The 72,089-nt window shown below is 41.5% G+C and overlaps 1 long non-coding RNA gene across 1 annotated transcript; it reads left to right on the forward strand.

Moving 5' to 3' along the window:
* Positions 1-330: 330 nt before the first annotated feature.
* LOC123649474 lies at positions 331-33,226 on the forward strand. The gene is made up of 4 exons (XR_006739015.1): positions 331-527; positions 14,488-14,586; positions 30,013-30,243; positions 32,679-33,226. It is a non-coding gene; the product is annotated as an uncharacterized LOC123649474 (long non-coding RNA).
* Positions 33,227-72,089: the final 38,863 nt, after the last annotated feature.

The raw sequence follows: 72,089 nt of genomic DNA on the forward strand, positions 1-72,089 counted from the left end.
GAAAATTAGCTGTCAAATCCCCTCTTCCCTAGGGGTCCCACGAGGAGCTTCTCAGAGAAGGTGGGACTGGCGAAGCCCATGGGGGCGCCTGGAGCCTGAGACCCAGCACCCGCTTCCCTGCGTCCTGCACGTGAGGCCAGCTCCACATGTAGGTACCTGTGTTGATTTTCAAATAGCATTTCAACTGAAAATAGTTCTGCTTCTGAAAAAAGGGTAAAAAATAAATACTGTAAATAAATGAAGAAAACACCCCACTGATATTCACTAACTTGCTTCATCTTATAGACGTTTAAACAGAAACTGGAGACAGGCCCAGTTCTACTGCTCCAGCCTTCCCTCTGTGACAGCCGGAAGCTGAAACACACCAGGCCGCCAGGGCGGCTCAGGGCAGCTCAGGGCAGCCGGCTCTTCCTTCTTAGCTCGGCATCTCCAGGCCACATGGCCAGGGCTCAAGGCCAAACCCACGGATGGGTCTATTTTCTCCCTGGGTCGAGCCACAGAAGTCCCTGCCAGGAACTTTTCCGCAGGTGAGTAGGTTTTCCTCTCAGAAATGCCCATCATCACTATCCTTTCTGAGACAGAAGGTTTCAGTCCATTAGAAGCATTTCTGTTAATCGGATGGGAGTGTGATGTGCAGGAGGAAGCTCAGGAGACCCGTGGAGGCCTGAGGACCCCTTTTAAGAAGTCTGGCATTTATGGGCTCTACTTCTTGGCGTTCTTCCTCTCGCCTCTCTGGTTACTTCTCTTTCTAAATGCATTCCCTGGGTCTGTAACATTCAGTTTCTACCTAAAATCTTCCAAGCTGCACTTCCCTTTCCTGCTTAGAGGCCCCCTGTAAAGGACTGGAAGTGTGGAGTTCGTTAGCTACAGTGACAAAAAGTTGCAGATTGCTGGGGCTTTGACAAGCAAAAGCAGGGCTCTCCCTGGCAGGTGCTTCCAGTCCCCGCCCCACCCCCACATATGTATACACCTTCCTGCATGAAACTACCAGGAAGTCTATGTGCTTTCTTTAATGCCACAAGTTATTCAGAAAACACCCAGAACACTTTCTACAGTAACACTACTTTTATTTTTTTCTTTCAAAATATTAAGGGACTACCAGTGTTTTTGTTACACAGATACCTAGTATAATGCTTACGTCAGGGCTTTCGGTGTGCTGGTCACCGGAATAGTGTTCATTGTACCCAGCAGGTAAGTTTTTATCTCCCACCTCCCACCCCCACCTCCTCCGCTCTTGGTTTCTCATGTCCTTTATATCGCTTTGAGTAACACTGCTTTTAAAAATGAATTTCTGGGGTCAGGGTCATTAACATGAAACCATCATTAAGCTCTTTGAAATTCCACTGGTCTTTAAACATTTAAGACTCTTGCAGTGTTTAATATAAATTCTTGCAAACTTTTAAATAAACCAAAAATTCACAACAATTGAATTCCTCCTAAAGCCCCTTTGAAATCCGTATAGACTGCTGAGATATGAGTGTGACGGATGATTACGGGTACGATGGCTCCATGTGGACAGGACACAGCAAAACACCTCCCTGTTCCCACAGCCCTCGGCACAAGAAGTTCTCGGTGGCTTTCCCCCTGATGCCATGATTTCTAAATGCCAGTCCATGGACATAGTCTTCAGTGTAGTGAGACAAGAAGGACTGGGAAAACAGAGTCAGTTGTCCCCTATAGCTAGGTATATGCAATGGAACTGTCCTGTATTTTGAGATTTTTAGCCTTGCTTTTCTTGCCTTACTTTTTGGAATTAAAATATTCATTTCTTATAGAAACTGAGGGTAATGGTAGATGGTAAAAATGTTTTGTTTAGATGGCTTTTCTTTATAAAATTAAAAGATGGGAACTCCATATTGGTTTTAAAATCAATTTTAACTCCCCATGAAATTTAAAGTCTGGGAAACGCTGCCGTAAGGCTGGGCCAACTCCTGAGGGCTCGTGAAAAATAGCTTCAGGAGCGAATGCCTACAACCACTGCAATTCTTAAGAGAATTTACTTTTTGGTTTTTGATTTCTTTTTAAAGAAGAACTTCTTTTCCAGAAAGTGTAGAGAATGAGGGTGGAGGAGGACCCGCCACCTTAGTTTCTTCTTTTTCCCCAACACCCATGGAAGTATGGAAAGTCCTCTTGAAATATGAAACAGAAAATGGGTAAAGTTATTAACCAAAAAAAAAGTGCTGGCCCTCAACATCCTGAGAACGCTGCTTCTGTGGTCGATCTGTTCTTGTGGCTGCTGGCTCAAAGGATCATGAAGTATGACACTGTGTCACAAACACAGTCCCCAAAGTGTTTACTTTCCCCTGACAAATACTATAAATTTTCTTCTTGTAGTGAACATTGTTTATGCAGCTGTGATTTCTTAAACGAATACTGACTTTCTGCCCTAATGTATCTTTGTTGCAAAGACACTTAAGGAGAGCTTTCTCCTGGCGTTTGGGGAGGACTTTTCAAGTAAGACTGCCTAATTAGGAGCAATCACTGCGCATTAGATCCACCAAAAGGAAAAACGTTTTTTTGGCCTGGTTAAGTATTTCCATCTTGGGTTACAGGCTTCACATAAAGTGGCTTCTCCTTTGGCCTGAATGGCCTTTCCTGGGGAGACTGGAGGTAAGATTGCATGTTGGCTGGCCCAACAGAGATCTAGAACAAACTCTCAGGAAATCTCAGCCCCTTAGGCTGTTGAATTCTCACTCCTCTGAGACCAGCTGAGGTTATTTTCTTACTTCATTTAACTAGCCAGATGATAGGTTGACTGATGGGGTCATTATGTCCAGCAGAAAGTAATTTTAGAATGAAAATTATGTAATAAGTTAGACCACAGCTCAATTTTTATCACCCTAAATGCATACAGTGTCCCTAATGTGATTGCCTTTGGGCTAAGATTGAAAGAAATGTTCAATCCCAAGGTGGCTATATTTTCTGGAATAGATTGAGTGAAACCTCTCTGTTTTTGACCTAAATGCATGGAAATGAATGTCTTAGGTTTTACTTTCTAATTCTCTGGTATAAGGTAAAAACTCCAGTGATTAATATCTCCTACGGGGCTGGTGGTTGGTGAGAAAAAGTCACCGCACTTTATCTGACTGTCCATCAAGTTACTTTTATCATTTTTAGGCTTGGGTCAGTTAGATAGGTGCACAAGCTACTCGACATGTGGAATTGACTGAGACACTGGGAATTGACCTCATTAAAGAAAATGCTCTCAACACAACAATTTTGCTTAAGGACCTTCTAATTTAAAAATGCACCCTAGGACATCATAGTAGTTTCTCTCTGCAGTGTTTTCATTTCCCTTTTTATGCCAATTGACCTTTCTATTTTTTTTTCTTTTGAAATGAAGAAAGAATTTTAAACTCATGATTTTATAGAAAAATGCTTTATGCTATACTCAATTGCTAGAGCTTAGCTCTTGACTCCTAAGACCAATTTCTAAATCAGTCATCCTTTCCCCCCCTACCATCCCAAATTGGCTCTTCTTCCTGGAGTCTTTACCTTATTTCTTGGCACCCCTACTTACTCAACAGCAGAAGAAAAGAGAAAACTCATAGTTAGAAGGTCTCTCTTCCATCTATCCACTCATCTTCAACCCACGTCTGAGGCGCCCAGGTACTGCTCTAGGTCTAGAGATAAGCCGTGTACAAGACAGGTATGGAATTCTGTTCCCACAGGGATTACATTCAAACACGTTTCTTCCAGAGACACTGTCTACTTGCAGGGATCTCTGACTTCATACGAATGTATATATTTAAATATGCATAATATATTTTGATATATTACATGTTTAAAATAAATAATGAGACAAAAATGGATATTCTCACATAACGCCCCAGTTTCTTTCAGCTGCCTGAGATACCCATTAGATGGAAGTGGATATTGAACTTGATATTGGTTCATAGTGCGATGGCCCCACCAGGGAAGGTTAGATGCTTAGAAGCTGCTTCTTTCAGATTTGGGTGAGCAATAGTGTTCAAACGTCTCATTCCTGCCTAATGATTTTGCCTTGGTGCACATATAAGAACTGGGACTGTCAGGAAGGGTTCAGCCTAGAACTATGGAAAAATGCTTTTCTTTGCTTCTGATAAAGGCCCATTTGCTGTTTGAGCTTGTCTTCTTGATCTTTCGAGTTTCCAGTAAGTCTACAAAGCTAAACCACTCACAGTTTGATCCCTAGTAGCAAAGCTCTTCCCCCCATTCAATGCAACACTTCTGGACATCATTAAATTAAGGAAAAAATCTACATATAATTAAGACAAAGATATTTAGTATGCTAGAATCTATCTCCAATGGTCAAAAAAAAAACCAATCAAAGAAGTACACAAAAACAACTTCTTGGAATATTGTCTGAGGGATTCCAATTTTAACATGCACAGTAAAGTGAGTATTTTTTCATTCATATCTCAGAAAAACCACTCAAAACATAAAAAAAAAAGCCAAGAAAAAACAGTAATGCAAAGCCTGTCCTTTGTAAACCTAGGAAACAACAGAGATTCTGAGAGAGACAGAGAGAGAGAGAGAGAGAGAGAGGCTAGGGACATATTCCAAGAAGTTGTTTTTGTTTGCTGCTTTGTTCTTTATTCTAGCCTAGTTATTCTGCTAGGTTGCCCTTTAGAAAAAAAACTAATCTTGGATTCTAACCTCACACCATATATCAAAATAGTTTCCTGATGAATCAAAGATTTCTATGTAACTAATAAAAATACTAGGATACCATGGGAAAGTTAAAAAAGTAGTGTAATGGGGAAAACCATTCTAAGCACATCACCAAGCTCAGAAGCTATAAAAAAAAGACTGATGAATTTGACAATAGGAAAATAAACTGGGCAACTTAGTTGAGGGAATTGGGCAATAATCTATCAAAATCATCAATGCCCACATCTTGTCATTGCAATGACAATTCCAGGAATTTTTCCTACAGATATACTTGCAAATGTGTGAAAAGATTTATGTACCAATAATTTATTGAGGTGTTGTTTATAAATACAAGAACTTGGAAACGGCCTAAATGTTTTTACTAGAGCACAGGTTAAATAAATTGTGGAACACCATGCAGTGAAATGCTATGCAATAAGAACTAGTAAGGAAATATTTTATGTAATGATATGGAAGCCTATTTAAGGTATATTGTTATATAGTAAAAAAGACAAGGCACAGGTTAAGTATAAACAATCTGGTACCAACTGTGCAAAAAATGATATGTACATATATACACAGGTGCAGATGTATCAAATAAGTCTGGAAGTTTCCTCATGTAATTAGTAACAGAAGTTGCCCACTGGGACTGGCACTAGTTTTCTCCTAGGCAGGGATAAGAGGGAGAGTTACTTTTTACTGTATATCTTTTTGTGCCTTTTAAGTTTAGTACTAAGAATATGTATTATTTATTCAAATTTAAATATTATGAAATAGTTAAATATATTTTCAAGGGTATTAAAACAACAAGAACATCCATTGAGACTATTTTATTCAATTTTTGATATCTATTGCAAATGTTTTTTTTTTTTTAATTTCTGCTTAAAATTTACCTCAACACAGCTGTGGACATAGGCAACATCCTGTTCTAAATGCAGACACTAACACAAAGAACACAGGCTTATTATCTGAGAGTTTCATTCGTGGCTCCAGTTTCCTCAACAGCCAGGAGCACCTGTTAAATGATTTTGCTTAGCCCTTTCTGACCTAGTCTGTTTAGTGGGACCGGATGGCAGGTATTTCCAGGTCGTAACCTCTTCTACCAATTGCTCTCCTAACCTGATTGTACACTCCTGGAGTGGGGGGGGGGGGGCTTCAGTTGGCTTCTATCGAAATCAACAAGTGCCCGAATTCCTGAGGGTCCACTCTGGTTGAAATGCATCAGGCCACTTCCAGGAAATGTAAATGCACTTTTTTTTTTAAGGCTATAGAGGCCCCCTTGTTCAGTTTGCCTTGCATCTCTCCAGAAAGCGTGGCCGGGTCCACGTCCTGACTACCCCCACAAGGAGAATCACCGCTCACCTTGGCGGCACTGATTCAAGCAGGCCTTCCACGTCTGCCTCCAGACCATGAAGGCATCGGCAGCATGGCATCTGGCACAGGTTGAGTCAGTAGGTGAGATTATTTTACAGATTGAAAATGGGGTACAATGGCCAACTGAAGTTTGAGGCATTTAAAAGGTAGCAATAAATCAAATGGTAATTGAATAGTCATTATTAACACCATGGGAAAAGATGGAGCTAGATTTCTCAGATTCTCATGAATTGAACCTTGAACTTCCTAACTGGGTGTAAGCAAAATGGTGCCACATCCTGCTGTGGTTTGTGGTGGGACAATGGGGTGCCGCGGCACGGCAAGGTGTGTAGTCCCAGAGCTCAATGTTGGATCAGAGTTTTCCAGAACCTACATTTGTACTACCTGGAAAGTGGGTTTATAATCCTTTAAAATCTCAATCAACAGTGCAATGCTAGCAACTCCATGCAAGGTGCTGAGGGCTGTCTGCCCACCTTGTGTAAAATGGCCAAGGTTTGGAGAGAAAGGGATTCGGTATTTCTACACTAGCCAGTGGAGGTCAGTGTTGAGTCACCTATCTCTTGTTTTAACTGGATGCATTAATTTACCACGGTAGACCGGTTCATGGTCCATGCTCATGAAACAGAGACACAAAAAGGACACTCAAAGATGAAACTAAGGGGCTTATGACACATTTCGCAGCTCCACGCTGCTAAAGAATAGTCGCTCGGAGTAGCTGGTAACATGTGGAACAACCTCATGAAAGGGTGCTGCAGGTGGATGGAGAGGTGACCATGTAGACATGCAGCTTCAGCCACTGAGAGCTGGCCTTGCGTTTCAAACTGACTACTTTCCTAAGTCCCTCTCCGCTCTGAGGTTCTGGGGTCCCAAATGAGCATGGTGGTCTCCTTCTTACTACGGGACTTTTTAAAAGCAGAAAGAGGCTCAAGTTGCTTCGAAGAGTAAAAGGACCTTCTTGCAGATAGTCTTTTTCAGGGTCCCAATCCCCATTTCTATGAACGTTAATAAACCTCTTCAAACATTCATTCCAAATGGAGAGTCAGCCCCATTGCTGGCTTGCTAGTGGTCACTCTCAGGGTGGGCCTTCGTTGTTAAACTCTAGATACTGCACAAGGTGGGGAATTTAAAGCATGAGGAGAGAGCCTAGGACTGGGAGCTGCAGAACTAAGCACTGCAACATCCGGAGAACATCAGGAGGTAGAAAACTCCAAGAGGCCATTGAAAGCTCTCTCCTTTCCTCACCTTGCTTCTCTTTCCTCCTGAAGGGCCACAGATTTTCTCTCCATAATTTGAGGATTTTAGGTTATAAAGAACTAAGCAGATTATTTGTCCAAATCAAACACCTAAGCTCTGAGGGGTTCATAGAGCACTGGTATTTTGGTCTTCATTACTAAAGTGATTTGGCTGGAGGAAAGGACAGGCAGAAGTTTTTATGTGCAGGAAAGCCCTGCTTTATACGGTTTTAACATCCTTCATGGGGTTCTATTTTTAGATGTTTATGTTCTTCACCAAAGAACATAAAAGCTTAAAAGGAGTGACAGCAGCTCTCTCTGTTTGTTTAATGCCAGGGGGTGTAGGTAGCAATTAGTAACTTAAAATTATACTTAACGAGGAGGGCTCTTTATTCCTTAGTGTGTGATTCCTGTTCAAAGCTCTGATAAACAAAGGATGCTTTTTGAAACTAAAAGGAAAGGGGTGCTTTCTTGGTTTCTGAGTTTGGTATTCCATTTTACATTTTTGTCAGTATTTTGGAAGATTCTAAATTTCTTTTTTACACTCAGTCAACTAGGCAGAGCATTGGCCATAGATGTAACTCCTCTGATACAAGTCCCATCTCCTTTAACTACCAGATGCCACCTCTGTCCTTCTTCATACCACAAGCTTTTATGCTCCTAGGCCTTTAAAGGCTCATGCTAGTTTCGATTTGTCACACTCCTTTCCTTGTGCTCCTCACAATCTGCCACCTTCAGGACAGGCCTCTTCCCTGAATGGTGAAATTCTATTCATTCTTCAAACTTTGTTCAAATGTCGCCTCCTATACAAAGCCATCAGTGCTCCTTACCAATCTTATTTTCCCAGGCAAAATTAATCATTCCTTTTTCCATACCCCCAGAGTTCTGTGGACAGTTTGATAGTGTACGCACACATATGTGTGGACATCAAATAGTTAAAAAGCAAACTTCAGCAGTGCAGGAGATAGATCATCTAAAATCTCTGTTTTTGGCATTGAGAGAATGAAGATAATGCAAGATAGGCAGTAATCACAGAGTAAAAGACTCCAAAATAAGCAGAGGAAAGAAGAGAAGACTTTTCTAGATAGTATCTAAACAGAAACTTGTAATTGCTGCCCTCAAATAGGAGGGTTTTATGTATAATAGCAATGCCTTCTATAATAGTAAAGACAGGAAAAGACATTTTGTAGAGTCCATTGTAAAGGCGACCGACCCACACTTCCTTAAGTTTCTGCATTTGCCCAGATCTGTGCAGTAGCAACTAGGAATGGAAATAGCTAGTGCTACAGAAATGCAGTAGTTAAAGAATCTGGAGTTTAGACTCTAAACTATAATGTCCAAACTTTTCATACTTGCAGAGACAGAAATGTCTGTAGTTAATAAAATCACTCTGATATAAGGTAAAACTAATCTGATCAAGCAGCTGGGGTGAAGGTGGAACATGAACCAAAGTGGAATAGAGAACAGGATCGGCAAATAATCCAAACAGTGAAACCAAATACAAGAATCCACACAGGAACAAGGCAGAGGTGTTTGCCACTGTCATTACTGCTGAGGATTTTATCAACACATTAGTGAAGAGGGATTTCAGTGAATCTAGACTATGGTGATCTCTGTGTTAACTGGATGTGGCAATATGTATGATATATGAGGCTGTCCAGAAAGTATTCAGCCATGTGATAGGAAAAATATATTAACAATGGCTGGATACTTTCCGGACAGCCCTTGTATAGGTGCACTTGTGTGTAGTGGGATAAAACTGTTACTTCTCGACCAGCCTGCTGCCCTCCCCCTACTCAGGCCAAGCTCATTATTTGTGGTTAACTAACTCAGGAAAAGGATGTAATAACCCAAAGCAGAGAAAAGGGAGGCTGTTCTGGCTTTTGAGTTTTCAAAACCAAAGCCCAGGAAAAAGCAGGGAAAATTAAAAGCAAAGATTCCCACTTCCAGGAGAAAGATAAAGCTTCTCCAGCTTGGGTGAAAGAGGAGAGCTGGAGGGGAAACAAAGAGCCCTTGACAGTGGTGTGTCTTTTCTGCAGGTGTGGGGAGGAGGGAAGGATGCCCATACAGGTGTGTGGAATCCAGGAACTACGGGGACTGGGTCCTAGAATGAAGGAAGCCTCCTGAGAAGCAATGGCTGCCTGGCACCAGTGCTTTGGCAGTCTTGGAGACTTTCCAGCACTCCCGCGTAGGGAGTGACCTGCAGAATTGTCCTACTTATGAGCTCTAGAGTGGCCTGGAGGTTGAGATGGGGCCTGGACACCATCAGAGAGTTACTCCTGCTTCAGTGCAGGTTGGGAGAAGCCAAACATTTCTCATGAGCCCAAGAACGGCCCAAATATAGCACGAAGAGTCCCCAGGCTGGATGAGGCCCTGCACACATGATTGAGACCCAGACGGCTGGGGCCGTGCAAGCCAGCATCCTCAGGTGAGAGGAAGAAGAACTAAATGCTCCACAAGAGCCCTGACATTGCACTGGGTCCCTAGACCTGCCCCCATACCACCTTAAACTTCTGTGGCATCACACATTACCTAGGTTTCAGTCTGTGTCCCTCTAGCCAAAGGGAACTTAATTTAAAGAGAGTAACCAAAAATATGAAAAGTTTAATTTTTGCACAGTTGCATTTGTAGTCAGATTTGTGACTGCTGCCTACACATGTATTAGACACACGTGTGCTATTTATTTTGCATGAGTTATAAAGATATATTTCATTTCATGTGGGTTAGGTCATTTTCAATGATTTCCTTTGTTATCAATTTATTAATACCAATATAAATAAATATCAATTTATTAATACCAATCAATTTAGTAATAATTAATATCATTATCAATTTATTAGTATCAATTAATATTCATATTAATATCAATCGTTTTCAATGATTTCCTTTGTTATCAATTTACTAATATCATTGGGAGGTTCCAGACTGAGGTGGACTCAACAGACAATTGTTGTCAGTGTGCCCAACATGGCGTACCACTTTCAGAATGATATGTGAACCTGGCCTGCCTGGTTCAGAACCTATTACAATGGGGCTCTGAAATTTGCTATTCTCTACAATTGCTTAATTCTTCATCTGCCCATCTGTTAGACTGTGAACTCCTTATTTAACATTGTTTGCCTGAGCCAAAGCAGTGTGACCCAGAAGAGGGGCTAATGAACTTTACTAAATGAACTGAAGAATGTTCTAATGGTAGGAGGCAACGATTCATTCTTATAATTCCTTTGTGCCCCCATTAGATTCTGGCAGATTTGGGGGCACAAGATCAGGGCTCATACTTGAGTGAATGAACAAATAATAATTTTTAAAAAGATAAAATAGTGACACCAAAGGGATGTTCACTGTCTTCAGCATTTTCCAAAGCAAAGTGCATCTGCATCTCTGTCCATTTTCCTTAGTTACACATCTAAAGATCTAAGCAGGAAATCTCCCTTAATCTTTTCATATCTTTTCCTGCCATGAGAATAAACAATTGCAGTTGGACTCAAGACCTAACAAAACATAAAAAATGCTTTTAAAATACAACAATGAAGAAACTAACATCAACTCTTTTTCCATTACCCGTTCCTACTTCAAAAATGTTTCTGATTCTTTTTTAAAATGTAAGGACTTGCAAAGAACATGTTGCTCAGTGACTGAAGCTTTAAAGTGCAATACAGGCTCCTGTGTCTGGAACCCTTATTATATTAGCACGTTCCAGAAAAAGATTAGATTTCTCTCAGAATTGACTTTGGCTGAGTTTCCTCCCTTATGTCCTACTCCCTCAGTAACTGAGCTTCCTGCCTTGGACTCCGGATGGGATTCTTACCACTGAGCCCCAGTTTCCTGGAGGATGGATCCCAGCACGCTTTTTCATGCCAACTGCCTCCCTTGGGTTGAATCCAGGTTCTAGACCTACTCTCTGGACTCACATTCCTGCCCTATTTGTCCTGGACAAATCAACTCCATCCGATGTATCTATGTTCAGACTGTCCATCCTCTCAAACCTGACCATGTATCAAGTCTGTTTCCAAACCTTCAATGCATCTTCATTTTCAATTCCAGAGTTTTCTTTCTGCTTGTCTGTAGCAAATTTTGTTCAACATATTAGTCAGAGTGTGGTAACTGCTTTAATAAACAACCCCAAATTTGTAGTGGCCTAACACAAAAAGTTTTACTACTTACTCATGACACAGTTTGATGCAGGTTAGAAGGGGAGTTGGGGACCTGCTCCATGGGGTGGTCTCTTGGGGACATGTTCTCCTTCCATCTGAGGCCTCTGCTCTTATAGAGGCCTTCATGAACCTCACCATTTAACCAGAGGATAGGGAGGAGCAAAGGTTGAACATAAGAGGATTTCATGAGTAGGCCTGGAAGTGGCACAACTCACTTCCTCGCATGTTCCATTGGTCAGAGCTCAGTCACATGACTAAGTGGGAGTGGGAGTCATGTGACCACTCCCAGTTAGAATACAATAGTCCCCCCCATGCCCAGTTTCACTTTCTGAGGTTTCAGTTAACCACAATCAACTGTAGTTCAAAAATATTAACTGGAACATTCCAGCAATAAACAATTCATGAGTTTTATACTGTGCACCATTCTGAGTAGTGTGATGAAATCTTGCACTGCCCTGCTCCATCCCACGCAGGATGTCAATCATCCCCTTGTCCAGCAGATCTACACCTTCTGTGCTACCCATCGTTAGTTACTTAGTAACCGTATTGGTTATTAGATCAACTGCAGTGGGATTGCAGTGTTTGTGTTCGAGTAATTCTTATTTTACTTAACAATGGCACCAAAGCACAAGAGTGGTGATGCTGGAATACTGTTATAATTGTTCCATTTTATTATTAGTTATTGTTAATCTCTTACTGTGCCTAATTTATAAATTAAACTTTATCATAGGTATGTATGTATAGGAAAAAACATAGTATATACAGGGTTCAGTACTATCCATGGTTTCAGGCATCCATTGGGGGTCTTACAGTGTATCTCCTTCATATAAGGGGGACTACTGTATGTAATCTGGTGGTATGCTGAGAAAAAAGAGAACATAGGTACTGGTGAGCAATGGTAAACTGAGCCACGATTGTATAACATTTACTACTAAAGGTACATATTTCCTAAAACTTTTAGGCCAAAAGTGTCTATGGATGCATAAGAGAAATGATACCCGGATTAGATTTGGCCTAACATATTTGCAGTCACCTTTTTTTAAAACTACAAGGATAGAAAAATGAGTGTGTAGAGATCATTGATAATAATCATACTAATTAAATTCAATTTCCAGTTTATATACCTAATCTCAATTCTGTAGCTCACTTTAAAAATAATCTCAATGTGAGTTAATATTAGAGCTTGCTGATAAAAAGAATAAATAGCTTTTGCTGTTTATTGATGAATTTAATAGATACACATACATATATATAACATACATATATTAATGAATGGCTCAAAGTGGAGAATTTTAATATTTTAACGATCTGAAGTACAGTTAGAATGGAGAAAAACTGAATAGAAACAGGATAAATGTCATACTCCTAGTGTGGCATACGATGTCCTTCCCAATCTAACCTCAGCCTGCCTCTTCCGCATCATCTCTGCCACTCTTTTCCAAGGCACAGAACTGGCTGGAATGAGGAGTACCAAGGTGAGGGGCTGCATTACTACTCTCATGGCATGGAGTCAGGAGCCCTGGGTTCTACATCCCATTTGGCTCCAAATCAACTGTGTAGCTTTGAGCAAGTGAATCCTTCAGCCTTCTCATTTGTAAAACAGAGAACATAATCCTGCTCCCATGACCTCCTAGGGCTTATAAAAGACTCAAATGTCACAATGATTGTAATTCCATCGTCATTATGATCAAACACTCCACGTTAAACAAAGTCCTTTCTACGTGACTTTCTAAAAAACTTAAACCTTTCTGACAAGGGCCTAATGGGTGGGGTGACACATTCATTCAACAAATACCTACCGACCTGGGCATCGCTGAGGAGCTGGGATACGGTGAATGTGAAAGGTGAGCCACAGCGTGTAAACAGTAACCAAGCAGACAAATAAACCAACCAGATGATGTCAAGTACTTTCAAGTAGTTCACAAACTAACCCATGTGAAGGGAGTGAGTAGGGAGGAAGTGGCTGGCTCACACTGGCTGGTTAAGGAAGGCCTTCTAAGGAGGTGATGTTTGAGCTGAGACCTCATACACATATTCAGTTATTGGACACCTTATAAACAATGGAATGACGTAAAAACCAGTGTGCAAGCACCATTAACATGTTAGTTAAATTTAATTGACTAAATTCTCTTCCTGGAAGTGGGCAGAGAAGCAGGGTGGGACAGTGAATGGAACAAACAGGCCAAGGGAGAGAAGACAATCAGTTTGGTTCAGAGTGTCCCTTTCCAATTCGTCTCCACCATCTCACTCCTCCCTGCGCAGAGTGGCGCTGGAGCGGCCATGGGCATTTGGGACAGTAGCTAAAGGGACGTTGCACTGGGGATACATTTTGTTGGGGTGTAGCGAGGTATGTTTATCCGGCTCACAGGCACTGCTCTGTGTCATTATTGAGCTAATACATTTCCTACGTAAAAATATCTTCCAGGATAGAATTTTGACCAGAGGCAATGGGTAGATTCTTGGATTATTTGATAATTCAATTAAAAGGAAGAGTAAATCACATGAGCACATTGAAAAGGTATTCCTGCTGATTTTGCACAAAATGCTGACATCAACAAAGAAAACGGAAAACTCAGGTTCACCAGTACAATAGGATATGTGATACACGGGTTGATAGATGTTATCAATTTAAGGAATATTTAGGATGAGTCACTATATAAGAAAACTTAAAATATCCTTAAATCCTACAGCTCATATGTGAAAGAAACTTGATAGAGGTTTCCCCAAATTTGACAACAGTCCTACAAAACCAGAAATCATTGCCAATAAGAAGTTGCGAAATGATCAGTTTTCAGCTTGAAAGGAAAGACTGAAACTGAATTCTTTCTTTGTGTAAGAAAATGCTATTACAATATCATTGTCATAGGCAAAGGTGATCAAAGAATAGGCAAAAAAAATATGGAAAATATCAGGCTGTTAATGAATAAAAATACATTTCTGGATTTTGTGATGTTTTTGGTATTTGTCAGATCTTTAAAACTGTCATTTGTTGTGGTTTCTTTTCTCATTTTAAATAAGTATTTACGTTCATACCAATTTGAATTCATAATTTTGTGGGATTTTTTCTTAAAGTCCTCTACTTGTGTCATTTTTAGGCTCCACAAAACCTGGCTCCAGCCCTGCAAGCTAGCCCTGTGAGGAGGTGAGGGGAGGTCCAGATGTTTCCAGAGTGATGCTCCTTGTGATGTTCCCAGGTGAGGGGAGATTCTGGATGTTCCTGGAGTGGCCGAGAGCAAGTACACACAGTCACTGGCACATAATGTGCGTCCTACTCTACCCTGTCCTGTCTGCTCTCCAGGTGGCCCCTGAGGTGGCTTCCCTCACCCACCTGCAGCTCATGGAGGTCCAAGTCTCACCACCCACATTCCCTGAACCCCACATGGCCACCTCCTATGGGGTGGGGGGCCGGGGCAGGGAGCACTGGGCAGGTGCCGGGTGTGAGACTGGGAGAGAGTGTAGGTGCTCCTGGGTGTCCCCAGCCCAGCCTGGCCCTGCCCACTGCTCAGAGCAGAGCCCAGCCAAGCCCAGGGGCCACACTGACACAGCAGTCATTTCCCCTGAAACCCAGTGGTACTCATATATTGATTTAATAAGTGTGATTCATGGGACCACAGGTTGGGTACATGGATGGTGAATTTGGACACTGAAACCCCAGAGCCAAAGTTCTCTGGACTCTTCCATTGTGTCCTCCCTCCCCTCCCCTCTCCCACTCTGTCTTCACTCACAAGCCACTGTCCCGAGTCACCTAATTGAGCTGGGGGAGAAGGTAGCTGTGTCCCCCCACCCCGCCGGCCCCTGACCTCGCTGCTTTTATTCAGCTTGGTCAATAATATATTAAACAATTTATTTTCTAATAACTTGAGGAGGGAGCACTTTTTTCTAATGAGCACAAAGCCTCAGCCCTGGTTGTTTCTTCTGGAATGCCTCAGAACCTAGAGAGAGCATCATGACTAATCTCTGCAGAAGCCTCTCTGGCTTCTCTTGTCTCATCTGCACACGGGGGTCACTGGCAGTTCCCACAGTGCTGGGGTGGGCAGCTGGGGGCAGAGGCCTCTTCCCACCCTGGCCGGCACGGCTCCCTCTTTCCACGCGCAGCCTAAGCACCCAGCTGGGCCGTTCCCAGTTTTCCCCAGACGTGCTTCCTCTCCACTAGTGTGTGGGGACCCAGGATTTCTCAGAGCTGTCTCTGAGCAAGAATGACAGTTGGACTCCACAGTGAATGCCTCAAAAATAGCAAGAAACAGCAGCGGGGGTCTCCTTAAACCAGGAGCGTTATTTTGGTTCACAGGAGATCCTCGTGGGCCTGAGAGGGAACTTCACAGGCCACATTATGTCATGAAAGGATCTGAAAGAAGAAAAACAAACTTTTCTCCCACACAGCTCCTACTCCTTCCTCCTTCACATCATGTCTTTTTTTTTTTTTTTAAACAAAAGAAAGTGATATTAATTGTAATGGACACACAAATTGTCACATGAATGGGTGACTCTGGGAAAGGAAGACTTGTGGAAATACTTGCTATTTAGTTCCGAGGTGTTTCCATTCACCTAGGCAGCACTTGGACTAACATTATGAAAAATTCTATACAGGCAGCATGTTTTGAAATATTAGAAATATCACCTCACTGGCCTTTAGCTTCCTCAGCTACAGTATAGACAGTCGGAACAAAATGATTTTCAGCGTCCTTTTTAGGGCTAACGTTTCATGATTCCATAATAATGATGCATCTTGTTTAGCTGTTCTATATTTTAGAAATGCCTTGCAATGAAGTCAACAAACACCGACTGAGTAAGCACCAACAGGGCGTATAAATCAGAAAAGTGCTTTTCTGTAGGAAACAATTGTGTTCCTGAAAATGGGCATTTTATATGTATATATTTTTAAATAAATCAACATCCATTTTATGTGTACTATGACTTTTCTACTTTCAAGAATCCCATGATGAAGCCTTTGCGGGGCTTATTTATCTAGTAGGTCAAACTCAATTTTTTTAAGGAAAAAGGTGCATTCATACTGGATGCATGCGTCATCCTGAGTCTCATTTTCTGGAGAATGACATTGAGGTGCCAAGAGATTAAATGGGCTGCTTGGAAAGCAAGGGCAGCAGCAGAGCCCAGACAAGACCTCTGGAACTTGAGCCCACACCCCCACGTCGCACGTGTCCTTCCCTGGTTCCACCCCGAGAATGGCCGTGTTAGCACTGTGAACACGCTGCCCACGCTCAGCTCGGAGACGCCCGGCGCCCTTCAGGCAGTGTTTCACCCGAAAAATAGACAACCTTCTGGATGCTGTTGTCATATAGTGACGAGGCTCTGTCTGTTTGGCAACACAACAATATTCCAGATGTATGTTTTCCAAAATTAAAACCATTATTTACAGACATACAAATGGAAAATAAACTTCACTGGGCTGCAGACCTCTTAGTAGCTACTCTCTCCTTTGATGGAACCCGAGCTCCCCCTCTCTGAGTTTATGGTTGAAAATAGAGTGCAGTTGTTGGGGTGGCTGCCTCCACAGTCCCAAGGGTGTTAGGGTGCCCGTGAGGACGCAGGACTTCTGCTTCCTTGTGTTCTTCCCTGGGTTTCTGCCCTCCGTGAGGACCCTAAGGAGCAAGTTGGAGCAAATCACCCTTCCTCACCTCACTTACTGCTACTCCTGGTATGAAGTCTCAATCCAACATCTCTTATCATCCCCGTGTGATAAGAGATGGACTTTGCCATGTATTGTTTACACATCTGAACATCCCGGGCAAAAGCTCTTGATGCTATTTTCCTCTCAGGAAATAGTTATTCCCTAATAATATTTTCACTTCTTGGCTCCTTGAAAAGTAATGTAGTTTCACTTTGCTTTTCACTCCAGGACACGGAAGACAGTGTGGTTGTCCTGTTTTCTGCATGAGGCATTGGAGTTGAAGAGGTAGACAGCCAGTTGACAGTGAGCTGCTTTCTATTAAATGCAAGAATTTGCTTTTCTTGACCTCACCCTTTTCTTTTACGGTGTTGGCATCATTTGTCAATGTTGTCACACACATGCACAGAAGGAGGGTCTGGGGACATGTGTGGCCAGCCCAGAATTGGTGCACACATTTCCACCCCATCCCAAGAGGAGGCTGAGGAATGTGGTCCAGCCGTCAGCCCTGAGAGATGGGGAAGTAGGTTTGCCAAGCATCTAGCCAGGCTCTGCCCCAGGAAAAGTGTTGGAGTAAGGCTAGAGAGCTCAGTAAGAGATACTCACGCCCAGCACAGGGTAGAGGCCAGGAAAGGTGAGGTTAAGTGCAACTCAGCCCCTGCTCTCAGGAGTCACAGCTGAGAGGGAGAGGTGCCATCAGTTGCTCTAACTGAACGTCCCACAGTGCAGGGGAATTCTCGCTGGTGGCATGAACAGAACTGTGAAGTTGGAACCCAAGGGAATGTGGGTCATTGGCTTGGGGCTTGGGGAAGGCTCACAGCAGAGGTGACACAAGAGTGGGTCTGTGCAGGATGAGTATGGGTTTGTGAGGAGGAGAAGCCCCTGAGCTGGGTGGTCCAACGTGAATGGAGAGCGAAGCCACAGAGTGGGTTGGGGAGATGGGGATGGATATGTCTGTGCTGAAGGTTCAGGCGCAGGGGAGGGATGTGATGGCATCCAGGTTGTGGGAGCAGGTGCTGCTGGAGTGGAGGATGAAGGGGAAGTGGTAGGAACATGCCTCCTCACCCAGGCAAGAGGTGTCAGTGAGGATGGCAGGGTCAGGTGGTGGCTCAGGAGACTTCTGCAGGGTTTGGATGGCCGGCTGGATGTGGCTAACAAAGGGCTTGGCCCTTTGATTCTATCCATCTTCCCTGCCCCACCTTCGCGTCCACAATGCATGCTAACACTGCATTTTGCTCCAAGCTTCATGGGACATGAAACTCCAAGTGCTAATTTTAATGTTGGTGATTACAATAGATAATGCAGATAATGTTATTCATTTCTCTTCTGATCTAACAGTGGGAGTCTCTCCTGATTGGAGAAGTAAAGGCAATGCTAATAATAATGTTTCTTAACTTTGCTTTAAATCCCTTCCTGGGCATTATTAAGTGGGCCTGACTTAACCGGGAAAACTCATAGTCTTGAATATAAATCACTTACTTTTATAAAGCACTTAACTGTTTACACAGTTCCAGGCAAGGAGCTTAATCACCCTATTGCAGATCAGATAAAAGACACCCAGACAGTTCAAACAGCTTGTCTGAGGTCACCACTAGGGAAAAGTGATAGATCAGGGATGGGAGTTCAGGCTCCCAGACATGGTGGCCATTTGGTCTCTCCATGAGTATCCCCAGGATGGGCTGCCTTGTGCCTATAGGAAAGGCACTTCAACACTTCTGAGTGTGGCATTCTCCATGGAAGGAAATGTTCATAATTTACTTGGGCAAAAATGTCTTTCTTAAAGAATAATGCAATAAAAAATTCCCATTGCTCCTCCTTCTTTGAGTTGGAAACAAGCTAGGGGAGAGGTATGCCGTGAGTACCTCAGGAGAACCAGTGACCAAGCTAAGTGATAGCAGAGATGCAGCTGGAATTCCAGTAGGCTTGATTTCTACATGAGGTGCCCAGCTACATTCTTCCATCCCTCTTTATGGGCCTCTAAGGAGCTATGAAAAACACCTTGTCTCTGGAGACTAATATTCTGAAGTAGGCGACTAAGAAAAATCCTTCTTTAATATGTCTTCAGTGAATTCATGATTGCACAAGAAATAAATCTTAAATCAACATGAGCACATCAATAAACCAAAAAGCAGAGAAGCTTCCAAAGCACTTCAAGTGGGTGTTTGATTAACATCTCATAGCCCATGGACGTTTGGACATTCTCTGCATCCAGGCTGCACAGAAATCCCTGTGCCTGGCAAAACACAGACGGTGGGACTCTGATCTGAAGCGAGAGCTTATTGCTTGGCAGGGAACAGGGGTTGGCAACCTCTTCAAAATAGTGAGTGATCTGTGATCTGTGTTCTGGCAGAAATAGTCACAGGAGAGGTCCAGGGGGCCTGGTGACATCTCCACGTGTGTTCTCATGGGTGTGGTGGGGGCCAATGGCAAAGGTGAGGGAGGGGTCAATGTGGAGGTGCATGGGCACCTACAACATGTCCATTACTTGAGTAAATGTCAGAGGACTCCCCTCAGCTCACCAGGTCATCTCTAGTACTTCATGTTGAATTTGGTGACCACCTATTTTCTTGATGTTTTACCTTCCTGTGACCTGTGTGTAACAGACATTATTAGCTGTCAATCCATCAGCTCTACCCTCCACTCTCTTTTGCTCGTAGGACCTCAGTGTATTCACCCTCCTTTGACAGGCTGCATCTAGTGGGGGAGGCGGGGCCCTTTCCCACACTAGGGAGTGAAACTTCGTTGGTCTACGCTGATTCTATAGGTCTCACTCCCTTACTAAGTGAATGAAATGGCAGAATAATTACAACTTGGAGTGAGATGGTTTGGGGAACAACCAAGCTTCCAGTTGGCCAGAAGATGGAATCTCTGTAAGCAATATGTGTAAGATTGTTGAGGGTTAGGGTTGAGACATGAGAACCCCAGGAGTGGGACAGGACTTTGCCAAAGACCAACCTGTGGACATGTCAGTTCACTGAGCAAAAGCTGCTCGACCTTGAGGGGGACATTCCACCGATCAGGGAGGTCTGCAAATGGACCCTGCCTTGAAGCCTGAGGGCCACAGCCTGGATGGCTGAAAATGGATGGGGCATGTAATCTGAAGGTGTAGAGAATGATCAAAGGATGTCAGCTCAGCAGATAAGAGCAGTTTGCTATTCTAAGCCTGAGGCAATGTTCCTATCTTTCTCCTGAGTTCATGTCTCAGTAAATGAGGAACTAGATAAAGTAGAAGGAAGTACGTGGTCTCTTTGTTCCCATTTAGATTATACTCTTTACTGCCAACTCACCAGCTTTTCACGTGAAATCATCGTAATCTATAACATGAAAAAGAATAAAAATGGGTACTAGACTTCAGTCAGCACCACCTGGCTCACGGGAATGCTGGTGGTCCCCTGACCTCCCCACACCCTTTCACCTTACTTTTTGTGTCCGTGTCTTTGTCTCTCCCATCTTTTGCAATGCACACTGCCCGGGGACCCCGTTATATTGGAGGCATCATGAACCCCTGATATCAGATGACATAGCCCAGAAGTATGGTTTAGACTCAAGCTATGGGGTGCTTTGAATGATAGGCCAAGAAGTTTGGATGTTGTTCAATGTCACTGTTTGGATTCAGATAGTTTATTTGGGAGGTGATCTCTGTGGGCACAAGGGAAGAAGTAAAGGAAGTGAGATAGGGAAAGGAGATACACCAGTGAAATATTTGTTGAGTGATTTACTGCTGTGGGCAATGGGTACTCAATCCTGCTGGGCCCCTGACAAGCTCAGAAACACCCTTTAGAATCTGTCTACTGAGGATAAGGAGATGGAGACATTCAGCCAATGACTCCCGATCTCCCTTGGTTGAGGGTTGCCCTCAGAGGTGTTGATTTTGCAAACTTCTGGGTTATATCTTTTATAAAACAAACTCTCTTGATCCCGGAGAAAATGTTTAGAAAGAAAAGAAAAAGAGACACAGGACTTTGAGGTAGGAAGCTGTCTTGGGGACTGTATGGTGGCAGGTGAACCTGGGGTAGAGGGGATGTGGACCTGCACATCAACAGCACCTGCTACATCCAGTAATTCATGGAAGACATAGAAAACCTTTGAATAGGTAAAGGACATGATTCGAAGTTACTCTGAAAAGTTTTTTTTTCTGGAAACAGTGTATGTGATGGGTGTGAGTTCACATATCTAATCAAAAGACAAGTTTTGAGTCCTGTACAATAGGCCAGGAGTATGGCAAGGAATGAATCTTTTGCCATCAAGAAGCTCACTGTCTGGAACTGGGTCTATTTTGTTGGAAGATGAAGAAGCAGTGCTATGGTCACGTGTGGGGTAACGAGGAAGTAAATTAAAGCAGTGGCAGGGGAGGGTGGAAAGGATAAAATGGATGTGAGAGGCTTTGCAGAGTTAAAAGGGAGAGGGCTGAGTAGCTTCTTTGACAAAGGGGTCGAGAGTGAGGGAGGATGCACTGATGACTGAAGTTTTGGCCATGGCTATTTGGGACTATCACACTGCCAACAACAGAATCTTGGGTGTAGGGAGAGCTACGTTGGAGGATGCCACAGCAGCTGGGAAAATGATTACCATGGCAAAGAGACAACATACGTACACGTCTGATTTCCATTAGCCATTTACTGGAAATGGCTTTTGTTTCAGGAATCATGCCAGTCACTGTACTGAAGTCTAGTTACAAAGACTAATAAAAATGGCTTTTGTCCTCAGGGGACTTACAGACTCTCTGTAAGGGAGGTGATCTTCTGGATAAGTTAGGAGCTCATGGTTGGACCACTAAGAGGAAGAAGGAATATTAAGGAAGCTTCTTGAAAGACAGGACATTTGAGTGGGGTTTTTTTGGGGGGGCAGGGAGTAGATAACATACTTTTATTCCAGAAGGCAGCCCCTATGTACATAAATACAACCACAGTGTGGGTATATATGGAGGACTTACTAAATGTTAAAGGATAGTAATGGCTTCAAGCGTGTAATGGACTCTTGGCATCAAATTTGAAAATTTTTTGATGTTAACATAAAATCTTAAAGTCAAAGCCATCTATATTTTTTATCCTCAACATCTTTGCACATAAAACAATTTAGTAGAATTTTTTATTTATTCTATTTTGTCTAAGGCAAAATACATGTGAAAATCATCACTATTTCCTAGTTCTGAGCTAACATAAAGGATGAGTAGGAGTCTTCTAGGCAAAGATAGGCCCAGATTATGGCCATTGTTCATATGCTTAGGTTTATGATTTACCCTACGGATGATGAAGAGCCATGAATAGGGCTCCGTGGTGGGGGGGGGGGAGGAGTGTCACAATCCAATGTGTGTTTTAGGAAGTTAGGGAGGCAGTGATGTGGTGAACAATGGATGGAGGCAGGAAGACCATGTGCAGATGCCCTAAAGCAGCAGTTTCCAAAGTGTCTGGAGCTCCTGGGGGTGCTCAAGACCTTCCTGGAGATCTGTGAGGTCAAAACTGGTTTTCATAGTAATCCTGAGATGGTAGTTGCTTTTGCACTTTCACTCTCTCACTGGTGTGCAGGAGAGTTTTCCAGAGGCTAAATGATCTGGGATGACATCATCTCTCTGGTGGCTGGTCACGTGAGCTTGTTTATTCTTGTGTTTTAAATATTACTTTCTAATTTCTAGTTAATTTCTAAAGTGGTCTATGTTCAATATGCTAAATATTGATTGGTATAATCCTCATGAACAAAAGTGATTCGAGATTCTCAGTAATTATGAAGAGTATGCAGGGGTCCAAGGATCTACAAATTTGAAAACTACCGCTTTGTAGACATTTACTGACTTGATTTGGGAAAACAGCCATTTAAGGAAGGCAGGCAGAAATGCCCCAATTATTTGGGTGAGGAAATTCAGGCAGTAACTCAGGGAATGTTTGATTGATTGATTGAGCAAACCCAAGGATAGATGGACAGATGGACAGATTAGGAATTCATGTGAAGAAAGCTGGTTTTGGAGTGCTGGCTCTGAGTGGGAGGAATGGAGACTCCTCAGGCTGAACAGGGAACACTAGAGAGCAAAGAAGAAGGTGGGACATCACACTTACAGACTCCCTGCCATTCTCTGCCTGGCCACAGACGCATTGCTTCTTGTACACACTACAGATTCCATTTCCATGAGATCCACCAAATGCCCTCTCCACCTCCCTCTGCCTTGTGTCTTATCTCATTTCCGTGGGAATCCTTTTAGGCAAGGAGCAATGATGACATTACTTTCTGGACTGAGTTTATTTCACCTCAGCAACCATGTAGCATCGGGATGGTGTTCTCTCTCCGCCCCAGATCCACGTAAGGCCTGTGACTGCATCCCCACAGAGGCAAAGCACACATATATTTCTCCAGAAATGTAGTAAATGTTAAAGCTTGTTTTATGAGGGATCCTTAGTTGTAATCTGATTCCCACATGATAATGTGTTGCAAAGCACTATCTTTTCAGGAATCTGCAAACTGATGTTTGCTCTCAACAAGAGAGCCAGTAGAAAGAAAATGATGCTTCACATTCGAGAATGCTGGCAAACCCAGGTTTTAAATCAAAAAGTCCATCATGAAATACATTTGGTGGGCTCAGTCTGCCAATCCACACAGATCAGCAATCTGTGGCGTGCAGAAACTGTTCTCTAGGAATCATGTGGACAGAAGTGTGCCTTACCCCTTGGGCACACATCTAGGTCATGCCATCTGGGGTGTGTCGGGGGGGTGCCCAAATGGCTCAGGGTCCCACAAGGCCTGTACACATAAAGCTGCCATCCAGAGTCCTTAGCCCGAGTCCTTAGCCCTCCTGCTAACCGTCCTTCAAAGTTTACCAAGGCCTTTGGCTTTTGCAGGGAGGGACTTGTTACTACTAACAGAGGAACTCACAATTTACATACTAGTGGCTTAATGCGGCATTCTCCAACCTGTGTTAGGCAGAACACATGAGTTCTGGGAAGTTAGGGAAAAAGTGTGCCAAGGTAAAGCAATTTTTAAAAGCCCTTTTTGGAGAGTCAAAATAATATTAGCATCTTAAAAGCTTTGAAAAGTCCTTCAACTAAGGTGCCTATTTAAATTAAAGTAATTTTGATCAGGTGGCAGATTCTGTGTGTGTGCTACTATTTTCTAAAAATTTATATTTCCTAGGATTCTCTTGGAGTTCAGATGCAGGCATACCATCTAGATGGGACAAATGACTGAGACCTGGAAGAGGAAGTCATCACATTAGGGGGCACTTGCACCTCTTGATAAGCTGCAGGCCTCTGGTTTTCCTGGGGTGATGGTGGTGGAGTGCCTGGGGTCCACTCCCCAGTGCCACAGTTGCTGAGTGGCCTGCAATGGCAGTAGCAGTGGTGTCTCTACTAGAGCTGTGCCACAGCGTGGTTGGGCATGGTTTTCTGCCTGTTGTTGGCGCTGGCTGCTTCGTTCCTGGCTGTGTAGCACACAAGTCTGTCCTCCCAGGCAATAATAATAACAATAACAATTATTATTATTATTATTCCCTTGCTATTTAAGCTAGATAGAGTGAATTTAGATGGCAATTAAACCTTCTTTGTTACAACCATGGAAACTATCTGATACTCAAGGATATCCTACAAAACTAGTCACTCATGGAAGCCATTCTTCAAAAAATAGGGCTTGGGGAGATTCCAGATCTTAATCTAAGGGAATACAAGCTCTAAGAGGGAGAATTTCAGGTGCTATGTCAGGCAATGTCTGCCATGAGGATGAGGGACAGCGGCTAGACATGTGCCATAGTATTTGCCATCTCTGGACCAGAAGCTCTTGAGGGACTTTCTAGAACTATAATTCTATGAAAACGTTAGCTGTACCAAGCATCTGTTCTTTATCTCACATCCTACTAGGCCTTTGTGAGAAAATACAAATGAGTAAATGGTTTGATTGCCTACTGGGATTAAGAGGAGGCTAGAGATTTATATATGAAATCACTAGGGAATGTAAAAGAATATAAAATTAAGTGCTATATTTTGAGGTTTAATATATCTAACTTATTAAACACATAAATCAAAAGTGATTTTTCCCATTATCTAAGATTTCTTTCTCTAAATTAGTGGCTCACAGGCCAAATTGAGTCCATAGACGTGTTTTATTTTGCCCACACAGAGTTTTGTTTAAAGCAAATTAGTTGAAATTTGTAAAATTGGGATATTTTACCTTAAAAGTTAAAAGAACTGGCCCTATGAGCAGAGATAATTATGCTAGTCTCTGGTATGAAGACTGTTTTTGTTTTTTAATCCCTGAAATTGTTCTTCACAAGGGACAACAGCTAACTGGTTAGTTTTCTGATTTTTTAAGTTCCCAAAATGCAATTGTGCCCACAAAAGTAGCTCATTAGATTAACAGAAGAGGATGCACCTGGTTTCTCATACCTATGGGAGAGAAAGAAGGAAGAAGCAACAGCAGCATATAGATGAAATCAGAGATGGAGATTGAAAGTTTGAGTTTGTCACTTGGTCTTCCTGGGAGTGATGTATCTAGCTCGTAAAAGGTAGGTCTGGAGATGGAATGCAGGTTGTGTGGTGCCCGCTGCAGTGCTCTGCATGATTTATCATGCCCCTTCTAATGAAAGAAAATGAGATATTGCTTAGTACATGGGAAAGAAAGGGTTAGAAGGGTGAAGGTAGGTCTATGGAAAGATGGAGGTTGCGTAGACTAAAGCTCTCTCTTTACCTAGAACTTTATGACATCTCATTCCTTCTTAGAAACCTTCAATCAGACTTCTAATTCTGTTAGGTAACAAGAGGAAGATACTAGTTTAAAAAATGGATTATACGAATGAATAAAAAAGGCTTCCTAAAGGAAGAAATTATTTGCTTGATGCCATGCATAAAAGTCTGATAGAGTCCTACTAGCCCAGTGGTTGGAAACTTTAATAATTTCAGTAGCCAGGCCACTACCAAGCTTAAGCTTATCACTGCCACATGAGAATGTGGCCCCAAATTTCCCAAAACCCAATATTTTCAAGAGAAAAATGGAAATCTGGATTTTTATGTGAAAGACCCATATTAAAAAACAAACAAAATCTGTAAGCCACCAATTTGTAGTCTCTGTTTAAAACCCTCACTTGAGTAGTCTACTTATGAACAAACTTAGAAATAGGGTTTCTATTTCCCACACTGTAGCAAAAAAGATAACAGAAACCCTGCCTTGACAAAACATCCAGTAATTGTAGATTAGAAGTTAAAATCAATGTTTTAAATGTATAGCTAAGAGTGAGAAATCCCTGGAGTAGTGAGCATGTGAGCTATATGAGCACATGCCTATCCTGGATTTGGGGGTGAAGGTAGTTTCCTGTCTTAGTAACCAAGAGGCTTGGGTTTTAATGATCATTTAGGAAAAGAAATTGAGATCTTAGACCCACAAGAGGCTCAAAAGCCTTCTTTAGAGCCAAGACTCTTAAATGTTTAATCCCTTATTAAAAGGGAGACCTATAAATAAATCTACATCAACATAAGGAAATGTCAAGAAAAATTGGCTATTTCAGCCTATACTCTGGTTAGAAAAGAACTCACAAATGTACAGGAACCCTGAAGCTAAGAAATTAGTTCAAAGTGTACCCGGACCCATGATGGCAGGTCCGGCTATCTGGCAATTTAATGCAAACCTCTTTGGAGGGGCTGTCCCCTTCACCAAGGACCACAGGTCATTTCTACAGACAAAATTCAGCCATAGATAAACTCAAAATCCAAAGCTGAGTCAAAAACTCAGACACACAATGATATAATCCACCATGAGTAGAAGTCAATTGACGGAACAAGTAACTCGATTTGACCCTCCAGGATAGGCAAGTAATAGAACTTCCAGATAGGGGTTATAAAATAAGTATGTCAAAATAAATAGGAGCTCAAAAAGGAATTTAAAACATAAGAATAGAACAAGACCCTTGGGGAAAAAAAGGCTGATGTGAAAAGATAGAATTTCTAGAAATGAAAAACACAGTCATTAAAATTAAAACTCAATTGACAGATTAAATAGTATTTGAAACCAAGTTAGAGAGAGATTTAATGCATGGAAGGATATATGTCATAAAATTATCCAGAACACAACAAAGAGAAAATAGATGAAAATTATAAAAAAGAGAGTAGTGGAAGAATGGAATGTTTGGATACTTTCCTGCCAATAATTATTGAAAATTCTGGGAATAAACAAACAAACAACTGGGAGATGAACAAAAGCTGGCAGAAGCTGGTGGGGATTTAAGCCTTACTGAGTGAGATCCACATATATGTTTTCTTCCCCCTAAAAGTACTTCCCAGTCCATCGGTGGGTAGTCCAGAAAATTATAGTCTTATGGGACTGAGGAATCAAAGGATGGAGTTTGGGGCTGTGTAGAAGCTCCCCTTAAATCATTGGCTGATCACTAGTCTACACATGCATGAGATGAGACTCCAAAAAACCCAAAGAGAAGACAATAGAAAGCTGGAAGAGCTGAGCAGAGATTTCAGCAGCTGCTCAGCACAGACATAAAGTTTAGAATTCCAGTCCTGACAAGTTAGACAGACTTGAAAAATTCCTCTAGCTTTTTAAATTAAAACCCAGAAGCTATGCCTTAGGACTCAGGACTAAGGCATTCATCTTAAGCTAGTTCCAAAACTGAAATAGAACCACCCTAACAAAGCCTAAAACCAAGCCTTCATAAATCAAGTTCATCTGCTGGCAATTTAACTCCCTTCTAAAACGGAAGTTGACACTTTTCAGAGGAAGATAACAGAATCTAGAGTCTCTATAATAAAGTGTCACCCACAATATCTAGTAGAAAACAAAAATTTATTAGACTTGCAAAGATATAGAAAAACATCACACATAATCAGGAGAAAAATCAATCATGGAAAGAGAAATGTATGATAACCAGATGTTGGAATTGACAAGAATTTTAACATAGTTGTGGTGAATATGTTAATGAATTTACAGGAAAGCATAGGTAGAATGGGTGAAAAGGTAGGGAATTGTCATGTGATATGTCAATTATAAAAAGAATCAAATGGAAACCCTAGAACTGAAAAACACAATATCTGAAAAAAAAATTCATTTTCTGGGATTAACAGCACAGTGAACATAACAAAAGAAAAGAGTAGTGACCATGAAGACAGGCTAATAGAAATCATCTAAACCGATGGACACAGAGAAAGAGATTTTTAAAATGAGCAGAGCTTCATCGATCTGGGACTGTCTCAAGAAGTCTGACACACATGTAAGAAGGAGAGGAGAGAGAAAGCGGGGCAGGGAAAAAAATGCAACTATATTCACTGAAAAATTTCTAAATTTGATATAAAACAGCAACCCACACATCCATGAAGTTCTGCAAATTCCAATCAGGATAAGTGCAAATAAAGCATGCCTAACCACATCATAGTCAATCTGCTGAAAACCAAAGATTGAGAGCAAAACTTAAAAGCATCAAAAGAAAGAAGACATATTACGCAGGCGGGAATAATAATAAAAATGATGGCTAACTTCTCATAAGAAAGAATGGGGCTAGGAGATATGGAACAATGTCTTTAAAATCATGAAAGAAAAAAATGCAAACTTGAAATTCTACATACAGAAAAAATATATATGTATATGTACATATATATATAATACAAATGAAATAAAGGCATTTTTAGATAATTAAAAACTGACAGAATTTATTGCCAGGAGACCTCCGCTATAAGAAATTCTCACAGATGCTCCTCGGGCTGAAGAAAAATAACACCAAATGGCAATTCAGAGCTACAGGAAGAAAGGACGCACATTAAAAATGTTAAATATTTGAGCAAATCTACAAGCCATATTGAACTTGGTCCACTAGGAAAGTTAAAGCAAGTCATAGAATGGCAGAAGTACTTGCTCTGGGAGTGGGACCTGCTGCCACTGTTCTCACTGCGGCTACCCTGGCGGGGTTGCCTGGGGCTGGGTGCTGGAGAACAGCCAGGAGAAAGCACCTGGGGGCTCCCCTCTCAGGAGTTCCCGCTCCCGTTCTTCAAGCCAGGGCTACATGATGTCTCCTGGAGCTTTCTGTACCCACCTCCAGGTTTCAGGCTGCCTTGTGTCCAGGCTGGGAGACACTAGAGGTAAAATGGGAAACTCTCCACCTATTCGGTGGTACTTTGAATTCTAGTCTCTCTTCCCAATCTACCTGCTACTTTTCTGAATCCTCTAGGTGTTAGAGCAGCACTGAGTAGGAGAGACAGGGTGGCATGCGCTTCTGTCTCATCCAGGACCACGTCCCATGGATTAAGCTTTGAGCATGGTAAACCTGAGCTCCGTGTGGGACATCCAGGCAGAAAAGCATATCTGGAGCTTTGAAGGGAGCACTGGGCTAGAAATAAACATTCAGTCTTTAATGCATAGGCCTCGTTTCCATTTACAGGACTGGATGAGAGCAATTGGCGAGTGTATGTGTGTAGGGAAAGAGAAGTAGACTGAGAACAGAACTCTGGGACCAGCGATATCTCAGTGGTGGAGCCAACCAAAAGGGGTCAGGCAGGCAGCAGAAAAACCACGACACCTCGGCATCATTATCTCCACCCCAGCGCTCTTCTGCACTGTGCACAGCAGTGTGGCTCTGCGTGTTTGGCCAGTGTTTCCCAGGGTTTTGTCTGTGTTAGAATCACTGGGGGTGGGGGCATTAAATATGTTGGGTCTTAGGCCATACTCCAAACTTCTTTAATTAGAATCATAAAAATCAGGCTGCCTGCCTGAGTTTTAAAACTAGCTTTGCAGGGATTTCTTAGGAACAGCTGGAGAACCACTGCCCTAGGCCTGGGGAGTGTAGGAACTCCTGAGCCTGTCACCAGCGTAGGGAGAAGGTGCTGAACAAGGGGACAAGTAAGAGAGAAGAAGGAGAAGGGCATGATGACAAGGGAGAGAGAGAGATTCCCAAAGTTTGGGAAGTGGAGTGGGGGGGAAAAGAAGACGAGGAGGAGGAAGAGGAGGAGGAGGAGGAGGAGGAAGAGGAGCAGGAGGAGGAGGAGGGAGGAAAAGAAACCCTTTCTTCTCTTGTTCTCATTATTCCAAGGCAGACATACTTGGAGCAGCTGCGTCTTGGGCTCATCTTGGGAGTTTCATGTTTGCAGTCTGCTGAGAGCCCAGCACGGGCCTACAGGGCTCCAGGCTGGGTGGGGGGACAGTGACCCGGGCAGGCGGAGTGCAGCCTGCAGCCACCACAGCTGTGCCGAACGTGATGCTGAACACGACGGGGAATGAGCCATTCGGGCTGACACTATCCTCCTTTAAACCTCATCCAATGGTAAGTTAGCCCTGTTGCTTTTACATGACTCAATCAATGTAGGTTAATTGGTACATTTTGTGCGAAATCCAGTAGTCATGTTTTATGCTGTGCTGCTCTAGCCAAACAACATCTGTTTGTATGGGGAATGAAACTTGCTGAGAGGCAAAGCTACACATATCCTTTTCTCCCCACCCTCCTACTAAACAGTAAATTTCAGAAATCTCTTGAAAAAGTCCCAAAGCTAATGTCAAATAGAAACCACACTAGATGAAATAGGAATTCATCACCAAGAGTGCTTGGAGAAAAAGCACTTGACCCCTTCTAAGCCTCGTAATGGTCAGTGCAGTGCAAGCGCTTTCTCAGCCTTTACTTCTCCCCAACCTTGATGCTTCCCAGCGAGCAGCTCAACACCTGTGCCCACGTCGCCTTCCTCTCTGTGTTGCTCCATCCCAGCACGGTGCCTGGCACACACCAGGGGTTCAGGACTTCTGTTAAACTAAGCCTAACTGTCATTCTGGCATCAATCCGACATGTCTGTTTTCTTAGTGTCTTCTACAGCTCTTGTCCCTTCTTTATGTCTCTTCTAATCATCTTTTCTTTCTCCTTCATGTCTTTTCTTCTTCTTGCACACTCTTTTTCTCCTCTTTGCCCCAGTGCCTAGTTATTCCCAGAAGAGGACAAAGTTGGGAACAGGTGTGTGAAGAAAGCAAATTCCTCCAGTGTCTTCCCCTCTCCCTCTTCTCTCTCCTCTTCTCTGTCCTTCCCTCCTCACTTTCCCTTGTCTTCTTTCATCTCTCCTCTTCCTCTCTCCTTCCCCTCGGTGCATGCTTCTGGGTTCTCTTTCAAAGTCCTCCATGTGGAAACATCTTATAGACGTGAAAGACACAGTGCCAGTGAAGTCACTGGAATCAAAGCTACTTCTCACTTCCTATCAATTCCCCATCCTTAGTGATTCCTAGTTGTGAATGAAATACTTCTCTACATCACAGAACACAGCTTTATTCTAGGTGTCGCATGACCCACTTAATGTACTTGATCCTTCAGTATTCTTAATTAGTCAATGCGCTAATTTTATGAAGAATTATTGTATCCGCGTCAGCATTTCACAGACTACCTGATACAGGAAGGACTCAAGAGATTTGACCCAAGTCCCCTGCGCAAGCTAAATGAAAGCAGTGAGCTGTGCCCCTTCCACCCCCAAGACAAGACACTGTGTTCATCTGCTAGATCTTCCACGAACAATGATCAAATGCTTAGGAATAACAACTGTATTAGAAATTACTGGGATTAGGGGTTTATAGATAAGTGTTTTAAGCAACAAAGACTCTTGATGTATTCAAGTCCGTTATCTGTTTGACTCACTGCTCTCTCATCTGCAGTTCACATGTTCCAAATAATCTAGGCCCTTGGGCCATTTGGAGACCTCACTTGGAAGGACAAGGATGAAAATTCAGACCAGCATATTTTCCTTTCTAAAAGGAGCTCTCAGAAAGGCAGAGCTTCTGGTGAAACTAAATCACTTTTCAGGAGAAAGTATAATAAGGGGCAGGAGATTATGCTTTATGGTGTGAGAGTGTGTTTCTGTCGTTTACTTATTTATTTTGTGGGGTGGCTGGGGGTGGGCAGGTTCCATTCTTAAACCTCCTTGGTAGCACCTTCCCCCTTCTTGCTCCACCTTCAAGATACATACACCTTTTCTCTTCTATTTAATTTGTTACTACTCATAAAAGTTGCAGGGAAAAAAATGCAAATTTCCATCAAGTTCAAAGCTATTTGATTTAGATGAAAAAGACATTTGTTTGTCTCAAGAGTCAAAGAAATGCAAAGTCCACACTAGGGAGGCAGCAGCCAGGGTAGGTTCTGACCTGGGTTTCTCTCTGTTATGTGAGCACAACGGCCACAGAGCTGTCTAGGTTTCGAGGGTGCTGAGTCTGTTTTTAAATAATAAAGTTCCAGGCATTGGCATGAATTCATACAGTAAGCATCCTGGCTACAATCTCTGCCTTGTGACAGTCTCAGGAGGTCATCCCCAAACACTTGGTATTGCATAGTCAGAAACCCCAGAAAGATATAGAACTAAATAGTGTGCTCTTTTAGAAAATCAAAACTGTATCACCAATATTTTCATGTTAAGAATCTCTATTTACTTGGTATTTTTGTTTTTGTAATGTTTAAGAGAAATTGTCTAGTAGAGTAACAAGTCAGCTTTAAAATGTCCACTTCAGAGGCATAACCGAATACTTGATTTAGACTGTGGTTTTAGTTAAAACCTTAATATATCTAAGAAAGTTTTAGATCACCAGATATTCCACATGCTCCCCTATGTTTGCCAAACTCCCCTGCAGTTATGTTGGGGCCCAACATGCATTTTGGGCAATGAGAAGTGAGAGGAAATGACATATGGTGCCCTGAGTAGAGCGGGCATGTCCCCTCCGTCTCCCCTTGCCTTGCAGAGGTGACCTGGATGGAGGAGGCCACGTGACCCATACTGGACCCACCTGAAGGAGACACCAACCTGGGTTGTGTTGTGAGAGACCAAGAAAGACTGAATTGCCCATGCTGGCTCCTGCATGTCCTTGCTCCAACACCTGTGTCCCCTCTTTCCCCTGATCTTGGCCCCTAACTGTTCCTCTTCACCCCTCTTGATAAAGTCAAAATTGCCCAAACCATCACTGCTAATCCACAAAATCAATCCCTCCCCATTCTGAAAACTCTCTTGACCAACTATTGCTGACTCTGGCTGAACTTCAGCTGACCTCCTCTTGCTAAAGTCCTATGAAACATTCAGCCCTTCTTCCCCAGGTTAGAACTCCCCTTTGGAGCCTTGCCTGGCTTTTTAAAAAAAGGCTGACACTAATGGTGTCCCGGTTGATTTTTTTCCAGAATGTTAAGCCATCAAGATTTCAGGCTTTATTTGTTATCACACCATAGCCTAGGCTACACTGACTAATATATTCACTAAATTTATAAACAACATTGGAACATTTTATTGAATTTAAGGTTCACCACATTTAGAAATTTACTTGATTAAATTTTCAGTAACTACTTTAGTGCATGGGAAGTTTTGTCATTAGACAATTAAAGTATTTAAAAGTGCTTACATTCATAAATATAATTCAAAATATTCAAAGGTATTTAATTAACTTGGTTTATAAAATGAGACCAAATATTATTCAAGGGATCCTTAACTGTGATTGCTAAAATTTACTAGAAAATTTTATTTTCTAAATAAAATTATATGATGCATAAGATGAACTCAAAAGCCTATGGAGGAATTGTATTTTTTAGTGTGTGACTTTAATAAATCTAATATTGCTTTGCAAAATCAAGACCAAGCCCCTGAACGATCTTTTCTGTGCATAAAATCTATACTCAAGGATATTTAAAAGGCTTCATGTTTAGCAATTTGCTCTGGAACCAGGTGGAGCCGACACTGACCGATGACCTGCATGGGGGTCACTATGTAAGGAATGGTGGGATCTCAGAAGGAAGGGTCCAAAGGACAGGAAGTGGATGGCAGAGGGAAGAGAGAACCTGCAGGGAGGGGCCAGGAGAGAAGCTCTTGCTGGGGAAGGTGGCCAGAGAACATGGATGGCGAGAAGGCCACATCAGAGAAGTCACAGAAGCCCCCTGAGTGCCCAGATCTGAGTCAGGTTTGACGTTTCCCTCATGCTGAAGGAGGCAGGTCACCTTCCCTTGTACTCCCTTCCTGTGATAATAGTGACCTAACAGAATGACACCTGGAAACAACCGACTAGCTGAATAGGAAGACTGTCCCCACCGCTGCACGTCCTACCCTGACCTCTTCATGATACGGGCTAAATAAGAACAAGTCCTTACATGTGCATGGCACTTTACAGTGTTCAAAGTGCTCTATAAAATCCCAAACCTCAGCCACTTCACTTTCACTATAGACCTCCCAAGTCCTTATTTCTGCTGCACATTTAATTTCATCCCAAGTTTACACACATGGAATCAAAATTTCATAGACTTCTGATGCTGTGGGAGACCTGAGAGATCTTTGGGCTCAAACCATTCTTTCAGCTGATACAGGAACAGAGACCCATCACCGTTATGTGATTTGATGATAGCCATACAGCTTGTTGGGGTAAGGTCACTCAGATTTTTGTCTGTTTCTTTGTTTGTTGCTTCCTGATAACTCTAAACCCAGCTGACAGCCTGGGTTTCCCATGGAAGATACGTGCATGGGGGGAGGTGGGAGAGGACGGGGAGGGAGAAGGGGATACACCGACCCTTGTCTGAAAGCATGTCTTTGCAAGTTGGTTGAGCTCCTCTGAAACAGTACACTTCCCAAGGAATTTGTTTGTGGCATCTAGTTATTGATGAATCTCAGTGGACTAGTACCAAACATTCTCCATTACAGATTACACATTATAATATTTGGAAATAGGGGCTGTGGTAGGCCCAAGATGGTCTCCATTTATCCTTGCCTCCTGCGATCTCTTCCCTTTGAGTGTGGGCTGGACTTAGTGACTCACTTCCAATGCATAGAAAACAACAGAAGTAATAGAGTGCTACTTTTGAGATTAAGCTATAGAAATACTGTGGCTTCTATCTTGAGTATTCTCTCTCTCTCTCTCTTTCTGCCGTGCTCTCTCTTTCTCTCTCTCCATGAGACCAACAACTGAGGGAGGCCTTTAGCCAACAGCCAGTAGGAAACAGAGACCCTCAGTCCTACTTCCCATGAGGCCTGACAACCACCAGGTAAGGGGCCCTGGAATAGGATTCTCCCCAGTGGAGCCTTCAGATGAGACCACAGCCCCAGCTGACTGCTGACTGCAGCTTTGTGAAAGCCCTTGAGCCAGGGGCACTCAGCTAAGAGGTACTGGGATCCCCGATGTACAGAAACTTTGACATAATAAATGCTTGTTGTTTTAAACTGCTGACTTTGGGACAATTTGTTATGTAGCAATAGATAACTAACACAAGAATGAAATAAAGACAAAAGGAATCTCAGTTAACTGATTGTTTTCTCACTTTGATCAACGTGTATGGTGGTCTTAAAGACACACTTTGGAATGTTTTTAACTTTTTTCAGCACTGTTAACAGTAAACTTCCAAATCACAAAATTTCAAAATTATCTATTCCCCCCCACTTAAACACATTGCTTGCCCCCAATTATGGGTAAAAATACATCTTCCCAAGGAAGAAAAAATACTGGGAACCAAGTTAGTTATAAAATATTTCAGACTTACTGTATTTGGATGCAAGACCTAGAATTGTTTTGAAGGCATGGTGGAGTTGGTATTTTTAGGTGTGAATCACTGTCTGGATCAGAGTGTTTCTCTTCGTACTGGAAGCCCCTCCCCAACAGCTGGTCAGCCTTGGAAGGCACCCAAGGAGCCCCTGCACATTTGCTAACATCACACTGCTTATTTGCAGAGCTGGAGATATGCCTGCAAGAGACATAACAAATTCCTGTGTTATAATCACATTTAGAAAGAGAAACATTTTCGTGTTCTACCTCCTACCCACCCCCTCAGCCTGTGATCAAGTTCAGCCTGAAAGATGGAGGGTTAGAGGAAAATATAAATTGCTTGCAGTAACAAGAGTAGCAAACAGCATGCCAGGAGACACAGACCTGGCCTGAAGGTCTGAGAGTTTGAGTTTACAAAGAAAAGTTTTATGGCGGTTTACAGGTGGGGAAACCCTAGAATGCCATGTAGCAGAAATGAAAAGGTAACATCTCAGAAGCTGTGATCATTTTGGACACCTATCAATAAACCCAGCATGGCAGATTAGGAGAGAATATGGCAAGAACTGTGACCAGTGAAGGTTAATTGCATTCAAGGTTCCTACGAGTAAAGAGCAGTTTGATTCTATCTCACTGTTGGGTTCAAAGTCCAACCAGGTCCTCTGCCTCGCTTTTTTGTTGCTAACTCCTATTAAGAAAAGCATGGAGGGTGACCTGCCTGAACACATAGAAGAGACCAGTGCAGCCTCTTGAAGCATAGACAATCAGCACACTGAGGAATCTCTTGATATTTCATCTCTTTTTTCTCTAATTCTTTTTCTCACTTTTTTTTCTTCCTTCCACTTTTTCTTTTTCCTCTCTCTCTCTCCCCTCCCATTCATTTTCCTCTCCAAAAGCATTCACCAACCTCTTAGACCAGCCTCCCTCTGTTCTATAACAGGGAAGCAAACAATCCCTCAAAAAGCTGGGAGTGAAGACCTGAGGTAGGACGGTCACAAGAGGACACTTTGCATCTCTGGTGAATCTTTCCAACTTTAGCTGCATTAAAAGCCATAGTTATACTACTTTTTTTTTTTTAAATTTAGAGGCTCATTATTTCTAGATGTGGGATTTTCAGAATTTATTTTCCTCTTTAGTAGAGTCAAACCACTAGACTCATGTCCTTCATCATCGAGGAAGAGAACATTTATATTTTTCAAAAGCATAACTTACTAATGATCCAGGGTGTCTTTTCAATATGGAAGTGCCACTGGGGCCCTGTCCTGTGGAAAGAAGCAGTTGGGACCCCCGTCCCAGCCAGCTGTGAAATCTGTGATTATTTCTGAACAACCTGTACCAAAGGAAAAAAAAAAGTTAAAGGAGACTGTGTAAGAAGTAAAAAATAAATTGAACGCACATGTGCAATCATTATTCATATGAGCGTTCTCTGTATTACTTCATAACACAGCTGTGTACACACACCAAAAAAACCCCCTTTGCTTCTTCCTATTGGAGTCTTATTAATTTCTGTTTAATGAAACACAAATGTTTGTGTGCTTGATTTTGAGGGGCACAGGCTAGTTATGTGTTTGCTGAGCACCAGCCGGCGTGGCTGTGCCCGCCTAATACAAATGTCTGTCGGCCTTTCAGAGTCCCTGACAGGGCATCTTTTGAGCACGCCAGTTGCCATGGCCACCAGCATGCCCATTTGCAAGGAAAATTGGAAGCCATGCTCATTACGTCAAAAACTACATCGGGGGATAAAGGGAGCATGTTTGCTTCAAGAGCTGGCAATTGCCTGTTTGTTAGCCTCCCCGCCCACACATTTCCATCAAACAATGTCTCATTCAACCGCGTAAGTCAGAGTTTACGACTCCCATCTTTGCAGCTGGGATAGGCCGGGCAGTGCACATGCAAAATCGTCACTTGCAGAAACACCCCAGGCTCACAGGCGACAGGCACGTTGGAGGGGACTGGACGGCTGGTGGAGTGGGAAGTATGACAACCTGTGTTCTGTGACTGACCAGCACCAGCTAGATGTTTGACCTGGGCAGTGACATTTTGGGCTTCTCCGTCTATAAAATGAAGTGGGTGCTAGAGATCATCTGTAGGGTACTTCTCACCTTCCAAATTCTGTGATTCTAAAACACATTGTCTATGCTGAGTCATTCATATGTACCCAAACACACACATACACACACACACGTATATACACTTCTGAACACACATGCGCACACACACATCTTTTATTTTCTTTTTAAAATATTTATTCGTTGGAGAGTATAAACGGGATGTCTCACATTTTTGCATGAGGTATGTATGCAAAGTCCACCCCTTCCCCCAAAACAGTTGCCCAACCTGCAAACAGCTCACACAGCCACAGTGACTTGGCAATTAATATCAGAAAGCATCGATTTAATCACCTGCGATGATTTTTACTGAACAATAACAATTGTAGCCCACTCTGATAGAATCAAAATATGACCCGTCGTGCATTCTGATTCTCATTACCATTTCCTTTGGTTATGTTGCATGAAAATTGATGTCTGTGGGTAATTTCAGTGTTTATTTTCACAAGTATGCTTATAATAATTACATGTGTGTGGGTATCCCACAAGTAGATGCTTATATTAATTATATAGATATTATCTTTGTGTATAAATATATATATGTATGTTGCTAAGTATCTACTCTGTGTTGGGTGCTTCCAGAGGCTTTATTTCACTTACCAACTCTGTGAAGCAGGTAAGGTCATTACCGTTTTAAACGAGGAGAAAGCCGTGGTTAGGAGAGGCCAAGTAACTCACCCAGGGTCTTGCAGCTGAGTGGCAAAGCCTGGGTTTGAACACAGATCCTTTGATGTCAAAATTCATTCCCGTCCCATCCACTAGGCTGTCTCTCCTCATCTTTCTGTCATCCTCACTTAGTAGCACTGGAAATGAGAGTGGAAGCAGAAAAGTTTATTGTAAAAGGGTAAATCCAGTAAAAATTTGGTAGGCCAAAATATAATTTTTCTGGAAAAAGTAAAATTACACTGATGAAAGAGGTGTATATGTGTACATATATAAAACTGAAAAGTGACTAATACTTAGAGAGGAAGGCATTGGTCTAAAAATGCCAAAAAGTTCATAATTTCATGAATCTAATTTTTTACATGAAAATGAATTTTGAAAGCTTACATATTGTATCAGGAAACTAAATTTAGCCATTGACACCTGCAATGGCAGAAGAAGGCCACGTGATAGCTCATTTGGAAGGAAGAGACAGTGAGGCTCCGCGGAGTGTCAATCACACTGCTTCGACTAAACTATGTGACAATTTGTTTTAGCATTTCTCAGGCTAGCTCCCTTTCATTGTAGGATTGTTTAAGAATCAGAAGAGTTAATGGATATGAAACTGGGTTGTTAAAAAACCCTAGCCAGTATTAACGCTATTAAATAAATATTTGTTTGTTTTAACAAATGCTTACATAGAATTTATTGTGTGCCAGGTTTCTACTCTAAGAGCTTAATTCTGTTAAGGATCTTAGGAAGTACTGAGTGCTGTTGCCTCCATTGTATAAATAAGGAAACTGAAGCCCACAGATTAGTAATAATTTGATGGTACACAGCCCTCTACCACCTTGATATAGAAGACAGTTATTAGGCATTACAGATCCCTAAATATACATTAGAGTTAGCTGCATCATGGTTTTCAAAATATTTATTAGATTGCTTCAGTTTATTCCATCTGCAAAAATTGCCTTGCTATAACTACAATTAAAGTTTTGGTTTTCTTTCTCTTGTTCTAATTCTAATTTCCTTTGAATATATATGCCCTCTTTCCTATGAAATAGACTGAGAGAACCAGGAAATCTATTGCCATTCAGAGAGCACCAACCAAATGTACAAATACCCATCCTGAAAAGGAGAGAAAACAGGGACCAGGAAGATAAATTTCCTTCCAGTGCTGTCACTTGAGTTCATTTAGGGGTGTCACGACTTCTTTTAGCATTTTTGAGGCCTGGATGTTTGACCAGATGATGAATCCATGCTAACAAGGGCATTATAGGAAGAACAAACAGAAATGTGTATATGTTTTTTTTCTTCTTTATATTGTGGTAAAATACACATAACATAAAATTTACTGTCCTAACCATTTTTAAGTGTATGGTTTGGTGGCCTTAAATGTATTCACATTGTTATGCAACCATCACCACTATCCACGTCCAGAAGTCTTTTCACCTTCCAAAACTGAAACTGTGCATCAATTAAACAATAACTCCCCATCTCCTCCCTCTACACCCTGGCAACCACCATACTACTTTCTGTCTCTATGAATTTGACTACTCTAAGTTCCTCATGTAAGTGGAATCATACAGCATTTATCTTTTTGTGACTGGTTTATTTCACTTAGCATGATGTCCTCAAGCTTCATCCATGTGTAGTGTGTGAATTTTCTTCTTTTTTAAGGCTGAATAATATTGCACTGTATGTGTCTGCCACATTTTACTTATCCACCCATCTGTCTATGAACATTTGGGTCACTTGCTCCTTTTGGCTGATGTGAATAATGCTGCTATGAACATGGGTGTGCAAATGTCTGTTTGAGGCCCTGCTTTCTGTTCTTGGTGGGTACATAGCCAGGAATGGAATTACTGGATTATATGGTAATTCTGTTCTTACCCTTTTGAGGAACCACCATGCTATTTTCCACAGTGGCTGCACCATTTCACATTCCAGTTCTTCCACATCCTTTCTAACACTTGTTAGTCTCCATTTTTGGATAATCGCCACCCTAGCAGGTGTGAAGAGGCCCAGCATTGTTTTCTGATCAGCATTTCCCTAAATGATTAATTATGTTGGGCATCTTTTCATGTGCTTTTTGGGCCTTTGTATATATCTTCTTTGGAGGAATGTCTATTCACATACTTTGCTCATTTTTTAATTAGGTTGGTTTTTGTTTTTCTTGTTATTGCTGAGTTGTAGGAGTTCTTACTAATATATTCTGGATATTAACCCAATTTAAGATATACGATTTGCAAATATTTTCTCCTATTCCATGGATTGCCTTTTCACTGTTTGTGTTTGTCTTTAAACTGGTTTTTTATTTTCACAGTGTTGTATTTTAAAAAGATTTCCTTTCTTGCCTAAAGCTTTTCACCCACAGAAGTATGTGTACTGAGCCTATTCCCTGTGACATGGAATTTGTGAAATTGCTAATAGGCCTTCGTGAGTTAACCTTTAATCACATACAGAGTCAGGAATCAGTCAGGAGATAACCACACCAATAATTTAAATATTTTAAAGTGAATTTAATATAAGGGACCATGAAGCAGATGTTGGACAACTGACAAGACAGATGACACTTATCGATAGTAACTGCGGAAGGAGCTACCATCCCTAGGGCTGGAGGAATAAAGGGAAGAGGTTGGAATTATTACAATTGAGAATGTGGGAGGAGGAGCTTGTGGGGTTGACTCAGACCTCTGCTTGTATCTTAGAGGGTAGTGACGAGTGGGTCTAGGAGCGTGGAAACACTGCAAATGAATTGCTGCTGCCGGGGTGAAGAAGCCTTATGGTGGAGATGCTGACAGGACCTGAAGCAAAAGGGAGCAAAAGCACATATCCCTCTCCTTCCTCTAGCTTCCCAGTCTCCTGCGAGCAACCCGCTGCCGAGCCTACTAGGCGGAAGCTGGCAAAGGAGAAAAGTGGTTTGCTGAGTGTCACCTCCCGCATCGCCAGGCAGAGTACAGAGGTTGGATTTGCAGCTCAAAGACAATAGCTTTTTACGAGCAGAGCCACCGAGGCCCTTTCAACTTTCTGTCCTCAGAAGTGAGGAAATTTTGTTCATTTTTTAAACCCCATCAGTGAACACAGTGCCAGGAATATAGTAGTACTTGAGAAACATTTGCTGAATGAAACAATGAATAAACCTTGAAAATAGAATTCTAGAAAAGAAATATAATGCATGTGTTAAGCATGAGTTTACTACTGTATTTTTCACTCTTGCTAGGCCCTTAATCATATTTTAATTTTTAGTTGCTCTCAGTATGTATTTCCTTCTCAGAACCTCATTTATTTCAGTGGTTTCCATTTACGGGCACCTAGGTTGTGTTAAAGATTCAACACACTTTGTGTTCCTTTTAGACATCCCACTATGATGATGCCACTGCACTCCAGCCCAGGCCACAGAGCGAGGAAACTAAGGCTCAGAGGTTAAGCGACACGCTCAAGATCAGCCAGCTGGTAAGTAACAGGCCTGGGATTTAAATCTTCGGTCTGTTTATTTCAAGAGCCTACACTTTTAACCACTAATCTCATATGCTCACATCCTTCCCAGTGTTGACTACTGTTTGCAAAGACACTCACGGGGCCTCCCTTCAGCTTTCTTTTCTGTCTTAGGTGCCCTGTCAGCAAACCTGCTCTGGCCCCATGGGTCTGTGCAGATAGAGTCTGTCCCCCAGAATATGTCCATGTCCTTGGATGATCTAGATTTCCTTCCTTCCTTCCTTCCTTCCTTCCTTCCTTCCTTCCTTCCTTCCTTCCTTCCTTCCTTCCTTCCTCCCTCCCTCCCCTTCTTTCTTTACTCTCTCTCTCTTTATTCATTTGTTTATTTATTTTTGGAGACAGGGTCTCACTCTGTTGCCTGGGCTAGAGCGCAGTGGCATCAACATAGCTCACTGCAACCTCAAACTCCTGGGCTCAGGTGATTCCCCTGCCTCAGCCTCCCAAGTAATTGGGACTACAGGTGTGTGCCACCATGCCTGCTTAATTTTTTTTTTTATTTTTTGTAGAGATGGATCTTAACTATGTTGCTCAGGCTGGTCTCAATCTCCTGACCTCAAGTGATCCTCATGCCTCAAACTCCAAAAGAATTACAAGAATGAGCCACCATATCTAGCTTTCCTCTTTCTTATTCTTACAGATTCCATTAATGATTTAACTACAGGAATATTTAAAGGAAATAAAGAGTTATTCACTATGAAAAGCAACAGAACCAATCACTGTGTATACAGCCCATTAACTAGGAACTTTTTGTCAGCTTTTAGGGAGAGTGACTCTAATATGGAAAAGTGCATCCTGAACTATCCTGACCATGCAGACATAGTTTTCTCAGTGCCAGAGTTCCTTCTCACCCCATGAGAAAGGTTTTATAGTCCATACAGGAGGTCAGCAAACTTCAGCCTGTGGGTCACTTGTTTTTGTAAGTAACGTTTTATTGGGACACAACCTCGCTCATTCTTTTACATGTTATCTATGGTTGTTTTTGAACAACATAATAGTTGACTAATTGCAACAGAGACAGTATAACCCACAAAGCCAAATGTATTTCCTATCTGGCCCTTTTCAGGTAGTCACCTGGCCCCTGGTCTATACATACCAGGACCCGGTTGATTTCCCACCCACCTCACCAGTGTTTGCGACTCCTTCATCTTGATGCCTGGGGGTTGAGAGTTTCTCTTCAGTCATCACCTTCACAAGGAAAACAGGCCTGCAAACCACACCAAATACAAACCATAAACCTTGAACCCTGAGTGTGGCTTCCTGTGTTAGCCTTAAAATGGTGTTCCTTCTCCAAGAAATATACACTCCTTGGGCAAGTGGAAGGTGTTGCCTGATTTTTAAAGGACCTGGGACAATTACTTAAGTCATTTGTGGGTTTCTTTAAACATAAAAAAGAAAAAGAAAAAAAGCAAGGACCAAAGTCTTCAATTTCAAAGAGGATCATTCACACAAGAGGACGATAAACTTTCCACCAAATGCTCTTACACAAAAAAAGCCAAACAATTTTTAATCTTGCTCTTTCTTTCATTGCTTCATGGATTGCATTTCTTTTTTTTCAGAGGATCTAAAAACACAAGTTTATTTGTATACTGCTACTCTTATTCCAAAACCTTAAAAATCCCCCGTACCTGAATTTCTCTGCCAATCCTACAGGCTTGTCCCAATCCTAGGGACAAATAATTCTAAGCAATATTGAGTAAATTTCTTTGAAAATCTTAGGGCTTAAATTCATTTAACTGAGTAGGTGTACTCATGCAATAGTGTGGAAGTAGACATGTATATGTGAGATCATGATTTCCAATTCTGAAGAAAATAATTTTGGCTCCAATGTATAAAATCACAATAATGCGTCCAAGAGCATACCATGTTTGTGGATTTGCATGTACTATGCATTTTCCCCTTACACACAAACACTAGAAGAAAAGTTCGTAAAATGGATGATGGACCATGAGTTACTGTGTTTTTGCATTATTGTTTAATTCCTATATAATTTAAATATCTGATTAATGCCCACTTCATTGAAGTCTCATGTTCTTTAATGAGAAAATAATTTCTTTTATGATATTAATTGGGAAAGCACTGCTTAAATATAAAACCACTATGAATATAAAGTTATGGGGAATTCTTGAAAGTATGAAATACAGTCTTTGCTGTCAGGCAGTTTATAATCTTGGTGGGAAACAGCAGTAAAACAGAAAAAGCGTACGTGTTGATGTAGCTATATCTGCTAAGACTTTGCTTTGAGATAGTTGCCCTCAAATTTATTTGTGCATAAGAATCCCCTGGTAGGAGCAGCAGTACTTGGGGACTTGCACATTCCTGCGGCCCATCCTAAGAGATCCTGAGTTTTAGTTTTGAGGTAGATCTCAGTCATCTGCACATTTACCAAATACTCATGGTTTTCTGATTTAGGTTGTTCATAAGCCATATCTTCAGGATACGTGCTGGAGGTATTTCAAGAGATAGAAGTAAACCTGGCATTTGAGGAGGAGGATTAAGCATCGTTCTTTAGGGGATAATTTAGGGGAACTGAGAAGATCCTTGACGCTTTTCCCAAATAACTTTCTAAGTCTTCTAATAGGAAAACAAGATAATTCTACAACTAGAAATGCATTCCTTTGGCTTGGAACATTGTCCCTAATAAAATAGAAGTATGTTGAGAGGAGAAGATCATTTGGACTTTAGCTATCATCTATACCTCAGTTTGTTTGACTTTATTCGATCTTCCCTGGGAGAGAATTTGACGGGGGAGCAGGTGATGGTAGGGACACCGTTGCCCAGAGTGCAGAGAGGGAGGGACCCAAAGTGGACAAAACTATTCCTAGTGTTTCTATGACTTCAGGAAGAATTAAGGATGCGAAGAGGATAATGGAAAAGAAAAATGTGGTATATAGAAGGTTTTCTATTTATAAGCAGGTAAAGTACAAAAAGGTTGGGGACATCCATCTACTCACAAGATTAAAGTAATACTGTAAGTGTTCTTTGCTCTGATTCATCTGTTTGTATCCGAAAATTCCTAAGTTGAAAGCTCATACATGATACGCTTCTGTATTGGGGACTATTGCTTTGTATAGGCTTATTTTAGAACCACGGATTTCAGAGATTAGCTATAAGAAGCATTAGAAACCTCCTTGTTCCAGGACAGCAAATAGATTTCAATTTACCTGCAATCTTGACTTGATGGGTAGCGACTGCCTGGTATAATGTACAGTGAAGTTTTCTGTAAGTGATTAGTAATGTCTGTTCTGTCTGTCCTGGGAGTAGACAGAACTCCATTAGTCTAATATCCTAATTTTATACACACCAGGAAATTGAAATTCAGATTTAGTCACAGAGAAACCTCACACAAGATCGAAAGAAATAAGTCTATGGTTTGTAAATCTTAGTGTGGATATGGATTTAAAATGACTTAATGTTCTTTATTAGGAAAGTTACCTACAGGATTCCAGATGTTGAGAGAACGGTTTACTGTTACATTGTTAGGCTTTGGGGTTGTTGTGTGTACTGTTTCAGCTTCCATCCTTTTACTATTCGTGCATTTTTAAGATGGAATGTACCAAGGGATCTATAAATGGAAGCCTAAATAGTGCAGGAAAAATGTGTGAGCACCTTTTTGGAATAAAACTTTTCATACATTTTCAAGTTCAAAATAGCTCAAAGCATTTAACATTTAAATTGCAGAGTATACCTTTTATGTTCCTGTCCGGACTAAGGAAATGGAGCAGAAATCAACAAACTAGTGTGTGGTCTCTATAATAAGGCAGGGCTCACCTCTCTACACCTTCTCTCTCTGCACACTACACATTAACCAGTTGCTGAGTTTAAAAAAAAAAAAAAAATTCAGGCATCCAGAATCATTTCTTTGGGAGGCTTCACATGCCCTGAAGAGGGAGTCTAGTGTCACTACATATCTAAGCATTTGGCCAAAAGAGACTAGGTAGTTTTGGACTATGCTAATGAGAAAGTGGGACTTCTCGGGGATCTGACCATATCCCAGTTTTGGTTTCTTTGGAGTTGTAAGATGTAGAAAAGAAATATTCCCCAGAAATTCTAATTAGAGACAGGGCTGATAAGAATTTTTACAGACTCTACCTTGTCCCTCTAATCTACCTGCTTCTTACAAAATATTATTCACGTCTGGTCCCCACCAAGACATGCACAAGAGCCTCTTGAGAGTTGATTTTTAAAAATTCCACTAAAAACATTTAGTCTCAGAGAGTACTCAACACCCATGTCTTTGCATCTCTTCTTATTCCTCCTTCCTCTGGGTTTTGCCTCAAGATTTTGCCTTCCCCTGAATGGTCTTCCCCTCCATCTCCATTCTCAACTGGGTCCTGACCTTCATTCATTCATAGATTCATCTATTGAGTCATTCAATTCTATTCATTCAACAAATATTTATACTATTTGCCTACCAAGTTACTGTAGGAAACAAGTCAAATGTGGCTCTAGATCAAACAGATCTTATAACCTAGACCACCACCAAATTTACACAAGAAATGGTACAACGACAATTGTGTCTTGTGTGCTAAAGAGGAAAGAAGGGGAAGCAACACAGCCTGAGAGGTCTGAGAAGAAGAGAAGAATTCACTGAGAAGGCAGCCTATTCCCTGAGCCCTGAAGAATTAGTAGGCTTGGGCTAGGTGAAGTGGAGGGCGAGAGGAGGGAAGGAAATAGGGAAGAGCATTCAGAAGAAGGCACTGCCTGGGTAAAGTTGCAAGGGAAGAAGGAATATGATAAGGACAGAAAGCAGGCCAGTGTAGCCAGAGTGTGCGTGTGGTGTGTGTGTGTGTATTACCCAAGATAAGTATAGAAAAGTAGAAAGGACAGGAACTTAGGAACTCGTGGGCCATGTTAAGGATTTTGAACTGGAGCTCAGGAGCACCAAATGTTTAAGTAGGGAGCATGGTATACCTCAGACACCACTTTTTTCAAGAAACTGTCCCATTTTCCTCCAGCATGTTATTTGAAAATCTATAATATTCATCTCGTATCAGAAGCATGTAAGTATGGACATGTATCCACTATCCTACAATCTCTTTGTAGGCAAGATTTATGCCTTTTTCATCTTTGTATAATTTGCAACATAGCTAGCAGGATAATGTGGGAAGAGTTTATTGGCATGGAAAAAGCTTCGGAATCAGGCAGATTCTTATTACGATGCTTTTCCAATACATGACACCAAGCGTGTACCAGGACAGTGTAGTGGGAAGGGCCGCCCTGGGTGTGGGCAATGAGGGTGCACATTGCTGCTGAGAATTTAAAAACAATAAGCTTGACTGAAAGCCAATCTGCTTTTTATTATCACCGTGTGCTGGTGAGTCTAAACAATGTCAGTGATAAAACACTTCTCCCCCAAAGAATCTTTTGTGGGTTGGGTTCTAAACAATTGCAGTCATTACTGTTGAAGTTTTTTTCAACATTTTATGATGAAAAATTTTAGACAGATAGAAAAGTTGAAGTCAATTTACATTGAAAACCCACCATCTAGATGCTACCATGAATGTGTTATAGTGCTTCATCTAAATCTACATCTATCCATCTACTTATCAATTTGGGGGATGCACTTTGAAATAAGTTACATTCCTGACTACACTGCTCTCTAAATATTTCAGTATTCATCATTCCCTGGAGTTACTATGTGTTTATAGGCATTCAACACCTATAATAATGTTAATCTCCTTGTACATCTCCATCAGAGCTCTTGGGTGACTAGGTACATGGCCAATGAGCAGCAATATTTTAAAAGGAATTTTTTTTCCTGAGCTATAGGTCTCAATGGTGGGCTTAAAATATTCAGTAAATCATGTTGTAAACAAGTGTGCTGTCAGCCAGGATTTGTTCCACGTACACAGCTCAGGCAAAGTAGATTTAGCATAATTCTGAAGGGTCCTAGGATTTTCAGAATGGTCAATGAACATTAGCTTCAACTTAAAGGCACCAGCTAACATTAGAAAGTCACCATCTGCCTTAGTTCCTAACAAGAGAGTCAGCCTGTCCTTTGAAGCTTTGAAGCCAGGCATTGACTTCTCTCTCACTACAAAAGTCCTAGATGGCATCTTCTTCCAACATAAGGCTGTTTCATTTACTTTAAAATCTGTTATTTAGTGTAGCCACCTTCATCAATTATCTTGGCTACATCTTCTGGATAACTTGCTGCAACTTCTACATCAGCACTTGCTGCTTTACCTTGTACTTTTATCTTATGGAGATGGTTTCTTTACTTTAACCTCATGAACCAACCTCTGCTAGCTTCAAGCTTTTCTTCTGCAGTTTTCTCACCTCTCTCAGCCTTTATAGAATCAAAGAGAGTTAGGGCCTTGCTCTGGATTAGGTTTTGGCTTAAAGGAATAGTATGGCTGGTTTGATCTTCTATCCAGACCACCCAAACTTTCTCCATATCAGCAATAAGGCCATTTCACCTTCTTACCATTTGTGTGTTCATTCACTGGAGTAGCCCTTTTAAATTGCTCAAGAACTTTTCCTTTGCATTCACAACTTGGTTAATTAACTATTTGGTGCAAGAGGCCTAGCTTTCATCCTGTCTCAGTTTACAACATCCTCACTAAGCTTAGTCATTTCTAGCTTTTGATTTAGAGAGACATGGGACTCTTCCTTTCACTGGAACAGTTGTTATCAGACACATACACATTTATAACTAAAAATTTTCCTGGTGAATTGGGTATTTTACCATTATGAAATGTTCCTCTTTACTTTGGCAATATTTTTTAGCTTCAAATCTACTTTACCTGATGTTAATATACTCACTACAGCTTTCTAAAAGTTTCCTGTTTGCATGGTATATATTTTTTTATCCACTTACTTTCAACCTATCTGCCTCTTTATTTTAAAGTTTATCTCTTATAGATAGAAGTATGGCATTCTTTATGTTTATCCTGCTTGGAGTTTATTTGAACTTCTTTAATTTGTAAAAATATGTCTTTCACCAAATTTTAGATGTTGTTGCACATTATTTCTTCAAACATTTTTTTCTGTCCTATTCTTTTCTTTCCAAGATTCCAGTAATATGCATGTCAGAACTTTCAATATTGAGCACCAGTTCCTGAGACTTTGTTGTTCTTCTTTTTCTTCTTCATCCTCTTCCTCTTCTTTTGTCCTTTTTCTTATAATCTCTGTTCTTCAAACTGGGTCATTTTAATATATCTTTAAGCTCACATTTTTGAAATGTTAATACTCCTTTTTTTTTCCTCACTGATCACAATTTGAGTATATTTTGGTCCCCAAAGGAAACGGAAGGACTGGCCTTTATTTTTTTGGTGGGAGGGGTGGTGGTTGGAGATGGAATTAGAATGGAAATATCAAAAAACTAGATCATTAAGTTTTTTAAAAATTCATTTTGCAGGCCAACATGAGTAAAATCAGGTTATTTAAAGGGTGACAAAGTGGAAGTGAGCCTTAGTGAAGATTTTTGAATGTTTTCTGGAATTTAAAAGGTTATTACCACTAGTTTTCTATCAGATCTAATTTCACATTAAAACACTTTTTTTGCATTAAATATTTTTTATTCTAAATGGTCCTGATTTGAGTACATTTTTGGTTATCAAAAGACAGGGTGACTGGCCTTTATTCATTTCTGGTGGGAGTGGAGGAGCAGGACTGGCTACCTAATTCGCAGGGCCCAGTGCAAAATAAAAGTGTGGGACTCCTTGTTCAAAAATTATTAAGAATTTCAAGAGAGTGACAGAGAGCATTAAACAAAGTGTGACACTGTCTGAGCACAGGGCCCTGTGTGACTGTACATCAATAAAGCCTGAGTGTGTGGTAACGGAAGAGTTCAGAGCTTCCAGTCAGATGTATCAGAACTTGAATCCCAGACCTGCTACTTGCTACCTGGGCGATCCTGTGGAGGTTACTGTTCCTCTCCAACCTTTGCTGTCCTTATCTGCAAAGTGAGTCTCTCCTAGGTTTATTGTGAGGCTTAAATGCTACTTATATAAAGTGCCTAGTGCAATGTACCATACATAACATGGTCAAAAAGGAAGTCATTATTATTTTGTTATGCGGGCTTTATTAGAAGAAAAAATGTGGAAGGCGAGCAGTGACATCAGAAAGAGAATGTCTCTAGTATTATCAACTAAAGATTGGAGGTCTGAGGTAGAAAATGTGTGCGAGTGTGGGCAGGCAGGGGCAGAGTTGAGGAGTGGGGGTGCACCCACCACTTAGTGAGTGGGAAGGAGCTGGTGGGAGATGATTTCCTGCCCCAGTCTCTGGGCGGTGCTGTTTGTCCAGGGGAACTTGGACACATTCTAAGTGTATGAGTAAGGTCAGTGTTTTAAAGGGTGGGGCAAAGGAAGGAGGGAGCACAGAGGGACAAAACAGTGTACCACCAGGCATTCGTCTAAACAGAACTTTTGAAAATATGCTGAATACTGAAAGAGTACAGTTAGTATTTCCTAACTTCTGCATTAGAGATATCAGGACATTGGATTGCTCTAGGTAGAGATATGAGGACATTTGGCTTATGTCTAAGAATCTAAAACATATCTCACTATAAATTAGAATCACCTAGGGAAGCTGTCAAAAATAGTGATATGCTGGCTCCACCAGAAATAAATTCTAATTTATTTGTCCTGGGTTGAGGCCTGGGTATCTCTGGTGTTTTTAAAAAGCTTCTGAGATGATTCTAATGTGCAGACAAGGGCTGAGAACCACTAATCTAAACAATGGCATGTTGTTGAGATTTCATGGCCCTCTGAAGAAAGGATGGCCATTTCTCTCTGTGTGCACACATTTGGTAACCAGGTGATTAATCAGCAGTAGTGCACACAAGTGAAAACCATCCCATGCCCTCAGCACACCACAGCGAGTGATGCTTTTGTCTGGTCCACAGCCATGTCTGCTCAGGTAGCTTCCTCTGCCACACTCTGGAAGCACTCTTGAGAAAAGAGACCCTTCCAGAAGTTATTATGCATAATGTGTTTAAACAGTGTTTGGCACATGATTAAGGCTCAGGAAGCATTAGTTGTTGTAACTTTGAATTAAACAAAGGGAATCAAAGAAATTTAACATAGTGTGATCATCTTTCGTTTGGGGGTTTAACTCACCCTTTCAAGTCTTGTATGTCATTGTAAACAAACTTTTTTAAAAAAGCAACACAGTAAGTGAGACCTGGTAGAGATCACTAAAACATGAATGATGAATTATAAAAAGAAAACTAGTCCTAATATTGAGGAAATGGGTACTGGTGGTCAGGGATAAAATTTCCTATGATAGCATTACATCTGGATTTAAAAATTGCTGTGTTATGAAAAACTTGGGTGGCAGAGAAGATAGAGTGTTTTGGAAAACTCTTAAAAAAATTAAAAAGAGTTTATAGTGATGGCAAATTTGCCAATGGCCAAGATGTATGTGCCTGACACGCATGAATCAGATTGTTTCATGAAATGTCAGTGTCAAATAAAGCAATATTCCCAAATTATGAGTGTATACAATTTTCTTTAGTTTTATGCAATATACATATATATAAATTAATAAATTGAATCTTATAAGTAGATTTTTAACTATTTCACTTAGAAGCCTAAAAGTTTCTATGTTCAAGTTTGCAAAATTTTTTTTTTCAATTTTCTGTTTTCAGAAAATGGGCCTTGGCTTTGTAATTGGGAGGGCCTTGTATTCAGGTGTGTAGATAATTAGGGAAAAATGTAAGGAAAGAAACTAAGTAGGAAGAAAAGACAAACAGAACTAGCCTCCCTTTCTTTGACTTATATTTCTCAGCAATTATCACTGCAATATTTTAGAAAAAGAGAATGTCCATAAGCCACTGCATTGTAGGCTTGCCTGGGCTTGTCCTTGGGCCAGTGAGGTCTTTAGAAGAAAGCTCACAGATTGCAGTAGCCATGGCAACCTCAACAACACAGGCCTCCCCTGCCAGCTCTGATCTGTCCAACAAATTCTCAGTGGGAGAAATATTTATCACAGTAAGGGATGATTTACAACTTTTAATATTTTTAAGTATGCTATTTATTGTTATTCAATTCATAAATTCACCTCCTGTCAATCTCAGCTGACTGCCACCTCAGAAACACACATGCACACACACACACACACACACACAAACACACATACACCTTCATTTGCTCCATCTCTTTGATCTAATTCTCCCACAGATTACCAAAAGAGTTTGGGTTCAGAGGATGCAGCCATTGAGTGAACTGGAAACTTCCACTCTGCCTACTGGTTTGAGGTTGTAACTATGAAAAGTGCCTCTTCTGACTGTTCTGGACACAGCCACAGAAATTCCAGTCCTATGCCTCACTCTGCATTTTAAAAAAAGAAGAGACTCCCCAGAGAGTATTTTGACTTTTATGTGCAAGGAAATCCTCATTGGGATGCAGACCCCTTGGCAGCATTGAGAGGAAGCCTTGCTCTTTCAGTTTATTTAGCCTGTATTTTTTCTACTCTCTGCCCAGACAAACTCTTGAATCTCAAAGAGAAATTCTTAAGCTTACTCAAACATGTTTAACCGAATCAATCTGCTAGGCTTTTCTAATTATAGGGGGGTGATACTTGATGAGAGAAATGTATTCCTTTCATCATTTTAAATACTCTCCCCCTACCTTTCCTCTGCTCCACCCCAACCCTTCTCCTTATGCAGCTGACCCTTGAACCACACGGTTTGAACTGCGCGGGTACACTTGCGTATGTGGATTTTTTTTCCTGCCCTTGCCACCGCTGAGACAGCAAGCCCGGCTCCTCCTCAGCCTACTCAACTCGAAGATGACGAGGGTGAAGACCTTTATGATGATCCACTTCCACGTAATGGATAGTAAACATATTTTCTCTTCCTTATGATTTCCTTACTAACATTTTCTTTCCCCTAGCTTACTCCCTTGTGAGAACACAGTATGTATAATACATATAACATACAAAATATGCATTAATTGGCAGTTTATGTTATTGGTAAAGCTTTTGGTCAACAGGAGGTTATTAGTAGTTAAGTTTTTGAGGAGTCAAAAATTATACGAAGATTTTCAACTGTGTGTGTGTGGGGGGTCGGCACCCCTACCCCTCTCTCAATGTTCAAAGGGTCAAGTGCATAGTGAAGAGAGGGGACAGTGGTGAAGGGACACCTTTCAGTCTCGAATATTATGTGAAGACAAACAGATGACACGGTATTTAGTAACATGATTTTTATATTTGAGGCTTAGCATTTGAAAGAAATGTGTGATATTTGTAAAAACAAAATGAACTATCAATGGCCAGATGTTGATGGACTCATGAACATCCTAAAAATATGACTAAGTTATCACAAATGAATCTGAGAAAACAAATACTCTTTCATTTTGTAATCTTTGGGACAGGCAAAGGGAGAGGTGAGAAAGGTCAGTGAAGTTGACTCTGGGTGTACTTAACCACCCTTCCCCAAAGAGCATTCTGTGGGGGTTTAGTCCTATCAGCCTCCCTGAAAAAACAAAACAAAACAGGGATTTCTTTGGAAAATACTTTTGGGGAATGTTGCATGCTTTATGTCCTTCTTATATATCTATAATACACATTAAAGATTATTAAAGCCTTGAAAACTTCTGCAGTAAAAAAAAAAACAACCTTATTAAACTTTGTTTAACCCGGTGTTTGGATTCTAGATTCTAGAACTCATTTGAACACGTAAATCCCTTTTGCACATAACTCCTATTAACATCCCACAGGACCAATATTTCCCAGAATCTACCTAGGGAACTGCAATTTTAGTCTATTACATTTTTTATTTGTCTTTAAAATAATGAGTTTCTTATCTGTAATCAGAAAAAGCTGCAGTTCCCCTCCCACCCCCAAGCCCAGGCTAATATGATTCCTTTTCAATCTCAGGACTAGCTTCTTCCTGTCTCCTGAGAGGTGCTCCTGTGGCCAGGGCTGGACCTAAAGGCCAACAAGATGACCCTGCCAGGTATAAACAGCTGCAGCCTCAGGTGCACTTCAAAGCCTTGCTCTCCAGGTGTGGGCTCAGTCTGGACTGCCCTTGCCTCACCTGGCAGCTTGTTGGAACTGTAGACTCTCAGACACCACCCCGCCCCAAAGGAGAATCTTCATTTCAACAAGATTCTTAGGTGATTCACACACAGTGAACCAGAGTCCAGAAGGGGGAAGCAGGGAGAAGGTGTCTCGTTCTGGAAGAGGGCTGGGGCTGGGGTGGGCCAGGGGAGCCTCACCTGGCTTTGAGACAGGGTGTCCACACAGAATGACAGAACCCAGGGCAGCTGCAGCTCTGTGCATGTTGAGAGTGTGGGGAGGGTGAGGTGGAGTCAGAGGAAAGCCAGGAGGAGAACTTTGAATCTCTTCAGGGAAGTGAAAGAGGACCGGCCCAGGGCACTGAGACCGACAGACACGGGAACTCTGGCCTCAGGGGATGCAGCTTCTTGTGAGAGTCAGGCAAGAGTGATGGAAGCCACCCTTGGCAGGTGTGGAGCCCCCAAACGGCTGGGTGTCAATGACCCCACCTCTCAGATAAACAACTCAGTGGAAAGAAAATGCTGCGACCCTAAGCAGATGTGAAATCAGCCCCCATCCTGAATTACCTTCAAGTTGACTACACAAATTAGCATTTAGCTGAAGCTTTTGTTAATTCTTTAGCCCTCGTCCACATATGCATACACACATATTTACTAAAAAAAGAGAAAGAAAAAAAATACCTAGACCTCACACTCGTGAATACCACAAAATGATTTCTCAATCTTTCCATCTTCATACATTCAGAAACCCCCTGCTGGCACACAAACTCACACACGTGCACCCATGCGTGCATGCGCACTTAAAACTTAATCCTCTTTGGGTGGTACTTAGCACATATTAACATATTAAGGACAAAAATAATATATCACAAAACTCATAGGGTTATAGTCTTTGGCACAGCGACAATTCCAATCCCCTACCCTCAGAGGATAGAGCCCTTCATTCTGTAGCTCAGAGGAGGCAGCTATTATTAATAATTCCGTGCCTGCTGTGAATGTTGCCCCACCTTGCTGGACTCCTACAGCATATGTACAGATGCACAGTCCTCAAAACATTGCCTTGAAAAACATAGTTCAGTGCCCAATTTGTCTATAAAATTAAAGATATAGATAATTCCACTTTTCCCATCCCTGCTCCCCTCCCCCTCTACTAATGATGAAAAGATTAATTGGACAGGAATGTGTTACCCAAGAATCTCAGCAAGCCTAGAAACATGAAGTCTCTGGGCTCAGTTGTGGGTGAAGCTGGCGCCATCTTCCTCTACTGAGACCCAGGGAGTTAGGGAATACGGTCAAGGTCACATCCCTAATTAGGAACTGCTGCCTAGACTCGCAGGTCCTCAGCCCACCCCCATGGCGCACTACCCACGCCAGGGTGGGCTCTTGGAATGATGACATCCACACGTGCAAAGGCCACACATGTGATGCACAAATCTAACTGCAGATGGGAAAACCTGATGCTTAAAGAAAGCCTCTTGACCTATTCTTTTCCAACATTTTGAATATTGGCAATGCAATTTTTACCCTTAATTTAAACCCTTGTGTATTTTCAAGGGGAATTTAAGTTAAAAAACATGTCTTTCTGGTTAAATGGAAGACTGTGCTCCCTACAAAGGAGGGGGACGAGTCTTGAGACTGTTGCTGGCTGAGTCCCTGAAGGATTTGGGTAAAAGCTATTGGAAAAATTGGACAAGAGGGTTGTCAGTTGAGGAGGGCTGGGGTGGGGGTGCTAGAAGGACAAAAAAAGGAATGGGCATGTTGCCCTGGGGGATGGTTAAAGGAAGCAAATACAAGTAGTACTGGGCAGAGAGGAGGCTAGGCTGGGCTGGGCTGGGCTGGGGACCTCACAAGTCTAATAGCACCCAGAGGTCGGGAGGGCCATGTCACCTAATTCCATTCTAAGGCCACAGGACAGGAGTGGGGAAAGTGGCTGTGTAGTTTGTTGACTATTCTTTTCCCTGCTTACTTCTCCTCCAAGACAACGATGGGTCCCTTGAAGGCAGGAATCACACTGTATTGCTCTTTGTATCCTTAGGTCTTGACATAATGCTTAGCGCATGATAGATGCTGGGAAATGCTTCAAGAATATATGATATATAAATGAGAAAAAGTAGGCATTTCCAACCCAAACTACCAAAAGCTAACCAAGTCTAGACCAAGACCTTAATAATTAGGGTTACTTGTTAATATTTATGGGGCACATGCCAAACTGGTAAAATAATAGTTTGATTTGGTGAAATTAAAAATCCACTGGTCAATGTAATACAGAAAAAAATAGACAATGTAAAAACTTTGTTAAACTCTGCTCAATTCAATTGTCTCGCATGATCAACAGTGGCTCTGGGTGGACAAAGTGTCTCCTTCTCCTTCCTTCCCCTCCTCTGACCACTGCTTGGTTTCCTGCCTTACCTTTATTGGTTTTTAAGATCTACTAGCTTTTGACAAAAACACGAAATCATGCTATATGTGCCGACTTTTCACTCTGAATCTCATGGATGGCTCATTCCTTTGTACTTCCAAGCCCTGGGGGTGGAGCGGTTGCTGCCTGGGCGTGGGGCTGGGGCAGGGCAGCAGGCAGGAGCTCTGTGCACCTGGAGCCCACCTTGGCTAAAGGAAGGAAAGACCAAGCTTCAGATCTCAAGCAGCGCACAGCCTCTCTCCCTCCCTAGAATCTGCAAACTTGAAGCAGGCTAGAGCAGGAAGAGATGTCAGGAATTTTATTTTGTCAATAAGGAAATGACAGCCCATGACCATGTGGCTGGTTGGCTGAGGTTGGGACCCAGATCCCCTTCTCCCTGGGTCAGTGGGCTTCCCTTTGCAAACACTTCATGCTTGTGGCCAGTGGAGGCAAGGTCGACCACTGCTGGCACCAGGCAGAGACTCAGGATGCTACAAATGGGGGAGCTAGGTGTTGTGTTCAACTGACTTGGGCCTATATACATCCAGTCAGCCCAGACCATGCCTGTTGTAGATATTAGTGCTGTTTGAAATACATTTCTAGGTCTTTCCCTTTCCAGGCCTGTGGTGGGATGGCCATCTGCCCCTTTGTTGTGAAGGAGGGTGGGTGGTCATGGCAATAGTTCTAGGCAATACAGATTACAAGTAGAAATGATGTATGCCACTTCTTCACCAGAGCATTTAGTCGCTGGAGTGGGACCCACAGAGTTTCTCTTTTTCCTTCTGGTGGCAACGGCAATGTTTGAAATAAATGATGGCTTCAGCAGTTTGGGCTTCTGGGTGTTGATGGTGAGCAGAGTGTGCACTGATATCATGGGCATACAGCATGAGTGAGTGAGGCATGCACCGCTAGCATTTGGAGGGTATTTCCTACTGCAGGGACACGCAACATGTCCTGTTCCAGAGAACCTCCACTATCATTTCCAGACCAATTGACTGCTCCTCTGCACCTCTCTTCCCTTACACTATGCCCACATTCCCTCCAGTGTACGCTGACCCTGTCAGGGTTCCTTTAAGTTTTTGTTCTTGCATGATTTTTTTTTTTTCCTGCCAGACCTCACCAGCAGGAGAAGAGGAGGAGGAGCTGTGATACTGTGTGCTCCCATCACCCCTCTCCCTCCTGCTTCTTAATAATAATGGAGACCCATAAAAAGATCTCATTCTGATGTCGCCTTGGAACCCCAGGGCTAAAACATGAAGTGTAGTGTGCATTCAAAAAAGAGAAAAAAAATTTTACAATATAAATTAATAAATAGGACACTGGTGGAAAAGAGATTAAGGTTTTGATAATTATTTTGAAAAAAAGTAGGAGAGTGATAGCAACGATCATCATGGATGGTGGAATTTCATTAGTTTCATATGAATTTGTTTAAAGAAATGTGTAATTTAAAACTGTTTTTTTAATTAGTGATGGGCTATGTGCCACCTCAACTTTTGTTATTAAACATATTGAGCATCTGTACCTTGTAATTTAAAACATTCTTTTCTTTTAAAAATGTAATATTTTATAAACACAAGTCTAGTACATGCTGAGTGAATGAAACTTGGAAAACACAGAGAAACACAAAGAAAAAAGTTCTAGAATTTTCTATCATTCTGTCACCCAGAAATAACCATTCAACATTTTGTTCATGACTTTAGAGACTTTCAAATATGTAATTATATGAATATAAATTATATACATATTGCTGTAGACTGAACTATACCCATCCCCCAAAAGATTCATATGTTGAAGCCCTAACCTCCAATGTGATGGTATTTGGAGATGGTGCCTTTGGAGATAAGTAGGTTCAGATGAAGTCTTGAGGGTGGGGCCCTCCTGATGTGATTAGTACTCTTTTAAGAAGAGACACCAGAGAGCTCTACCAGACACCTCTCCCTCCGCCCATGCGAGGACACAGCGAGAAGGTAACTGTCTACAAACTAGAAAGAGGTCCCCACCAGAACCTGACTGTGATGACACCTTGATCTTAGACTTCCAACCTCCAGAATGGTGAAAAATACATTTCTGTTGTTTAAGCCACCCAGTCTATGGCATTTTGTTGTGGCAGTTTGAAAGACTAATATGTGTATGTGTGTGTACGATTATTGCTTAAAACCACTGAAGAATGGTATATTACACAATGGTAGCTAACAGATAAAGAAGTCAAGAATATTTGTTTGTTTTTTTTAAACTGGGGCATATTAATGTATATTGGGAAGAATTCTTATAGTCTAATTATCAAATAAGGTTTTTCCTGCTAGGTTTCCCTTATATGTTAAGAATTAAACAAAAGTATTAAAAATAGGTAACTTCTTTTACATCTGCTCTCCATCTTGCAAAAATTTGATTTTCCTTGTTCAATGTCTCTTTATAATTTAGTATTATTTTGATTCCTTTCACCTCACTTTATTGGCATTTTGATAGTAACATGAATATAAACAAATAACACACATTTTTATCTATCATATGAGTAATAAATATTATTTCCCAGTTTATCACTTGCATTTGTTTTTGCTATGGCAGGCTTTAATAAACAAATATTTTAAATTTATATATAGCCAAACCTGTGAATTTATTTTTTTAGGGTTCCTGCCTTTGACATTATGTTGCTTAGAAAGTGCTTCCCTGGTTCATACAATTATTTGTTCACTTTTTCTAGTAATTTTAGGGAGTTACTTTTCTTCATTTAAAAATTTTTCTTATGTCAAATTACGTAGGTTCTACTGTATAGAGAGGATTGTGACCAGTTCTTTTCCCTCTCTGTTAAGAAATAAATGAGAAAATGGTCCAACATGTTTACAGGACGAATTTAGGGTGGATGTTAGAATAGAATTTAGTTTGAGAATTTGTTAAACTGCTAAGTAAACAAGCTCCTTTCTATGAGAATAAAACAACAACAACACAACTGTCTAATAGTCTGGGATGGTTTAGTGCCATATTAATAAAAATAATGTTGTGTATCTTTCACACAAATTGCATGTTGCAGCTTAATGGTACTCTCATGTACATCATTACATTCCGAAGATGCAAGAGGCAAAGCACTAGACCTGATTCACTCAAAGGATCTTTCCAGCCCAATCATGGCCTGATCTAGTCATTAGGTTTGCAAGAGTCCCATTTTTAATGATTTTACCAAGTTTGGCTGATGTATGAAGAAGAAAGGGAAGACAGGAAAAAAGGAAACACACAGGAATATATTTGAGGCTATGTCTATGCTCTTTGCCATGTAACTTTGCAGTGTCCTCCCAACATGGGTAGACATGTGACATGCTTTAGCCCAAAGAATAAGGTGGAAGGGATGGTGTGCCAGTTCCAAGCCTAGACGTAGGCTTGAGCTCTTGTGCTTCTACCGTCACTGTGAGAACATGCCAGGGCTCACCTGCTATCCCAGGAGGAGGAACCAATGAGAACATTGAGATAGCCATAAAAATGTTATCTATCACATTATACCATTTAAAATCTGCTTGTTTTTCAACTTTTAAAAAAAATTCCCATGTCAATAAATACTACACTATTTGAATTGTGCCTACTGCACAAAGTGAGCACTAGAAGAATGTGATTTTCTGGTCTGCTTGTTTTAGCATGCTTCTCTAGGTTTGTCATCAGCTCCAAGGGACAAGGAGACTATAAAAGATATTTTAATTCAAGTGACTATACTCAATTCATTCCACTTTCCTTGTAAAACTGTCTGTCGTAAAGTTGTGTCTAATGTGAAACAGTTCTAACTTGCTAACTAAACTGCATATTTATTCCTGTTAACACTGAACCACAGTTGCATATTCATCCAGTTGTTGTAACACATGACAATCCACAAGCATGACTCAAATTCAAAATAACTGCACCTAGATTTGCACATAGAAAAGAGATTTAAAAAGAGTTATTTTCTGCTATTCAAGCTGGGATCCAAATAATCATTTGCATATACCAGCTGCCACATTATTCTCTAACTTGCCAACACAGAACTCAATCTTTTATTTAGTTTGCACACCTGTAAACGTTAATCCATTAAGAAAGAGTTTCTTAATTTTTTGTTCATTGAAATCCTTACTAAAAACCTCCACAGCTAAATGCTTGAGAAGAATCTGCATCTCTGCCAACCAAAAATGACTCAAGGAGTTAAGACTTTGGTTCCACTCTCAGAAATGTCATCTGTTGTAACAGAAATCCTTAAATCACCAAAAATGTAACATAAAGCTGGCTAGAGTCCTGAAAGTCTGGTTTATTATATAGGCACCTTCCAAGAGAAATTATTCATTGTGATGGATTATAACCTGGAGCCCTACAATTAGAATGATGAGGGCCTTCCACATTGGAAGCGACAGTTCAGAATTTTTTTTCATTATTTTATTATTACCAAATTCAAAATGAAATGTCACCAGCTGATTGCTGATGTCTACTGTTTCTCCATTTTGTTTCCCATGGGACAGGTCTGCACATTCCCAGGTGTGTATGTTCACTCCTAGTGACTTTAACTGAATTCATTAATGGGAAGTGCTCATGGTAGAAACATTAGGAAAACTCTTCTTATTTCTCCCCCATTGTTGTCCTCAGTTCTTCTTCCCTACAGCCCTGGGAAATTTCACTCTGGTTATCAGGGGATTCTTGTTCCTGTTCACATTTAGAATAAGTCCTTGAGTTATTTTCTAACTGACATCATATACGGGAAACTTCATGCACCAAATAAATTACCAAGTTTCTTTGCTTTTAGCTGGAATTGCAGTAAGTCTAATGGTCATACACATTATCTCATGCTGATCAGAAATGCTTTAATCAATAAAAATGGGAGAAATATTCTTACTCAACAAATGGAGAGTGCTTGATAGATGAAGTCTTTTAAATTAAGAGTCCATGGCAGGGAAGCAATAAAAGCAACCCTTGGTGTCAAACAGAAACACTGACTCAGAAAACAGACAATTCCATGAAGAAAAATCCTAGGTTTTAAATGTTCTAAGTTGTAAATGGAGCTCCATTTCATTGGCACCTCACTAGTTAGTAGGTTCCCTTCTTCAGCCAGTACCCCTCATTCTCCTAGTCACCAAAATGGGGGGTCTTCAGTCTTCACTGGACTTTGCATTCAATTGGTTGTCAAGACTTAGAGCTGCCATCTTTGAGCTTCTTCTTCTTCCATTTCCTTCTTTGAACTTTCATTGCCCCCAAATGGTTCCACTGTCCCAAAGCCCTTGTTATTTTCTTTTTGGCTGAATTTATTTATTAATTATTTATTCTCAAGGAACAATGCAAAGTTGACCATTTCTCATTTCTGAGATAAGGTGAATGCTGCCTGTTCAACAGCATCTTTTTTCCCTAAAGCACACTGATACATTTAAGTCAGTACTTCTCAAATTTCAGTGTTCCTAGAAATCACCTGGGGATCTTGTAAAACTAGAGATTCTAATTCCATAGGTGTCAGGGGAGGGCCTGAGATTCTGCACTGGGAACATGCGATGCTGACGAGGGCATTTAAGGACCACATTTTGAGCAGCACGATTTTACATCGTCCCATAGCCATCTGAACATCACCAATGGTACCTTAGCATTGCTGGTGATTTCTGCATGGGATAGTTCTAGTTTTCATTTTGCCTGCTTTGTAAATGTCATTCTAGGTGCCTGCTTCATTTTTAACAGGATAGCAGAACTGATGCAACTACATTAAAATAAAAAGAGAGACACAGTGTCTGGCTGCCTTGGGCATTCCTGTTAGCAGAAATTGAAGTCTTTCAGGGGTCTTAATTTTTAATAGCTATGCTATCAGATTCTCAGTCTTGGCATTAGGGCTAGGTATTAGAGCTTTCCATAAAGTGTTCTGATTTATGGACTCACTGCTCCTTACCATAAAATGAGGAGAAATCATAAATTTGAAAAAAAATTCCACAGTCTAGCTAATGGGATTTCAAACTATTTGTTAATTAATAAGCATTTAATAGCATGAAGATCAGAATAACTACAACTTGCAAAATCCACTTAACATTCTGGAAACATGGGCAACTGAAAAGTGGGTTACATGATATAATGAGTGCAGTTGCCTTTCTCCAGACCTGTTCTGTTTCCCTGCCCTCTCTGGCCTGTTTCTGGCTCCACTTACCATTTTCACTAGTTTACCAGATGATTCATCAACTTTCTGGCATTTTCCACTTACCATCTGTGTCCAACATCCTGGTAAAATCCAATAAACTTCCTAATATCCAGCATCCCATTAACTATATCCTTATATATAGCTAATTCACTGGGAGTTGATAGTTATATGATAGCCTCAAGGCAAAGAGCTTTTTGAATACCTACTATGTGCCAAGTTCTGTGCTGGTTACATCAATCATCTCATTTAACCCTGAAGCATTAAAAACCCTTTTATAGAAAGATTAGATTATGCTCAACTTATTGAGAATAAATATATCTTCTTTCTACAACTTCTCAAATGGTTATTAAATTGTTTTGGTTAGAATGCATAATGTTTATAAGGTATTAATTCAAGAGATACCAAAAAAAAATAGAGTGAAAGACAAAGATCCCTCCTTCTCATCACTCTCATCGAGCCTCTACCTGAAGTCAACTATTGTCAACATTTTTTATGGGTCCTTCCAGAAGTTAAGCATAGTGTACTAGATTTCTTTAAAATTTGTAACCTGTTATAGAATATGTATGAATGCTCAATTACTAATCATAGTTACTATATATATAGATTACAACTTAGAAATAGATTTCCACGACCATTATGTCATTTGATTCTTCCTACAATACTACGAACTAGGTAGGACAGATATTCCTGTTACCACTTGACACACAATGAAGTTGAGGCTCAAAAAGGTAAAATGATCTGCCCATGTGTATATAGTTTAGTGGGAGACTCAGTTCTAGAACAATGACTAGTCCAATGCTCTTTCCATGACACCACAGAAAAGATAGCCCCAGGATCAGAGATCAAAAATCATTAGCCCTCCTCAGACAGTCAAAATACTCTTTCTACGTTGTGTCCGTTATCAGGGAATTCACTATGGTAGCTTTACTGCACGTAAATAGCGTATCACATAAAAACTCAATATTCTTTGCAATTGTAATCGTTAAGCTGTAACCAAATATTTTAATAAACAAGGGTCCGAGTTCCTGTTAATGGAGATGTGTGGCCTGTCTCCTGAGACAGCCCTTGTCAATCAGAACCTAGATGTCGCTAGAGAAGGGTCGGGCAATTTATGTATCTGGTCTATGAAATGAATAAAAGCAAGCAGAAAGCAACACTATTCTTTCTCAGAACTGCCTAATCAACTTGTTTTCCTATTTGGGGATAAAATCCTAGGCAGACCCATAACGTTTATGCCACTCTTAGTTGCTAACAAATACTCTGTGTTTTGAGATCTTAAAGGCCCAGTTTGGTCCAATATCAGAGCTTCGAATGCTCACTGGATTCAAAGCTCCCCGTGTCCCAGACCAGTCCTGCCTCAGCGGGGCGTGGCAGGGCATGGTACTCCCTACCTTGCTTTTCTGCTACTCTTCTTGGGCTCTGCTGCTGCCTTTGGGTCCTCCAGCATTGGAACGGCAACAGGCAGGAAAGGCGAGGTTGTCATTTGACAGTGTCATCTGGGGTGGACGTTGTCTGAAAGCCGCTGTTCTCAAAGGGCATCTTCAGAGCCCCTCCAAAACACGTGCGCTGCGGAGCTCGCATTGCAGTTGCCTGACACGGGTGTCTCCTCCACCGGCTGCTGGGACTTCCCTTCCACCCCGGCTCCAGGCAGAGCACCTCTAACCTCCTCCCGCTGGGGTTCCCTGCGCCTCCTGCGGGCCCTCTTGAGCGGAGCCCCAGTCGGGGCTGGGTACAGCCCGTTTCCCCACGGTCCTCCCAGGAAAAGCCTTTGGCTGCGCCATCGGTGGAAGTGCGACTCGTTCCAGCTCTCACCCCCAGTTCTCCTTCCGCGCCAGGGGCCGCCGTGTCTAGCTTCTCACCTTCTGACTTTCCCAGGTACTAATTTCGATGTAGTAGGCTCAGGAAGCCCCTGCCCCAAATGTCCTCTCTCTAATCCCAAGAACCTGTGAATAGTTCACAGTACATGGCAACACGGACTCCCCAGATGTGGGTAAGGTAACAGATTTTGAGAAGAGGGGATTATCCTGGATTATCAGGTGGGCCCAATATAATTACACAAGCCCTTAAAAACAGAGAACATTTCCCAGCTGAAGTGAGAGAGATGCGCCCCATGAGAAGGATTCCACGCACTCTTGCCGGCTCTGAGAGGTAGGGGCCCTTGTGCAAGAACCAGAGAGAGGCTGCAAGGAGCCAACGGCGGTCTCCGGCCGACAACCTGGGAGGAAACAGGGACCTCAGTCCAACAGGCAAATGGAACTGAGTTCTGCCAACAACATGCATTAGTCTGGAAATGGATTCTCCCCCGGAGCCTATAGAAGGGAATACAGCCCTGCCAACACCTTGATTTCAGCCTCATGAGGTTGAAGCAAAGAAACCGGCTGAGCCTGCTGGACTTCTGACCCATAGAACTGTGACATGGTAATTTTGCTATTTTTAAGATGTTAAATTTGTGCGAATTTGTTTCAGCAACAATAGAAACTAACACACCATATGTTCCCCAAAGTCCAGGGGTCATAGGTCACCTCTTCAAGTGACTCTCTGTATCCCCACCTCTCATTTGGTTAAGATGAGGGGAAAACACAAACATAGGAAGAGGGAGCATTTCAGCAGCCTAACTGTCCTCTCTGATAAAATCCTCACGCTCATCAATTCACAAGTCTCCCCATATATATCTGAGATTGAATAACAGGCTCATTTTTTGGTCACCCCTTAGCAAGTGACATCTCTCTAGATTATATGGGCAATTTAATAAAATTTGTTCTCAGCTCTAGGACCGCAGCTAGCACTGAGACAATAGGCAAAGTGTCATTTTAATATCATGTTCCATACGCGTGCCAGCAGAGTGGCTTTCCCTTTTAGGTTGAACATTCTCAAGATGTGCTGGATAGACTGGGGCTACTCTGAAAAAGCCGGGTGACAAGAGAGGGAGTTCAGGCTGCAAAGAGAGAATTTACCACCAGGGTAGGTAGAGAGGTCATAAGAAAGTAAAGCTGCCCAAGACCCGAGTCAGAGTGGATGAAATAACACTTCTAGCCCTAGACTTTGGGCATGGCGGGACCCAAGGTCAAGGCAGCAGTGTGAGGAGAAGGGAGTTTGTGTTTGGTGGTTCTGAGTGAGGAGCAGCTCACAGGGAAACAGGATTTTTATGTCTCCCTGCAATGGGCTCCTTCCTCTCTGGATTTTGTGGTTTCACAGCTTGAATTTCCAAGAAAGCATGGGGTTGAGGGGAGCGGGGGACAGAACAGCAGTTCTGTGACAGAGTCCCAGGTCTATGTGAGGGTACAGGCGGGCCAGCAGGGCCCAATCCTGGAGGCCACATGTGGGGCAAAATCTGCAGAATGATGTGTATCCGAGGAGGGCGGCAGGTGGGAGGCAACTTCCTCAACAGTGTGTGTCCCATGTTGCTGTCCTTAAAGGGCATTTTGGAGGCATGATTTATTTTATAATCTCTTTCAGCTTCCTTTGTTTAGTCAGTGGATACCTATTAATTGAGTGCCTACTATGTGCAGGCCTATGGCCGTCACTCTAGGAGCTAATGTGTTCCTGATGCCGTTGCTATTTAGGAATTGTGAGATCATGGTTAGAATCCCCTCCTGCCAAGAGCTCACTTATTCCACAGAGTGAAGGGCAGCTATACGGTTAGTTCAAGAAGCCTGTTTTCTTTCTCTACTCATTTCAGGAAGAAAAAGATGAATATAAAGTATAAAGAAAAAGATAAAGTCTAAAGATATCTTGATATAGAAAAGTCTTCTTCCTGGTTGTTTAAGCTGAAACCCCTGAAAATTAGGGCCACCTATGCATATTTTATGTTTCTCATTTGATTATCTATAATGGATAACCAAGAAATGCATGTGAGCCCATATCTCCAGCACCTAATGTCATTCCTAATATGTAATATAGTGCTTGGTAAATATTTGTTGAGTCAATGAATATGGAAAAATGCAAACCAAGCATTTGAAATATTATGCTGCATTTCTTTCGGCTTCAGCTCCTGGCTAATGAGTGAGGAAGGTCACTGTAAGAGTGTGAGGGCCATCAGAGCTTCATATTTCAACAGCCAGTGCCAAATTCTTAATGCCAGATGGGACGAGATGGGATGTTAAACTGCTTCTTATTACCACGTTGTTGGCCCCATCGCCTCGGTATTATTCTCCAATTGCTTGGTCTCCGTGGATCTCTGACTTCTTATTACCTCCAATTGGAACGCCCCACAAATCATCCTGCTTTCTTTATCCTCTCTCACCTCCAAGTATCCTGTCATCTTGCTCCAGTTAGAGCCACTTCCAATAAGAAGATCATGGCAAATTCTCTTCCTACCTCTGTGTGCTCTTCAGGAAAATTATCCTCTGGAAAAGTGGATGTTACAAGCACTTTTCAGAATGTATTTAGTCTCAATTTCTCCAGTCTTTCAACCTTCTCCTAAGCCAGTTACCTTTGCATTGGGGTAGAATTAAATTCAAGGAGATAGAGGTTCTGGATTTCTTCCTTTGACCAGATGGAAGTCGTTACATCAGAATGCTGATGACTGCAAAATCTTGGACATATTGTTTTCACAATTAGGAAATGGCAAACACAAAGTTCTTCAGTGCAAAGCCAGCATGCGAGTTCAGCTTCCATTTGCTGCTATAAATTTTGTTCTTGTTGCTGCCAGTAAACACCAACTGTTCAAGTGAAATAGTAAATCCAAATGTGCCTGTTGGATGAGAGTGAAAAAAAAAATTATATGCTGCATAAATGCTGATGTGAAAGGATTTTTCAACACTAAACCAGGGTAGGGAAAGACACAGAGGAAGAAAATTGAACTAAATGCAGCTCCTGCTAAGAACTGGGTAGAAGACACTAAAAAGGATCTCGAAGGAATGTTTAAATATTAAGGAAAAAATAAATGCAGAATTGTGATATTGGCCTTGGGCTATCGGCTCAGTGTCCTACTTTGAGCACTCATCTGGGTTACCAGAGAAGGGACACACAGATTGTGCAAAGCAAGGAAAAGAAAAATCCCAGCGTTCACTCGAAGCTGATGGGGACACATGGCCCAGAAGTTACTTGCTAATGATCAATCTATCAGCTTAAAGCGAAAGCCAGTAGCTAGTACAATCTGTAATAGGATTTAGTGACATTTTATCTCACATGTTTACTTTGAGGCTAATCAACAAATGTTTGTACTCAGGTCTTTCTACACTTTAATGTAATGTTTAACTGGAATTATAATTTAAGAAGATAGTTTCGTAAATAGTTTTCTGAAATTTAACTTTGGATTACCTATGTTTATAATGGATTTCTCATCTCCTCCCCCCCATCATTTTTCTTATGACAAAAAAAAAAAAAAAATGTATGAAGCTTGGAGCTGGCTGACCTGAGTTCTGATGCGACCTGGGGCTTCTTTCTCATGCAGGTAATAAGGCCCATCCACTAGGGTGTTGTGAAGGTTAATTGAGACAATAGATGTTAAATGCCTGGCACAACTCTTGCACATAAAAGGTCCTTAATAATAATTTAGTTCCCCTTCCAGATTAGACTTTGCAAACAAATGACTGAAAAACAGAACATTCGAGTCAATTCTTTAGTGTGATGAGGCTCCCGGCCAAGAACCAAGCTATAAAGATCTTCCAAACCAGAATATTTCAGCATCTGAGAATGGCTGGGCCTTATCTTCATGGCTAAAATAAGCATTTTAATGTAAAGCAGTCTTTTTTCTTCTTCATTGTCTTGTGGAAGGGAAAACATTTTCAGAATAATGATTAAAATCTGTCCTTTGTAGATCTGAAGATCTGGGCGAGTTTCATACTGAAGTCAAGATCTCCTGAAAGTGTTAAATGGATATACGAGGACCAGACGCTGCTGTCAAAAATAAAACAGACGCTGCTGTCTTGAATGCCTCCGTGTGAAGCCAAAGCTAAGTGTTTGACCTGTTTTTGTCATTGAATTAATTGATGTATCTGGTTCAATTGGCCAATTTTTTTTTTTCCTAAATGTTCATGTTTCAGTGTTAGTATAGTCAGTGTTCTCAAGGGTACAGAAAATACCAATAGTAGCAAATATATGTGTTCGGAGGGAGAGAAACTGTACATTTCCAGATCCCAGATTTATGGCAAGTTTTAAATATATATTAATGGTAAAGTGTTGGTTTCTCCTTATGGTTACTTCTGAGCATGTGTCAATGATCAGAGTCTGTGTGCGTTTATTTCCATAGAAAATAATAGCAGCAGAGACACAGCCAAGCCAAGTTGAACCTTGCTGGGTGGATTTGAAGAAACATAGGCCAACTCAGGGCAAGGCAAACCCAGGAGATAGGAAGTATAAAATAGTAATAAACAGTCTTAGAAACATTTTTCCTTGGAAAAGACATCCCAATCACATCCTACATTAACAGACCAGAAGAGACACACATGTGTTCTATGTATGGCACAGTAAGTGAAACCAAAAGGCTCACTCTAAATGCCTAATCCAGCTTGAATTGAAACCTTAATGAAGGAAATAGTGGTTTTGATTCAAAGAGGCTCAGATTGGGAGGCACAAGGCCTAACGTCCCACCCATCTGATGCCTGGTCTTCCTTTACATGGTTCTGGCAGAGATCATCCAGTTGACACTTGCACGCCTCCAGAAACGAGCAACTCACACCTCTGCAGCAGGCCATTCTGCCTTTGAATAGTGTTATTAAAAAATGTGTGCTTATTCTGGACTAAGGCTCTCCATCTGCCCACCTTGATTTCTGATGAATGTTATTTCCATATGTGCACATACGTGTTGATCGATTAGTTCCAATTTAATGGTGAGTACATGAGGTGCTTGTTTTTCCATTCTTGTGATACTTCACTTAGAAGGGTGGTCTCCAGTTCCATCCAGGTTAATACAAGAGGTATTAATTCATAGGATTTATTCATTTATTATGGCTGAGTAGTACCCCCATGGTATACATATACCACATTTAGTTAATCCACTCATGAATTGATGTGCACTTGGGCTGTTTCCACATCTTTGTAACTGTGAATTGTGCTGCTATAAACATTTGGGTGCAGGTGTCTTTTTTATAGAATGTCTTTTTCCCTTTGGGTAAATACCCAGTAGGGGGATTGCTGGATCAAATGGTAGCTCTACTTTTAGTTCTTTGAGATGTTGCCATACTACTTTCCCTTTTTAAATTGTCAGCAGCCACCCTCCTTACGAATCAGTGACAAGACAGATTAAACTTGAGTGGGATGTAGGTGGATTTGAACGGAGCCATGCTGGACTGCAGCAGTGCCTCCTTCATGTTCCCACAGCCCCTACTGGCCCAACTTTGGCACCTTCCAGAACTTACCACTCTCCAGTTCTAAGGCACTTCTAGAGAGAAACCATAAATAGATCATAGCTTTCCCTTTTTCTCAGCCTGAGCTCTGGCTGCTGTAGTTAAAAACTATCTAGAGGTCATAAACACAAATGCTTACCACTGAGACCAGGCCAACAACTTGAGTGAAGCCCAGAGAGCCAAATGTAAACCCAGGAAGTGGTCAGAAGTGGCTTCTCCAAAGTCACTCTGCCAGTACTGCTACAGGAATGATCCAATCTTCTGATTGCCCTAATATTTCCAGCAACAACCGAAGCTAGCCCTTGGCACTCTTGGAGAGGACAACAGGAAGTTGAATGTCTTTGATTAAGGGCAAATACCCTGAGGTAACATGGCTCCAAATACCCCAGGGCCACATCTGGGAGAGTCAACCTAGGCAGGGTCGACTCTTGCATGTTTGAAGACAGCAGTTCAGAAGCTGTGAACCATGCCCAAGGACCTGGACAGAGAGAAAGCTGAATCTCATTCCAGGACAACTACCACATTTATGTCAGAAAAAATAAATATGATTATTCTGAATGCAATTTTCAGATGTTTTGAACAATTACAGCACCAATCTTGTGCAGAACAACAAAGAAGCTATTTGAGGTAAAGGACCATTTTCTTCCAATATAACCACCGCCTTCTATTGCACTATCTGATACTAACTTTATCTAAAGAGACAGGGCCACAAAGAAAGTATCTGCACACTGTGGGGGACTGTGATGTGGAAACAGCTGCAATTATAAAGCCGCCAACTTCAGGCCAATAGGGAGAGTTAACTGAATTTCTACTCATGGCTAACTATGTGCCAGGCTTTATGTTAAGTGTTTCACATGTAGTAACCAGTTAAATATCTATAACAACCCAATGATATAGGTATTATTATTGTCCATATTAAATACATGAAGAAACTGAGGCAAAGAGAGCTTTAGATTACCTCCCAATAGTCTCACTTCAGATCCTGGGTTCTTAAGACTTTCTTCTTTTCTACTATTTACTTTTAAGAACAACCCCAATAGAAGGAAGAATGATTTGGATTGCTTAATATTGGAATGTGTATGTAATGTACGGTGGTTGTATTTTTCTCTCTGTCCTGTGTGTGTGTGTGTGTGTATGTTTGTGCATGTGTGTGTGTGTGTGTGCGTGTGCAGTATCTGTGTTTCTTAGGCAAATTCCTAAGCAGAAGACCCGGTTTGGTCTGAAGCTAGCTGATTAGATCCATAACTGGGTATCCATAAGCCTATCATGTGGCACCCCTGGCTACCAAGTGGCTTTATAGTTGGGTTTCGAGGGCTCCTTTCCTCATCTATGAAAGAGGGAGTTGGACCAATCACCTTCTCATTTTCTTTCTTCCCAGAACAGTGCATGGTTCTGTGACTTCCCAAACCTGTAAGGTGTCCTCCAAAAACAAATGTTACAAGCCCTGATGGTGAGGGGACCATCATGATGGGTAAAACTACAGCTGTTTCTGGTATCAAACATCTTGTTACCATTTCCTCAGTAATAACTTTTCTATCAACCCAGATATTCTGACTCTGAGTGGGGGCTGTGCAATGCTCAGACTGTATAGACCAACCTGCTCCATGCAAATATCCTTCCTAATGAGAAATGGAGGAGAAGGCTAGAGATGTGATCTGGAAGCTCAAAGAGAACATTTCTTACATCTATTGCTTTAGAGCACTTCGCACGAGGCATCATTTATGGAAAATCGAAAGAGCCTCTGTTTCTAGAATTCTTCAAAAGGTGCTTTACATGTTCTCACAACCTGGCCAACTCCATTTACTACCTATCTTTCACCTCTTATCTCCCTCTTTCTGTCCAGGAGCTCTTGGCTGAAGTCTGCAGCTTGTACAGCTTCTGACACAAGGAAATGTTGGCTCTGTTGATGGGACCATCAAGAAGTACTAACGTTCATGCCCCTGCTATCTCTCCAGGGATCTAGAGCCACGGGTCCCCAAGGAGTCAGAGGAGTGCTGAGCTCCATGAAGAGTGGGGAAGTGTCTCTCTGCACAATATTGCTCTTTGTTCCTTGGGTCCCACAGTGTCTCTGCCTGTGCACAAATGACAGAGGATCTCAAAGTCTCACAGGAGACAAGCTCAGTCATTTTCTGGTCTTAACCCTTCTTCAACAGAGTCACTAATGAACGTAAGGGATCCCATTGGGAAATGGAAAATGTGCTCTTTTTTCCACTCTCAGTTTCTTGGTTTAGGTGGACATCAACTCACACCAATGGACAAGGTTCCCTCTGTATAAGGAATAGTGAAATTCACCCTGGTCTGGGTTCAACCAGATACCCCTAAAAATCCCACAAAATTAGACAAAGCTGGGTTCTTAGAGACTTCCTGGTTTAATTCTTTCATCTTTCAGATAAAACCCAGAGAGGTAAGAATCTTGCCTAATGGGCACACAGGTCTTGGGTCTCTTGACACCTCATTTAATGCTCACTAACATAACATTTCCATAACAACTCACTTCCGTAGCAGCTCAGTACTAGCTTTTAACAAGCGAGTTTGTTAGTGGTCTACCACAACAGAAGTCTTTCTTGGTTCATAAATACATCTCTTTGCGCCTGTTTTTTTCAGTAGGACTCCACAGTCTCCACAGACAAGGGCA

Source organism: Lemur catta, chromosome 13 (assembly GCF_020740605.2).
Source record: "Lemur catta isolate mLemCat1 chromosome 13, mLemCat1.pri, whole genome shotgun sequence".
Lineage (NCBI taxonomy): Eukaryota > Metazoa > Chordata > Mammalia > Primates > Lemuridae > Lemur > Lemur catta.